At 41.2% G+C, this 65,896-nt stretch overlaps 3 protein-coding genes across 3 annotated transcripts; all 3 read right to left on the bottom strand.

Moving 5' to 3' along the window:
* Positions 1–5,273: 5,273 nt before the first annotated feature.
* Positions 5,274–25,554, bottom strand: LOC142149689 (vitelline membrane outer layer protein 1 homolog). The gene is made up of 3 exons (XM_075205002.1): positions 25,468–25,554; positions 17,140–17,252; positions 5,274–5,597 (listed from the first exon to the last, which is right to left on the bottom strand). Exons 1-3 carry the CDS (start codon positions 25,486–25,488, stop codon positions 5,300–5,302), a joined length of 432 nt encoding a protein of 143 aa, XP_075061103.1. The 5' UTR covers positions 25,489–25,554; the 3' UTR covers positions 5,274–5,299.
* Positions 25,555–33,336: 7,782 nt separating this feature from the next.
* Positions 33,337–37,260, bottom strand: LOC142150515 (vitelline membrane outer layer protein 1 homolog). The gene is made up of 3 exons (XM_075205713.1): positions 37,108–37,260; positions 36,445–36,557; positions 33,337–33,664 (listed from the first exon to the last, which is right to left on the bottom strand). Exons 1-3 carry the CDS (start codon positions 37,258–37,260, stop codon positions 33,337–33,339), a joined length of 594 nt encoding a protein of 197 aa, XP_075061814.1.
* Positions 37,261–55,094: 17,834 nt separating this feature from the next.
* LOC142150514 (vitelline membrane outer layer protein 1 homolog) lies at positions 55,095–62,751 on the bottom strand. The gene is made up of 4 exons (XM_075205712.1): positions 62,629–62,751; positions 57,068–57,280; positions 56,465–56,577; positions 55,095–55,407 (listed from the first exon to the last, which is right to left on the bottom strand). The coding sequence occupies exons 1-4, from the start codon at positions 62,749–62,751 to the stop codon at positions 55,095–55,097; spliced, it is 762 nt and encodes a 253-aa protein (XP_075061813.1).
* Between the last annotated feature and the right edge of the window lie 3,145 nt (positions 62,752–65,896).

Genomic DNA, 65,896 nt, shown 5'->3' with positions numbered 1-65,896 from the left:
GCTGGTCTACCTTCCCGTGCGCTGCACCTACTAGACCACCGCTTCACCCATCCAGGGACTTCGCATCCTGCCGGCCTCCTGCCGTTCAGGTATCTCTGCACTCCTGTCTGACTGCCTCCTGAACCACGGTATGCATACTTCTCATTGACTGTGCTGTGTATTGCATACCTTGCTGGACTGTGTTGGTTCTCCTCTGGAGTGTGCTATCCGCTGAGTCTATTGCCATCATTGACTGTGTTATCTTATGCTGGACTACTTCAAGAGACTTTCTATATTGGCAGTATTGTTCAGTCATTTATACATTTATATTGTGCATATTACTGTGGATCAAAGTCAAGGTGCCCGTGTATATATTGTGTTGCAGTCTCTCCCCGTGCACCTCCTCACATATATATTCAGTGGTACAACTTGCTAGTGGCAGACCACTGACTCCTGTTTACAGTTTCACCTGTTCCAGTATCCTCTCACATAGCAGTGGTACAACTTGCTAACGCAGACCACTGACTCCCCGGATATCTCCACTTGGATTCCATTCCTTCACTCAGACAGCGGTACAACTTGCTATCCGCAGACCGCTGATTCTCATCACCTCCTCGTTTCTGTTGGACATTCCTCCTCACTATAGCAGTGGTACAACTTGCTACCGCAGACCACTGACTACCTTCACGTGTCCTTTGTCCATACAGTTCCTCGTGTATTACTACCTCCATATTGCCAGTGCTGCTAGTCATAGACTTTCCTGAGCATCTCATCATCTGCTATTTCCTGTTCCGTGATCACCCTGCTACCAGAGTACCATATTACCACCTATACTGCTCTGGTAAGCCGATCACCTGGTGATCCCTGGGTAAAGACTCCTAGTGCCCGTGACACAATACTTTAGTCATTACAAATATCCAATGTCTTCCATGAACCCTTGGCAAATACTGTTATCCTCAATTGTTTTACATTTTACAGGAAATCTCTATATGTGAACAATCAGTATTTGAAATCTCCCAGCACACATTATTTTATTAAATAGAGTGAAAAAGTACAAGCCCAGAAAAGTGCTCTTAGGTGAAAGCATCTGATGTTAGCGCATTTTTCTGATCAATAAATGTAATTTAACCCATTCCCCTTAAATATATCAAAGGGTGCCCTGTAGCAAACCCATCTTTGCTTTTCCGCCATCTCAGGTGCTGCACCCCTCTTGTCACCCAGCTGAAAGCATCTCTTTTTAGGCGCTCTTATTATTTTTATGCTCCCATTTAAGTGCTGCCTGAGACATGTGAGAGCACATCTGGATGCATGCCATGTTATCATACACATCTCTATTAAAACCTGTGTTGTGCTTCAGCATTATTCTTCCTGACCTTCTTATACTGACCTGTCTTGTTCTTGCTTCATGCTGTAGGCTTGCGTCACTGCCCTTGGCTAGTTATACATTTCGGAACCGGTTCTACCTTACGTGACCTTATATTGACTATGATTCCTGTCTCATTTCCCTGCAATGAAAATTTAAAGCGGCAATGGCTTGTAAAGGCAAACTTGCCTTTACAAGCCATCGCCGCTTTAAATTTTACCTGCAAAGTCGCCGATTTCCGGCGAGTTGAAAAAAAATCGGAGGATCATACATTTACCCCCAGGTCTGAGTCATTAAGGAATGTAAAGCAAAAAAAATGAGTAACTTTGTACCTAGGCAAAAACATGTTGCACTGGAGGGGGAGGTAAATTTAAAATGTGGGGACAGATTTATAGTTGGGGTAGGGCATGTCCTAGATAAACTTTACATTTCAGTGTATAACTAAAGCTATCAAGTATTTATGCGCTACATGAAAAAAACAGCCAGTATTTAACTTATGTGCAAAATAATAAACTAATTTGCACCCCTTGCATTGTAACATGGTTTTGACCAAGAGAAAACTTACTCATTTTTTGCCTTACTTCCCTTAATGAATCAGGCACATTTTATCTAGTTCCAAAATTGGATAATAACACCCCATCTTTTTCTTTATATAAGGAGAAACTGTTTTATATATATTTTAATGGATTGGATGGAGACAAAATTTTGAAATGCTTCTTCAAAGTATGGGAAACTTATATTGGTATCCTCCCTCAGACACACAAACTAGTATGGGAACTTAGAGTGGACGTTATATATCCACCTTTTCATTCATAAGCGTTTAAGGTTTATAGTAATACCCTAACTCTCCCATTGATCACACTTAAATCTTTATGTCTTCAGACTTTAAAAAGGATACTATGTACTAGTTCTTAAAAGAATATTGATGTTTTGAAGAGTTGTGTTATTTTTTTTATTTTGAGTCGTTAATCAGTGTGTATCTTTATTGAAATGATGCAACTGTTTTGACATGATGTATTAAGCTTCAATAAAAAAAAAAGTGAAAAACAAATGTTATTCCTATAAATTGATTGGTCTTATAATTTTCTTCAAAGTCCTTTTTGGATATTCTAGATTTGTTTCATTAATTTTCATTCCATAACAGTATTTTTTGGCTGCTGCTAAATTCTCTAGTACATTAGCTTGCAATTTGCATATACATCTAAGTTTCATTTTAGTTAAAATTATGGTTAGGTCCAATGAAGGCTGGATGTGCACAGCTGATGAAAAAGGTTTTATTTAATACATTTCTGTAGGATCTCTTAAAGCAATACACATTTTCAGTGATAAATCTTCCTTTCTTCCTGTAACCCACAGATAAGAACTAACAGTCTAAACCACTCCCCTTCTCCTATCTGTCCTGCATGAAGCACAGGATGGAGGAGTAAGGAAGTAAACAGTGAAGTGATAGTAAACACAATGGAGAAAATTTCCGAAAGAATTTCTGATGTGCGTTTTGATTTTGCACCAATGTGCCTGAATGGTCCTCCCAACAGCAATCAAAGTGCTCGTCTTACCTTCACTCACGGGCGATTCCTCCACAAAATAAAAGACCAAACGTGTAAACATCAAATCACAGTCCAACATCCTCCTACCTTGGAGAACCCCAACAATCAAATAAGCTTTTTTTTAAACCTAAATTACTGCTGGATTTAACCGTATTTATGGACTGAGAGGACATTGGAATTGCTTTTATAACATGTTATGTGTGTGTGTTATACTTTTCATTACATTGTTTACAGTGTGCCCATAAACAAGCTTCTTCACCAAAGTGAAACAGGGAGGAACAGAATGTGTCCCATTAAAAGTAATTCACGAGACCCAAAGGCTACTAACTCTGAGCTGGTGCAAAGCTGAAGTCATTTGTGGTCTGGAAATGTCTAAAGGTCCTTCTGCATGGCAAAGAACCTATAAAAATGTGGAATGTTCTCATTACAATAATCTCGCTCCACAAAATGAAGGTACAGATGGACGATGGCCAGAATGTGCAGATCGTAATGATTGTGGTCATAAATCTTTTTATTTTTCAGATTTTTTAAAAAAAACTAAAGGTGATTCTTATACAATTAACATCTTCCTGTCACGTGACAGGAGGTGACAGAGCAGAGTGACAGCGTGACAGGAGGGGACAGAGCAGAGTGACAGCGTGACAGGAGGGGACAGAGCAGAGTGACAGCGTGACAGGAGGGGACAGAGCAGTGTGACAGGAGGGGACAGAGGAGAGTGACAGCGTGACAGGAGGGGACAGAGCAGAGTGACAGCGTGACAGGAGGGGACAGAGCAGAGTGACAGGAGGGGACAGAGCAGAGTGACAGCGTGACAGGAGGGGACAGAGCAGTGTGACAGGAGGGGACAGAGGAGAGTGACAGCGTGACAGGAGGGGACAGAGCAGAGTGACAGCGTGACAGGAGGGGACAGAGCAGAGTGACAGCGTGACAGGAGGGGACAGAGGAGAGTGACAGCGTGACAGGAGGGGACAGAGCAGAGTGACAGCGTGACAGTAGGGGACAGAGCAGAGTGACAACGTGACAGGAGGGGACAGAGCAGAGTGACAACGTGACAGGAGGGGACAGAGCAGAGTGACAGCGTTACAGGAGGGGACAGAGCAGAGTGACAGGAGGGGACAGAGCAGAGTGACAGCGTGACAGGAGGGGACAGAGGAGCGTGACAGGAGGGGACAGAGGAGAGTGACAGCGTGACAGGAGGGGACAGAGGAGCGTGACAGGAGGGGACAGAGGAGAGTGACAGCGTGACAGGAGGGGACAGAGGAGAGTGACAGCATGACAGGAGAGGACAGAGGAGAGTGACAGGAGGGGGACAGAGGAGAGTGACAGCGTGACAGGAGGGGGACAGAGGAGAGGGATTGCGTGGCAGAGGAGCTGGGACAGAGGGCAGAGGAGCTGGGGCAGAGTAGGGGGACAGCGTGAGGGGGACAGCGTGACAGGAGGGGGACAGAGGAGAGTGACAGCGTGACAGGAGGGGGACAGCGTTTCAGAGGAGCTGGGACAGAGGGCAGAGGAGCTGGGACAGCGTGAGAGGGGCAGTGGAGGGGGACAGCGTGACAGGAGGGAGACAGCATGACAGAGGGCAGAGGAGGAGGACAGTGGGCAGAGGAGGAGGAGAGTGTGAGAGGGGCAGTGGAGGGGGACATCGTGACAGAAGGGAGACAGCGTGGCAGAGGAGCTGGGACAGCGTGAGAGGGGCAGTGGAGGGGGACATCGTGACAGGAGGGTGACAGAGGGCAGAGGAGGGGGGACAGCGTGACAGAGGGCAGAGGAGGGGGGACAGCGTGACAGAGGGCAGAGGAGGGGGGACAGCGTGAGAGAGGGCAGAGTGTCTGGATGCAGAGGGGGCATTTTTGCATACAACTAAATAAGCATTTCAGTCCTGACCTAAATACTTATTACAATTTTTTGACCCAACTACTTCTAAAACAGGACTGCTCGGTAATTATTTTGGAGGGGTGCCTTAAAAAAATTATGGAGACTCAGGGTGCCGCGAACTGCAAAAGTTTGGGAACCACTGCCATAGTCCAATGGAAAAAAAAAAAATAATAATACCCACCCATATGCTACAAATGACCAAAGCAAAATAGACAAAACTGGGTGTCCCCTAGTTTCCACTCCACCACCAGTCAATTACAAATGATTTATGGGTTTTATAATTGTTACCAATAATGTGACTTCCTGGCGTTGTCAAATGAGCCGGTGTGATTAGGAAATAATCATGCAAAATCTGAAACTGTGTGAAATGGTTTCCTCGTCTCTAGTGGTTAATTAACCATGTTAGCTACAAATAAGAGTTATTGCAACACATCATGTAAACCCGTGTTTTATTAGATATCACTTTCATTCAGAACCACACATTAATCTTTGTCAAGATAAGTGGATCAAGTGAATATTGAAATATCTCTGATATTTATTCACCGCAGAGAAATTGAGAATCATTGAGACCTGTGTTGTCCTTATCGTCATCTGGCACAAGTCCTTGTACTTTTGTTTTGAGGCCACGGATCCCATGTACGCAGCTCTCACTCCAGGTTCCATAACTTCCCCAGGAGAGGCCTTTTCCTTCCAACACTTTCCCATCAGAGCACATAAACTTGATGTTGTTGACAGCCGTATTATCTCTTCTGGGCTTGGAATCCTCCACGCGCATCATGAATTTAGTTAAGAACCCAAAATCACACCACAGAGTTTCCGTCCAATTCCCCCACCTGTGGAGAATTAGAAAATGAGTTATGGATGTGGCACTTTCTTAAAAAAAAATAAGCATGTCATACTCACATTCATGTTGTATGTGTGTGCGCCCCTACGAGTTTTGATCTGAATCCAATTTATGCAACATCAAGTCTACATCATGTGGTATTGGACACCGGCTTACTATTCTTTGGTACTGCTCAAAAAAAAATTTGCATGCTGATTTTATACCCGAAGCTAAGTAAAAGATTGTAAGCAAGTGAGGGGAACAGGTGCCGTTTCCTGGGGTAGACGGCAATGTATAGCAGCAGATAAGTCACACAAGACAAAGCGTTTGGTGCAAATTGCCTCTGACAGTTTTAGTAAGCAGAGAAATAAAAGAAAACTTCTTGCTATCCGACTGTAACTAAACATTTGTCACTCCTGACTAATAAACTAAAAAAAAAACATAAGCCGTATCAGCACATTTCATTTACAGGCAAATATCAGAGACTATGCAGCCTCAGTCCACAGGCAGTGGGGGACTAACTGAGCTGAGCCGCAGCCTTTTACCAGCACCATTCAGGTGAGACTCCTGACAGCCAAGAGATTTTTAAGTAACCTGGAAGACCCTGGTAACAGGCCTAATGGATGGAGCCCACCCTCTCTCTCCATCCATAAACCCCAGGACCCTTTTCAGACTTTTCTATAAAGCCTACAGCTCTTCAGCAGCTCACAGCTACTACAGACACACATTCGCCTGGGGTTTTTAAAAGCAGTAGTTTAGGAACCTGGGTAAAATATACCTGTTTTTATATACTACACCAGTGACTTTGTCACAATATGTAATATCTAATATGGTGGTGTTGTATGGTCTAATTCATTTTTATAATTAGCTGTGTTGAGATTTTCATTACATGTTTACTATTTTATCCTGTAATACCATCTATTGTTTTGTTGTTTGCCCTCTGTTGGCGCTGTAATAATAATTTTAAAGGGGAGTGGATAAATAGTTGGCATATCCAAAAGTAGAGATGCTCACAGACCACCGTGAAGTGGTTTTGGTTTTGTATCTGGATTAGCTACGTGTTTTGGTTTTGGCAAAACCACCCTCGTGTGGTTTTGGTTTTGGTTTTGATTTTTGATCTGTAGAAAATTGCTAAATTATGCTAAAATCACATAAATTTGCTCTTTTTTTGATCCTACATTATTATTATCCCCAATTACACTAAATGCAAGTCATTTGCAATCAATTTTTACCACCTCACAGGTCATATTATTATTTTCATACACTTTCGGACAAATACTGCAGTGACCTGGCTGGATGGTAAGCGACAGAGCAATGACACATAGCAGTTCCTAGCACATCTAGGATAAATTGGCACACAGCAGTGGCAGAAAATAAAAGTGATGCAAGATGGAATTGTCCATGGGCCCTCCCACCCTTATGTTGGATCTTAAAAAGGACATGTACACTTTAACAAACCAAGCACTTCAGCCACAAAAGTGCCACTCCTTGTGGCTGAAGTGCTTGGTTTGTATGGGCCCCCACAAAACAAGGTAACCATGGCCTTAAGCCACCTAAGGTAACAGTGCTGTTAATTAACTCTACTGTGGCAAAATGTTGTTGTCATTATCCTCAGCCTCATCCTCACCCTCATGAAGTGTGTACATCATCCTCACACATTATTAATTCATCACCGCTGGAATCCACCGTTACAGAAGTCTCAGTATTTTGATGTAATTGGCGGAAAAAGGCCTTCTTCGTGGAACTTGAAGTTCATTTTTATGAACAACATCTTTTCCACATTTTGAGGAAGTAGCCTCCTACGCCGATCGCTGACAAGGTTCCTGGCTGTGCTGAAAACTATTTCCGAGTACACACTGGAGGGTGGGCTGCTTAGGCAGTGCAAAGCGAGTTGGTACATGGGTCACCAAATTCCCTTTTTTTCCTCCTAGTATGTAAAGGGACTGTCTGATGTGTCTATTTCTATGCTGTTGTAAAAATAAGTCCAACATACTTAGCGAAATGGCTTTGTTGAATCTTCTCCTTCAGTTTCTCACTGCTTTTCCAAAAGTCTAATTAAGGGAATCACTTGACTCAAGCTCGCAGTGTCTGAACTCACTTCACAGGTGACGACTTTGAATGGTTTCAGCACCTTGCACAACACAGAAAGTATTCTCCACTGCGCTTGAGTAAAATACATCCCCACTCCTTTCCCAATGTTATGGCTTGTGGAGTAAGCGTGGATGGCTTTTCGCTGTTCCTCCATCAGCAGAAACATATACAGGGTGGAATTCCACCTTGTCACTACCTCTTGCTTCAGTTGGTGGCAGGGCAAATTAAATTGCTCTTGTAGCTGCTGCAATCTCCTACATGCTGTTGCCGAATGACGTAAATGTCCAGATATTTTACGTCACACAGACAGCATCTCCTGCACGTCCCTGTCATTTTTTAATAAGCTCTGCACCAACATGTTTATTGTGTGAGCAAAACAGGGAATGTGATGGAATTCACCCAGCTGTAATGCTCTCACAATATTGGTGGCGTTATCAGAAATGACATATCCTGAGGAGAGTCCAAGCGGGATAAGCCATGTTGCAATGACATCCCTTAGTTTTTCTAACAGATTGTCAGCTGAATGCCTCTTAGTGAAGCCGGTGATACACAGAGTAGTCTGCCTCTGACAAATGTGACGTTCTTGGGTACATTCTGCTGCTGTTCCTACTGGTGAAGACGAATCACCAGCCCAGTGGGCTGTCACAGTCATATAATCTTTCCATTGCCCAGTTCCACTTGTCCACATATCTGAGGTTAAGTGTCCAGTGGGTAGAATGGCATTTTGCAGCCCAATAATAACATTTTTACGAACCTTCTGGTAGAGGTGAGGAATAGCTTTTCTACTGAAATGGTGTCATGATGGAATTTGGTAACGGGGACACAAGACCCCAAGGAACTGTCTAAAACCAGCTGCCTTAATAGTGGATATTGGACACAGATCTAATACTAGCATAGTCGCCATGGCGTCTGTGATCTGCCTTGCGACTGGGTGACAGCTTTCATACTTGCTTCCTCTTGCAAAAGACTGTTTAACAGTCAATTGTTGTAAACTACTAGTAGTATTATTCTTGGTCTGCTTCTGGGATGAAGCTTCACCCCCAGCAGCAGCAATAGCAGCGGCAGTGGGACTGACGCGCAAGAATTCTTCTGAGGAATCCAGGACAGTGGAGGAGTCATCTAGCCTTAGCAACTTGGGATGTACACACTGTCAATCTGTGATTTTTCATGCTGATAGCATTACAGTATTGGAAAGAACCAGAAAGACGTTATGTGAGGAAAATTGCACCTCAGAGAAAGCAAGTAATGAACCACAGTTAAGATGAAAGTATTTCGGCTAGATATTGCTGAATTGAGCGAGGAGAGTATTGCTAAAGTGCCTGATATTACTCCGCTGCAAACAACAGCTAATTTGAGTGATGTCATATTGCGCAAACTAAACTTTACTGCTGGATTTACAGTTAAACTAACAAGAAGCTGGTGGGACTCTATAATTAGTGGAGGGCCCTCCATTGTTTAATCTTAAATAACCTAGGGCCTGATTCATTAAGGATCTTAACTTGAGAAACTTCTTATTTAAGACTCCTGGAAAAAAACATGTTACAATGCAAGGGGTGAAAATTATGTTTTGCACATAAGTTAAATACTGACTGTTTTTTCATGTAACACACAAATATCAACTTTAAATTTCAGTGTACAAATCAGCTATCAAGTATTTGTGTGCTACATGAAAAAACAATTTGTATTTAACTTATGTGCAGAACAGAATACTAATTTGCACCCCTTGCATTGTAACATGGTTTTGTCCAGGAGACTTAAATAAGAAGTTTCTTAAGTTAAGATCCTTAATGAATCAGGCCCCTAATGTTCATATGTTGAAATGTTTATGCATCTATCTGATGTTGAAATGTTTATGCATCTATCTGATGTTGAAATGTTTATGCATCTATCTGATGTTGAAATGTTTATGCATCTATCTGATGTTGAAATGTTTATGCATCTATCTGATGTTGAAATGTAAGTAGGAGAACTTTAGATTAGCAAAAATATGTGTATTGATGCCACTGTTATAGATTACTGCATTGAAGTTTAAATTGTGAGGTGTTTATAGTGAAACATATTTACGCTAGTCTGCTAGTTAGAGTAACTCTTAGAAATTGGTTATAGTAGATATTCTTAATATAGCTTTTAATTTTGTAATAAAGGTCAAACTTGACACAAAACCCAGTCTTGAAGGTCAATAATTGTGCAAGCGTGGCTTTCAAAATTCACCATGAAGTATTGCCATTGCTTTTATTGGCTGTCTGCTTTATTGAAGTAGGGGGCCAGGAGTTCCTTGGTCTCCCTCTGGTGTCACTGACAAAGGACATTACCCGATGAAGAGCCTACTAAGTTTGACCAAGGTGTAGGCACTGCGCTAATAGATATTCAAGGTGAGAGGATATTCTACGCTGCCAGGCACACACATTTAAAAATAAAACCACCCACTTGCTTGGGGAGGGTGAGAAAGGGGGGGTTACATTGTAGGCACTGCAGAGATTCAAAGTGACAAGCTCAGATTTTCTTAAGAAAAGCCAGCGCCATGGCAAAGTTGTTGCAAGAAAAGGTACACAAGGGGTGTGAACAGCTAATGAAGAACGTAGATAAATGTTTTGCACTTTGTGGCAAATTTTTAGCCATTTCAGATGAAGAAGTAGTTCAAGTGGTCGCTGAGCGAATATGGTTGCCGAGACCTAATGTTCTAGACCGGCGAGGAGATGACAAGAGTGAGGGGCACATTTAACAAATGACGGTATTGCACTATCGTGCACTTACCGTGAAAATAGGTGAAGGAAGTCTGCAATTGATATTTATGACAGCTCCGTTCGACTGTTCAATCTTCCAAACCACTAATTTTCGCTGCAGTTCGTTTTTTCTAACAGTCACCATTCAACAGAATGGTGACTGCTCCTGGCCGCAATCTAACAAGTCCCGAAAAAACATTTTTTTCGGGAACTTGTCATGTTAATGTACGCCAGCTGCAGCTGGCGTACATGAGGAAATCTAATGCTGTCAGCTCTGCTCCGGAGAGCAGAGCTGGACAGCGCATGTGTGGAGGGATCACATGATCCCTCCCTGTCACTCACAGCTCTCTCTCTGCAACGATAGTTGCAGAGACAGAGAGGGGATCTGTGTACTGGACATGCGCACTTGAAGAGTGAGGAGAAGACCCGGAGACAGCGCTTCCGAAGAGGGGGGTAAGTATGTTTTTTTTTATCACTGAAACAGCAGTTTTTCGGAACTGCTGTTTCTCTGCACGGCTGTACATAAATGTGAGAAGTAGTTCAATCCTTATCATTGCGATAAGGATTGAAAACTACTTTTCACTTTATGTGAATAATGATAAATGTGCCCCTAAATCTTATGCTGTGCTACTAGAGAGTCGCAGTGTTCTGAAGCCTCCAAGAAACAGAGAATAACGGAGAGTTTGAAAGGTCCCGCAATAGAGATTGTGCAGACTGCTCACCGAAGTGACCCATTGGCAATGAACCTAGATTATGCATTGCGTTATAAAGGGAGTTTAGAATGTTTGAAGATGCCACTCATCTATTATACCGACTGAGGAATACGTGTCAGGAGCCAGGGGAGAAGTTGTCAAAGTACATATACCGACCAGACAAGCTTATATACTGTATCGTGGAAAAAGGAGGGTTGACTTTGGCGGAAGTTGACAAGAGTGCTTGAAGCAGCTGTTGAGAGGGGCACTGTCTTTGGATTCTATCGCTTTGAAGTTAAGGGGAAGTCCCACTGGAAAGATTGCCCCCACGTTTAATCAATTGATGCAGGAGGTTAAGGAAAAAAAGGCATTGATAGAAGCTAGAGATAGAGTGACCAAGAAAGTGAAAGCTGTCAGCTTAAAGCCCGAACCAAGTGCAAGAGAAGAAGAGTTGATCAAACTCCTTTATACACAGAAGGAACAAATAGATCCATTAATAGCTATGCAGCTTGCTAGGGAAAATTCTAAGCCTTTAAACAGTTCAATTTCCTGGTGCTAGTGAGAGAGTCTCACAGGTGTTATGAATGTGATCATGAAGGACACATAGCCAGAAGGTGCCCAACTCGTTGGAATCCTCGCAAGTCCCCCGGAAGGGTACAATTTACTGAAAAGCAATCGGGAAACAAGGAAGGGGGACCAGAAAGCCCCAAACTGGGTCCCTGAAAATAGCCAGTGTAAACACTGTCGAAAACCCACATTGCACCTGGAGACGAATTCCACCTGGACTGATAGGTCAAGCACCCTATGTATCTGCTTTAGTCAATGGGAAGAAATGTCTTGTTCTACTGGACAGTGGTTCACAGGTGTCTATCATATTTGAGAGGTGGTATCGGGAAAATGTATCTGACATGGAGATATGACCGCTATCCAGACTGACCATCTGGGGTTTCAGTGAGCAGAATTATCCGTGCCTAGGATATAACATGGTTGGTTTGACGTTCCTAAAGAGAAGTCACTGGTGTAGAGAAAGAAGTGCCAGTAGTCGCTTTAGTGTGTCCTGATTCGGAGAAAGAAGAGAGGACGTACAACTAATCGTAGGGACTAATGCCCAATTATTTAGCACCAAGTGGTTCCGGGAGGCAGGTGGAGGAGAGTATCAAAACACGATGACCATTCATCTGGTTTGTTTGGCCGCCTATAAACCGAAAGAGGTTGAGGAAGCTAGTAAAGTACGAGTGTTTTCAATTGTGGTTTGAGTGATCGGATGATAATCATACTGAGTTGGAGAACCTAATCAAGTAAATGTTGAAACAAAAGGATGTCTTCTCAGTCGGAGAATGGGACTTAGGATTGGCCAAAAGCATTCACCATAAAATCCGATTGATGAGAAGCCTTTCAGAGAGAGGTCGAGACGACTGGCTCCAGCAGATCTTTATGATGTAAGGAATGATTGGAAAGGCCTTTGATTTTAGATGTTTTTATTTAGACGCGCTCATTAAACATTTGGCTTGAGCCCAGAGTACATTAGGGTGACACTGACAAGGCAAGCAAACAATCGCCTTAAATAACATAAGATTCCAGGAATTACAGAGTTATAGAAGTACCAGGAGTATATGAGATCAGGAGTACCGAGATATCAAAAGTACAGTGGCGCTAAAAAGTTTCTGAACCCCTTAGAATTTTCTGAATGTCTGCATAGATGTGACCTTAGATGTGTTCCGATCTTCATCCAAGTCATAAGAATAAAGAGAACCTAATAAAATGAGTAAACACACAAAATTATATATTGTTAATTCGCTTATTGATCAAAATGATCCAACATTAAAAGTAATTGTTGGAAAAAGTATGTGTTCTGGGCTTTGTCAAGATTCAAAACCCAAAACGTTTTCTCCTTTAGACATTTTTTTGGTACACAGATTTGTGTGTTTAGGGTCATTGTCTTGCTGTAAAACCCACAATCTGCGGTGCTTCAATTCATTCTCCTGTGGAATTTGCTGGTACAATCCAGGATTCATAGTTCCAGCTATGAACATGCAGCTTGAGCTATCTTGCCATTCAGAACATAAGAGCAGGCATCATTGAATTATAAATCATGGGCGCAATCAGTATTTATTGATTAAGGGGCAAAATTCATTTATAATTAACTTATGGGGCAAATTTTATTTTTCATTATATTAAGGGGCAATATTATTGTGTTATTATATTATGGGTACATTATGTAGTGCCACATATATGCATCATACCTAATTATAAATATTATTGCCAAGTTGATATAATTATATATTCACATTGCCCATAATATAATACAATAATATTGTCCCGTTAATATAATTAAAATTAGTCACTTAATTATAAATTAATTTTTCCCTTTAATCAATAAATAATGATTGCTCCCATAATTTATATGCCAATGGTGTCTCCTCTAATGTTCTGAATGGCAAGGCTGGAGCTCAAACAGTATGCAGTTTGAGCAATTCGTCTCTCACAATCAGAGCTGTAACTTGAAATTTTAGCGCATGGGGCGAAAAACAAAAATGCCGCCCACTAGCTCTTAATTTTAACCAAATTAATCTAAAATATTTATAAACTGCGCCCCCCTTCAGTGTTGCGCCCTGGGCGGTCGCCCTTATCGCACAGCTCTCGTTATGGCCCTGCTTACAATCACCTCTTTGTTTTTGCCGATTTTTCTGACTGGTTTCCCGGTGGTTTAACAAATAAAAAACAAAAAGTTGCGCAGAATCTCCTAATATTTATTTGATGGATCAATGAGGATAAATAAAACATATAAAATAAGTGCACAATATATAATACAATAAAAAAGATCAATTGAATAGATGTTCAAGCCACAGTTAAACCACAGGTGTTGATGCAGATAATGTAATATAATTTTATACTCATAAATATCCCTTGAGTCTGAGATGGTAATTAATATATAATATTATCCAGCTGATTGACAAATGTTATAATATCAAAATAAATTTACATATATAACAGGGATATCCCTCCTGAATATTTAAACAGTCATACATGCGTCTTTTAAAAATAAAATCCACAAAGAATATATAGACAGTGGTCTAGTAATGGAGAATCATATATAAATATATATTTGTAGTCCAGAGTAAAGTTAGATATCTTCAAATCCAAATCCTTCAGGGTTATGTATCAAATGTCTTAGTTTGTATATCACAAGTATATTTATAACGTCCGTAATGAATCAAATGCCTGAGGCTAATCACGGACTGGACACAAATAAAACAACTTCTTACTGCCTGGGCGGCTAATAAATAGTTGAATCAAATACCTCCAATGGGTTTGCTTCCAAAAATAATCATATTTAAATTCAGTCCAATGTTTGAGGCTAATATCGGATTCGGCACGTAATAAACAACTTCTTACCGTCTAAGCGGCTATATAATTATTGAAACACGTACCTCCGATCAATCTGCCTTCAAAGTAGGTGAAGATAGTCTCTTATCCGGAAAGAAAATAGAAAGGTATATCTTCTTACCGTATGAACGGTTATTGAAAGCGTGTTACATCCAGTCTTCGGTGCGCACCAATTCAGACGGCCGGATAGAAAACAGTAATCCTGAATGAAAGTTCCATTTGGGTAATAAGGTGATACTTTATAACAATTTAATCTGAATGATAGGCAGCAGACAAAGCGACGCGTTTCGTCTGTGAAACAGACTTTCTCAAGCAGTGTCCCGGTGGTTTGTCAAACAGCAGCTTAGTAAATCTGGCTGTTTGCATTTTGATGATGTTAAAAATCGGAATGGTGATTTGTAAAGTGGTGCTTTGTGGTTTTCACCTGTTTTACTGGAAGTTTGAAGAAAAAAAACAAAGTAGACTACCATCATCATCATCATTTATTTATATAGCGACACTAATTCCGCAGCGCTGTACAGAGAACTCATTCACATCCGTCCCTACCTCATTGGAGCTTGCAGTCTAAATTCCTTAACATAGACACACTCACACACAGACACATACAGACAGAGAGGGAGACAGACTAGGGTCAATTTTGATAGCAGCCAATTAACCTACCAGTATGTTTTTGGAGTGTGGGAGGAAACCGGAGCACCCGGAGGAAACCCACACAAACACGGGGAGAACATACAAACTCCACACAGATAAGGCCATGGTCGGGAATCAAACTCATGACCCCAGTGCTGTGAGGCAGAAATGCTAACCACTAGGCCACTGTGCTGCCCAACCAGTGGTTTAAGCAATCCTCTCTTTAATAAATCCAGCCCCAAGCGTCCATAATTATGTTGAGTGCAAGTTGAAGAACTTTACAGCAGTATACAGTCCACAGAAAGCAACGATCCCTAACATATTATATCATACTTGAAAATCAAAATACAGAGACCAGACATCTACTGATCTAACAAATAATATACAGACAACTTGGAAATACCGATCAAATTATTTATGAGTAAGTTAGTGAGAGTCATAGTAATTTCCAACATGAAGTAGGCTTGGGTTTAAGTAAACAGGGCTAGGGAAGCAGGCCAAGTGGTACAGAGGATGATGGACTAGTGGAAGGAGAACACAAGGAAAAAAAGAGCTTCCATCTTAGGGAAAAGACAAATAGGATGGCACCGCGTGAGGGAATGGAGGTGAAAGCCGAGACAAAGGTGTTAGAAGTGGGGTTGATTGGCTTGAATAAAAAAATGAGTTTTATGGGCACATTTGAAGCCTTGGAGATTAGAGGCTAACCTGATGGCATGGGAGATTGTTCCAGAGATGGGGAAAAGCCTGGCAAGTCCTGGAGGTAGAAGTAGGAAGAGGTAATCAGTGTGCTAGAGAAGTGGGGATCAGTGGCAGAGCAGAGGGAGCGGTAAGGAGCCTGGGTAGAGTTGAGGTTGAGGTACGGGCAGATTCAGAGCTTTTGTAGTTGAGGGTGAGGTGTTTAAATTTAATTCTGCAGGTCATGAAGAGATAATATAATGTCTGGCAGAGAGGGACAGCAGAGACAGAGTGGCAGGATAAAAAAATAAGGTGGGCAGCAGCAAGGCGGGAGTTGGCTAGGCCAAAGAGAAGTAGGTTACACTTATCAAGGTGAGAGATTACAAGGGATTTAATAAGAATTTTGGTGGCTTCCATCGTTTTGTGAGTGTTACTATGTGGCAAATACCATGCTATCGCATTTCTCTTAAGTCTGTCTAGTATTATTTTTGTGCATACAAAGTTTTCCATACAATTTATTATATTTTTGCATTAGAATTTTCTCTTTTCTTCTTTCATATGTCTGATATATGTACCAAGATAGCAACTATATTTGGTTTTTTTCTGAATTATGATATATATAATATTAATATTATATTATTATATTAGAGAAGCTACAAAAATCATCATAGATTGTACTTTTCTGGCCTTGTCTATTTTCCTAAATAGTGATCACAAAATAAAAATATCTGTTTTCCGATATCCTACAGATAGAAGTATTTACTTTCTTACCAGACATTTAGGGAAGGTGGCGGGTAGACAAGTGGAGAAGGTGAGAAAACAGAAGGGGCCACCGTGAACTCTTTAATATATATATATATATATATATATATATATATATATATATATATATATATATAAATAAAAGTTTAAAACACATCAAATACAAATCCATTCATATACAGACATGAAATACCAGATAATTCAAACTTAACTCATACTTACCGATTATTTAAACCTTCCATGCATAGGACAGGTGACCGAATCATCGTGGCCCCTCCAACCTCTGCTTCACACCCAGGCCACCAAAGTGATATCATGTGAATCACGTGATCTAGCATCAGTGGCCAGGGAGTGATGACGCAAATTGCATGGCCGTATAATTCCACCGTTAGGCAATATCACATTCACCTTATAACACAACAGTGGACAGACAGTAATAAGACGAACTGCATGATTGTGTCCTTGTCCTTGCCAACTCCTGCCACTGTCCTAGAAAACTATAGACCCCCTCAGAGTCCAGGGGGACTCCTACAAATCCAGAAGAGTTGGCGGCATGTATGATATAACTAGGCAGATGAACAGAATGACTCACGGTGCAAATGATGAAGTGATGACCTCCTCATCATGCGGGGGGTTACATTTCGCACAATGCAGTCGGATTCCATTCACGGCCGTGTCATCTCCAATTATTAGCTGTTGTTGCACCTAAAATAACAGGTGAACACAGATCACTCTTCTCCTAGATAAATGTGCATTGTTATCAAAGTTACTTTTGTCTCCATAAGATGCTGTGAGGATACTGGACTTATATGTACCTCTTTTTCACACTCATCTCTAGCTGGTCGTCATGAAGGCAAGGATATCTCTATGAGTTTGTAATACAAATAATACAATTAAAGCAAGCCAGGGGGATTCACCTCACAAATAACCTACTAATCAAGACTTCATTAAAGGTGCTATATTCACCATTTCCTTTGGAGTGATTGTTACCAATTAGCATTTAGGATCTGAGGGAAGCACTATTCACAGGGAGCAAAGAGTATTATAAAATTGATATTCAAACTCTATATATACTCTATATATCATAAAAGAATAATAGAGATACAGCAATTTGTAATTTAACAATGAACTGTAACATTGGAACATTTCCACACTTTAACACAGAAACACATGACCTCCTTGGAATGTGGTGGTCAAGATAACTCCATCCCCCACCTAACTGAGAGAAGAAGCTGATGTTCCTGTGTGAAGCCTCTTTCCAAAATACCAGTACCTAAACTATAGTTTCTGCATTTACAATAATATACCCGACACATGTATCAATAAGAAGGATACATTTGTAGCTGTGAAACGCACCTGGCAACTTATAAGAACAATGTAATTCTAGCATAAAGCACACAAAGGCAATATTATTATTATATTTTGTTTATAAGGTGCCACAAGACTTATGGAACTCTGTACATAGGGGATTAGAGCAGGTAACAAAAATGACATAAGTACATACAGATAGGAATAATGGGTACATATAAACAGAATAATAATTGCATGGATGCAATTAGTAGCATGGCATGCAAAAAAATCACCATAAACACATATCAGTATGTCAGAGAGTGGTGAGACATAGAGTACAGACATGACACGTAGTACATGCATGAAACATTGGGTAGAAGACCCTGCCTTTGAGAACTTACATTTTAAAGGGAGGGGACAATGAGAGTCAAAATGAGAGACAAAATAAACAAGTGGGAACAATAGGTATTATGACGTTCACTAAGGTGCAGAGGTCTGCAAGGGACCAAGGCCATGATGTAGAGAGGCCGAGAAGGGGACATGATGGTGCACGGATCTAGGTGATACGGAGTCTTATTTGGTCAATGACCATGATGGTGTATGGACCTAGGTAGTGTAGAAGCCCTGGTGATGGCAGGTATGACAGTGGCAATGTAATCAGTAATCAGCAATGCAATAAGTGGTAAAACAACAGTAAACTTACACTATGGCAAAGTAAGGTTATAGTAGAGCAGTATAATGGTAAAGGCAATGCACTACAACAATGGCAGAGTTAACAGCAGTAAATACAAAGGCAATGGGACAATAGCGTGGGAGGGGGAATTAGTAGCAGGAGAGCAGCGAAGAGACAGGGTCAGGGGTGATGTAGTGAGAAAGTAGATGTGCGACAGTTTGTGGAAAGCAGAAGTAACTAACCTTCCACATCAAAATATATTTATATAGAGCCAGCAAATTCAGTAGCACTTTACAATTAGGAACAAACACAGTAATAAAACTATGCTGGGTAATACAGATAGACAGAGAGGTAAGAAAGCTCTGCCTGCAAGCTTGCAATCTATAGGGTAGGACAGTGTAGGAGTCTTATGGGTAGATTTATAAATCCTTCTAAAAAAGAAAAAGTGGAGGTGTTGCCCATAGCAACCATTCAGATTCTAGCTACCATTTGTCTAGTACATTCTACAATACGATAGCTAGAATCTGATTGGTTGCTATGGGCAACACCTCCACTTTTCTTTTTTAGAAGGTTTAATAAATCTGCCCCTTAGAGAGATCGGGAGTTGAGCAGCTGGATGGTGAGAGGGAAGTAGGTATATAAAGTGACATTGAGATAAGAAGATCAAAAAACAAAAAAAATCTATTGGTCTTAGTCTAGGTGAGAGACAGGTCAGAATGGTGTCATAAACAGTGCTGTAGTGACCAGCAGCCTAACACAGCTTATAACAATAGATAACACCATACTTGCCAACTCTCCCGGAATGTCCGGGAGACTCCCGCATTTTGCGAGAGTCTCACCAACTCCCGGGCGAGTGTGGCAATCTCCCGGATCTGCCCACTTCCTAGTGAAGTTATTAGATCCAAAATGCCGCGATTCACCAGGAATCGCAGGGTTTGGCCCCGCCCCCTGCTGTAAAATGATGTTTTTGTCATTACGGTGTCAAAATTAAGTGATTTTGGAGCCCCGCCCCCTATCACGCCCACCACCCCCGGCAGGCTCCCGGAAAACTAATTGAAAAAGTTGGTAAGTATGGATAACACATTTCTCTTACATTCTTTTAATAAACATAATTTGTACAGACATGAAGCACAAGTTACACTGAGATGAGGTGATAGCGCTACCTTTGTAACATAAGCTATGTAGCAGCGGCTGGTGACAGGGATGTCAAGTGGACTTAACCTTTTATTATAACATTTCTGCCTGGCACCCTCTTCTCCAAACACATGATACTGCTACTCAGTCACTCACTTTGCCCCATAAATTATAAATAACTGTTTTTAAGCCATTGGGGCTCATTTTCTAACATTGCACCTAGGTGCAAAAGTTGCACCACACCATAGAAACCTGTTTTAGTAGGTTTTAGTATTACTCAAACTCAGGTTCGGCTGTACAATCATGAAATGTTCAAACAGAGAAGGAATAATGACAATCACAGCAGATAGATCACAGGTTATCATACAGGTACAAACGTCTAGAACCAGTGCAGGAAATCACAGATTACAGTCTAACAGAGATGCACCCAGACATGGAAAATGATCTAATGGGATGGTACCAGGGAACTTGACTGTAATGTTCTCTGGATAGATTTCAAATGACTTCTGTTCCGGCTGGTCTGTTATACTGACAACTAGACCTGTGTATGTGATTATCATATGAGTAGATCTCCACCAGAGCGGTAATGATGATTGATATATTTTGTCCAATAATTTTGGAACTATGCATCATCTTCGGGACAGTAGGTGGCAGTATTACTCTATCGAAGCATACAATATGGGATTATTACACATAATAATATATGTCAGCAGCACCAGGTAGTAAATGTTGTAAAAACAAAATTAAATGTTTGTCTAATGTAAGCCACAGCCTGTCCAGACTGACAGTCTGACTGTGCTTTGTACTGGTATACAAGGAGGGAGAGTAAGAGGGAGAGTAAGAGGGAGAGAGTGATGAATAGTGTAACTGGAAGCTTGGACTTGGGCTTTCAGTTCCATTAGTAATAAAAAAAAATATTAAATATTATAAAATATATATATAGAAAAAGTGAAAAACAAATACTTGGCCCGATCCGGAACAAAAAATGCTTTATTTAAATAAAGCATTTTTTCATTTGTTAGTACTTACTATACTTCAGCAAAAATTTGTACATACCCTTGCGTGTCTCAATTGTAAAGTGCTACGTAATTTGCTGGCGCTATATAAAGAAATGTTGATGATGATGATGATGTCTAGGCAGAAAACTTCGAAAATCCACCCGTGATTCTTCTCAATCTCACGGGTGGATTTTTTTAGTTTTCTGCCTAGACATCACTTATTAAGGACAATTCTATATTATACTGAGGTGGTGGATTTGGGTTTTTTGCCCTTGTGGTTACATATTACGCTATGTTTTCCATTTTATGCCTTTGTATGTATATATGAATCCTATCTGAAGGTGAAATCGAGTTTTATGCAGAAGAGAGAACCTCTCTATGGACAAAGGGTCCATGTAGTGACCACTTATTGTACAGAAACGGAAGCCCAAGTGTATGTACTAATTTTTGTTGAAATATTTATCATTTGGGATTTTAGTGGAGATTCTCGAGTACACACACAGCTGCATGACCTAGTGAAGCGCCTGATAAAACCAATAATTACATTTATTTTACTTACTATACTTGCTATCTCTATCCTGAGATGAAGATAACAATAAGGGTCAATGGCGGGACTACTGTCCATGGTGAATAGGGTTCCTTAGGGAAGCTTTCACCTGGGAAAGTTTTCTATGGTGGGATCTACCGTTGGCTGTAGCTATCGGCATCCCTTTGACATATATTGTCAAGCACTAAATCCAGCTAAAACACCCGCTTTCACCAGAGAAAGGACTTTTCTTCCTATAGTAATAGTGGTCTATATATTGCATATACACTGCCCTTGTACAATGAAGCAAAGAAAAATATGATCAGTAAAAATAAAAACCAAGGTCAACCAATAGGAAAAGATATAGGGCTAGATTTACTAAGCTGCGGGTTTGAAAAAGTGGGGATGTTGCCTATAGCAACCAATCAGATTCTAGCTGTCATTTTGTAGAAGGTACTAAATAAATGAAAGCTATAATCTGATTGGTTGCTATAGGCAACATCCCCACTTTATCAAACCCGCAGCTTAGTAAATCTAGCCCATAGTGTAACGTTTACAAATATTCATGTAAAAGTTCTTGTACCATAACAATATTTAAGACATTTGGTACTGTAGTTTTAGCTCATAAATCCAATGGTTGGGTTTCCAGGTCAGCTGTTCATAACTGGGCACAAAAACAGCCTCCGGACTACAACAAGTTCAAGTGCAAACTTTCATAGCGCCCACTGTACGTTTGTGGCTAAAATCCATTTGCCGTTATGTCTTTTATGCATTATATACGAATATACTTCATGTCTTCTTTAATAACTCACCTTCAAACTGAAGCCTCTGGCGACAGAGCCAGCACCACACTTTTCCCAATTCCCCCATTTCCCCCACTGGGCACTATTAGTGACAGAAATAACATTAGCAGAAATTGGAGAGATCTGCAAGACAAGCAGCAGCGATAGTGCAGCGGTCAACATCTTGTCTTCTGGATGATGGCTAAACAAAACACCGTGTTCACAAATCCCCCATATTTATACAAACTTATATGCCAAAAAAAATTCCATTCCAGGTGATGGGTAATAATTAGCTTATTCTATGCTGTTTTATTTATCAAAATAAACATCATTATCACTGTACTCCTGGGTCAGATTAACCCACAAATTTTAAACTTGGCACCTCTGCAGCACTAAAGGGTCACTGATTTTCCGAGTGCAGCAATAACATTATTCCTGGCTGCATGCTGAGTTCTATTCTAGTGAACATGGGAGCAGATACATTAGTTGAGACAAACTGCATATTTTTACATGATAGCTCAGCTCACCTATAACTGCACTGCACTTAGAATAGTATTTCTATTGAGTGACAGGGCTGTTATTTGTGTCATTTGTCTCAAATTAATTGTGCACCTCTGTACATTTTCAAATTCCCTTTTAATATATTAGCTGAAATTTCCAAAACCATGAGCAGAAGTCCAAGGGGTGCATATTCGGGTACCCTCCCCCTCCTGAAGACCCCATTCCCCTATCAGCCCCTGCTCTGCTCTCAAAAGAGAAGAGGTTAGGCCTCTTCTAAGCAGGTGAATACACAGTGGGATCAGGCAAAGGAGGTGGCCCTTGGTCTGTTGTTTATAAATAAGAGTGGGGGGCCCAGCAGGCTAGAATGGAATCATTGTTCCCTTTCCCAAGTGGTGCTTTGGGACCTGGAGACACACTGTTCTGTCCCTGTGTACTACAAAGAATGTAGAAGTTCGAAACCTTAATATATGATGATGTTTTTTCACGAGAAGACAGGAGAAAAGCTGATATTTATTTTGATATTAACTGAGAAACAGTGTTGGACTGAGTCATGAAGGGCCCATCAGGGAAATGCTATGGTAGGGCCCAACAAAATAGTATATAAGCCACCATGAAGGGTCGTGGTCAGCCTCAAGAGGTTGTCACAGAGTATCTTGGACTAAAGATCACCTGCAAGTATTAGCGCTGCTACACAAGGAGGCGCAGAGCCTAACACACCACTGGTCACCAGGAACCCCCGCAAGGGAGTTTGGGTTTCACGGCAAGAGGTGTGCAGGTCACGGCCATCCCAGGAAGCTACCAGTGAGGTGGGTGGTGAACAATCGTGGTCGTACAGGCAGGAGTCATAGCCATGCGGACAAGCGAGGAACCAAGCGGAGGGCAAAGCGAAGTCAACAGGCCAGGGGTCAAAACCAGGAAGTACGGAGCAGACCAGAGGGGTATCCAAGACGGGGTCAGGACGAGCCGGACGGTGCACAGGGAGTCAATCAGATAGCAGGGAACACTACTGAGGCGCTGGAGCATAGGAGGCCTAGTTACTCTGGTACCCTAGTGGTGCCAGAGTCTCCTTTATATGCCGGTAAGTGAGAGCTCATTGGTGGACAGTGGGGCAGCGGTCAGCTTCCTGTCGGCTGACCGTCGACATGAAGCCGGGGAGCGTGCCCCGTTGCCGTGGCAACGGGCGCGCATGTGCTGGTGACCGGCCGGAAGGTGCGTCCCATTGCCTAGCAATGGGGCGCCCCGAGAGGAAGGAACAATGTCCGTCTCCGGCGAGTGAGGAGGCGCGGGTACGGCGCCTGACAGATGTGTTGTTGCCAACTACCAGAGAGGAATAGTCAGCCAATAGGAGGTGGAAGGAAAGAATAATCACTGCTCCGGTTACCTCACCATAGGCAGAAAAAGAAAGTTTGCAGACTGTTCTGCTCTCTCCTAGCTGTTTCTGCAGTTTTCACTAACTGCTGCTGGTCAAGTCAACCTCAGTGGCTGCTTAGCTGGATCCTGGCATGTTGGAACCCTGTTTGGAAAAATCATAGGTACATAAAATTTGGAAAGTCTAGCAATGACAGAACCCATCACCTACATTTAATAAATAGGGCCCCTACCTGAAACCAGCTTCAACATTACGTTAATAGCATTCACAATTAATAAATATACTTATTTGCCACCCAATTTGCCCTGACAACATCTGACAGTTACTACAAGGTCTTCTCTCTCTGACATCACCTCTCTGCATCTTCTTGACATCTGACAGTAACCACTAGGTCCTCTATCTTAGACATCATACTCGTGGAGATTGGAACTTAAATTAGGAAGGATCAAACGTCCCATTTTTATCTGATGAACTACTTGGTCTGGGCAGGTAAGAGTTCTGTTTCCTTGCAATCATAATATTAAAGTGGGATTAGGGTGTTGCTATTTTTAAATTTTCTAAAATTAACAGATTCTATGTAGAGCGATTGTTTTATTGTTCAAATTGTACAGGTCCTTCAGGAACAAATATGGAAAATGGAAACACAGGCATGATATATTCTGCTACTACTCCTATAAAAGGGCTTATTATCTTACAATGAAACCAAAATATATAAATTAAGGGTTCCACAGTGCAATTCCCCCATAAGAGTGCCTATTCCCTGCACCTGTAGCATACAGCAGCTTTTCCAGGTAATAGGGCTTCAAAGTGGTCAACCATTCCCCATGGAAAGTTCCCATCCAACCAAATCCCAGCTATCCATCACAGGCTGTGTATTCAAAATAGAGTTTGACAGGACAGTCATAGGAGGTAGAAGTTCCTCTCTGGGTGACATTGTGCCTGACATGGTAGCTTATGGAAGTGCAAGTTGGTATACATCTTAGAAAGCTGTGAGCAGCGTTCAGTGCTTCCTTATTGGCCATCAAATGCCATATTTGTTCAGGCCTGAGATTCCAATAATGGTTCTTAATCCCTATACTGGATCAGGAAATGTAATATTAATCAGACATCCCTGATAAGTTTAATTTTCATAAGACCAATTTATTTAGAGTATGTTTAGTTGGGACAGCAGTCCTCATCTCAGTTGCGAAATGGTTGACCAAATAAACCGACAATCATAACAGCAACCGGAAATTGTAGGCTTAACTGAACTGGCTGGATATGTGGGCTTTAGTGGCATACCATGAGTGGCTATTTTGACAAAGTATGATATGTAACTTTTTGAGAGATTGCCAGCTCTTGGCTGTTTTTGGACACGTTGAATGTGAATCCTAACCAGATGCATCTAAATTGATTGATGGTACCGATTCTATGTTACCACGTTATGCAAGGTTGCAAAGGAAGGAATAGCCCCTGGCAGGGATTAGATTATGGACAATGGTCACAAATTGAAACATGATGCCGTCACCATCAACAGTAATAGTAATCACAGGAGGTGCAAATTGCCTGATAGTAACATGCAGCGTGACAAAAAGATGTTTGCACTCTGACACCAAACTAAGTGCTGGCCATTCAGCTGTTGAGCAGTTTATATACCAAAATGGATACCTGAGAGAGATTCATTCCCATTGAAGTGCTGTTGTTGTGTTGTTACATCAGACTTCATGATATTCACATTGTCAGCCAAGTATGTGCCCAAAAACCTGTGGGTTTCAGTTCCAGTGATCAAGATCCTTTGTATCTACTATGTACTGTCCAAGAAACCTAATAACAAACTGTGAAAGCAGATTAATTTATTTAAACTGAGTGTGACACCTATGGGAGCTTTGACAATCTAATTTAATCTGAAACATAATCGGCCTGATTCATTAAGGATCTTAACTTGAGAAACTTCTTATTTCAGTCTCCTGGACAAAACCATGGTATAATGGAAGGGGTGCAAATTAGTATTCTGTTTTGCACATCGGTTAAGTACTGACTTTTTTACTGTAGCACACAAATATCAACTTTAAATTCAGTGTACAAATAAGCTATCAAGTATTTGTGTGCTACATGAAAAAACAGTCAGTATTTAACTTATGTGCATTGTAACATGGTTTTGTCCAGGAGACAGAAATAAGAAGTTTCTCAAGTTAAGATCCTTAATGAATCAGGCCCAATGTCTTCACAGTTGGAGCAACTGATTGGAGAAAAAAGGTAAGACTCTGGCTTCTCAACAGATGATGGTGCAAATGAGGAGTGCACAGGTTAGTCCCCTGTGGGGTCTGTCCCTGATAGAAGTATATTGAAACAGGTGGTTGCAAAAGGATCTGGAGAGGTGCAATCTTCCACTGTTGATCCTGGCATATAACTCCACGCCGCACATTTTTGTTTTATAGTATCTAAGTGAGCTATTTTGGGACTAGTGAATGACTCTATCATGTTAATGATGTGATTGAGCAGATCCAGGACATTTGGCTTAGTAAAACTATATTGAAGTAGATGATGAAGGAGTCCTGATGAATGACTTCAGGGAATTTGCAGAATGGAAGTTAAGTCCTGAATGGAAACTAAATACTGGGATCAACATTAGGGAAACCTAGGTTCCAAGGAACTAGTACTTCTCTATACAAAAGAATGTTTACAGTAGAATAAGGAACCACAATTATTATGTAAAAATGCTTTAAAGCCTTTGTTAAGTATGGATTTACAAACATGAAAACACTTCATCACTAGCAGTGGTCACTGTCTGGAGGCCACTTTTCCCCCCAAATTTGTGTCTGTACATTTCCAACCACCCATCATTCCTGCATGTGTCTTGTTTGTGGCCCCATTCTCCCCTTCTCCTGCTTCTGACCATTGCGTTATGTTTAACAAATATATTGGCTCCTGCATAGCAAACTTGCAATGCAAGCTTGAGTATAAATAAAATGTTTACTCACTCAGGAGGCTTTGACATCTCCCACTACTGTGGATATTAAGTGGTTACAATGCCTTTGGCTGGTCAGAATATGAGCCTTTAAAATGATACTGTGGAAAAGCTGAGAACTATTTTTTATGACTAAGGATGATCTTTCTTTACCTTTAAATGTCTTGATGACTGCAAACTTCTTAGCTGACCTTGGCTTGCTGTGGACAAAACTGGGCACAGGGGAGGCTTTGGTAAGCCATTTGGCTTGATGCCAGTTAACCACTGGAGAGATGATCCACCGAGGAACAGAACAAGAGCAAGAAGAGAAGGAGGAGGCTGCTCAGATATCTTTAAACCAAGTCGTATAAAGTTCACGGTATCCTCAAATTTCTTCTGGATGTGGTTGGTAGAGGAAGTGGAGGTTTTTAAGTGGTGAGATGGAATTGAAAGTATTTTTCTCACTACTACTGTTGTTTATATCTCATTTTCTGGAGCTGCTGTTTCCCTTTGACTTGAGCACATGAGCTGGAGGGTTGGGGCATGATAAACATGTGGGAAACATGAATAATCAATACCATAACTGGTATGAGGCCCCACTGTAAAAAACAATTTGTCTTGCACCACTTGTTATACATTCTGTACTGCTGTAACATATACTGTCTATTATCAAGGACTGAAAACAAAAGGACCACATGGAACGTTTATATGTAATACAGTTTAATGTAAAAACAAATGCAAAATCATGCAGTTGGGTCTCAAAAACCCAAAGGATAAATATAGTATTAATGGTACTTTAATGGAAACTACTGAGGAGGAAAGGGATCCAGGTGTCACTATTTCAGGTGACTTAAAGGCAGATAAGCAATGTAACAAATAAGTGAGGAAGGCAAGTCAGATGCTTGGTTGTATAAGAAGGGGAATCAGTAGTAGAAAGAAAGAAGTAATAATACCACTGTATAGGTCATTGGTGCGACCTCAACTAGAAAAGTGTGATCAGTTCTGGAGGCCATATCTCCAGAAGGATATAAATACATTACAGACTGTACAAAGAAGGGCAACTAAAATGGTGCATGGCCTACAGCACAAAACTAACGTGGAAAGACTAAAAGATATATAGTTTGAAGCAGAGAAGAGAAAGCGGGGACATGAAAGAAACTTTCGAATATATCAATGATTTTAGCAAGGTGCAGGAGGGAAACATTCCTCAAAGGAAGATAAATATTAGAAAACGAGGACATGTACTGACACTGGAGGGAAGTAGGTTCAAAGGAAATTTGAGGAAAAATTACTTCACAGAAAGGGTAGTGGATAAGTGGAATAGCCTCCCATCAGAGGTGGTAGAGGCTAATACAGTAGAGCATTTTAAACATGCTGGGATAGACATAAGGCTATCCTTACAAAGAACTAAGCTCAAATAGGGTTTGAGGTTGCCATAGGTTAAAAATGGGAAGACTAGATGGGACAAGTTGTTCTTTTCTGCTGTCAAATTCTATGTTGCCATTCTTTCTTTTATCATTTTCACTCTAAGTGTGATTTTATCCTTTTTAGAATAAAAACAATTCTTCACTATATGTGGTTCCTTTTTCTCCCATATTAAAGTTATGTGGTGGCCGATTTTGATGGGATTTCCTTCCCTTACCTTGTAGTCCAGACACGAGTCAGGTTCTTTTTTATTCGGACATCCGGTGGTCAGGAGATAAATTCTTCAATGAAAGGGACAAGGATTGGACAAATAACTTGGGTTTATTAATAATGCGGTAAAGATAATTTTGGTAAGCAACCGTGCCACTGACCCCTTCAACTCAATGGTAATGACAAAATATTAATTTGATCAACATAGAGCACAATAGCATTTAACATATAATAACAATAAATCAATTTTTAGGTAAATCACATAACATTAACATCATCTAAAACATTTGGTGCACCAATATTATCCCTGGTAACGTTACTATATTTTACACTCAGTCCTGGGTTGAACTGTGCACAGGAATTTAGTAGAAGTGCTGCACGTGGTTGAGGCCCATAAATTAGTTTTTCACGCCAAATAAACTGATGATCTTTTGTATTGCACAGTCTCTTTTGTGTGTATTCACAGACCTCTCTATTTTCTCTCCTCTCACACTGTTTTCAGTACATAGCTCAGTCTGTTTAGTGTGATGTCACAGATCTCTATACTGCTTATTTGTTTTCAGTACTTTCCTTTTTACTCACACCTCTCTTTGGCTCACTTCTTATCTTCTTCTCTTCTTACACTTACTTCACTTTTAATCTGCTTATATTTCACTTTGTCCGATTTTCATTCTGTTCCTATTACTCTCTCTCAGTCTATGCAGACACAGGGATCTCTCTCCCTCAGAAGTCTAGAACTTTCCTCTCCCCACTGCCTTCTGGGAGTTCAAGGTATAAATGATAAAAAAAAATAATGGGACAGAACCACTGGATCTACTTACACAAGTCTTGATCCCAGCTGCAACATACCAGGAGAATCTAAGGTCTGTGCTTGCAAGCTGAACATGGACGAGACTATCATTATACCCACGCTTGATTTTCAGATTTAAGATGCACAAAAGCTCTGTGATATTTTTCTACGGCAAAATAATTTGGGAACAGAACTATGCCTTGAACTTTTGTTTGCAATTTATTAACAAAGACAGAGAATCTCTTTGAATTTCAGTCTTTGTCAGGTTGCAATTGGTTGATATTTATTGATATAAGTTTATATATAGGTATAAGTTTTTATGCCATTTGATCTGGTTTGCAGCAATTTTATTAGGAATTATTATTGATGAAACTCCTTTTTTTGGGATTGACTATTTTATTTTTTATATATCATTAATACTATAGGGATATGATTTTTCAAAATTAAAGTTTCATTTAGTGCCTAGGAGTTTATTGTGTTTAATAGCTTGCTAATGTGTCTATTTCCTACCATTAAAGAGTGCACTTTAGTTTGCTAGGTGGACACAGATGTAGCCTCCATAGGATTGGGATGCTTTCCCATTTCCATTCCTTTTATTTCCCATTGTGCGCTACCCTACTAATGTCTAATACAAGTACTGTGTAATTGTGCGTTCAGCCATTAATGTGAAAGTGGTAAGCGGCCTAACTACTCACAGGACAAAGCCTTCAAGGGAACCCCTGAAAGGTGGTAAAATGTTTGTTGTTTTCTTCAGCGCTATTTTGCAGTACAGTCTCTGCTATTTAAAACTAATTTCAGTTCCCAAGTCTGAATTACCTGTTGGATGTTGTGGATGGATCACTTATAAATAGCTTATTTTATAAATATATTTAATTTATTAGAGCAGTGCACCAATTTATATAATTGCAAATGTACTGATTTTTGATTCTGTGTATTAGAAATGTACTGATTTCTGAGGAATTGATTTCTGATGCTATAGGCATTTGTTTGAAGACATCTGTTGTGTAACTTCGAGAGGAAATCCTCATTTAAGTTAATTAGGCCTTTTGATGTGTAAGATGTCTTTTTGGCCCGAAAGCATAGCAGGGAATCGTTACCTTTCTTTCCTGTGTGGCCTTTCGTCCAGTGTGTTAGAACCTGTCCGAACAATGTAAACGTGATATGGGAAATCACAGATTAGTGTAAATTTTATAAAGTATAAATTGCATTTAAAATCCAAGTTTAAAGAACATCTCACATCCTGATGTTAATCTTTAAATTTAATATTTTAGACGGAAAAGGGGCTGGAGTCCAAAAACTGTATAAAAACTTGCACTGTTTGACCATGTAGTATTATACCATCTGTACTTTCTGGATATCACTAATACCTCAAATTAGTGAGTGTGTAACTGTCCTTTTTAGGACTTCCTGGGTTAATATACATCACTGCTAATTACCTTGCTTTAATTCCTGTGATCTGCAGATTAGACCCAATCTAATCCGATATCCGGCTGTTCTGAGGTTAGGACCCAGCAACCAGTGCCAATGCTCTGCCCGCTACCCTGTAGCTCTGGCCATGGTGATAGGCCAGGGGGAGCCATTCAGAGCAACCATGATCTGAAGGTAAGAGGTCAGGGGTACCAGCCCAGGTGTACCAGCAAGGGGGTACCCTAGCAGCGAGAGTTACCCAGAAGGATACGGTTCTAGGTGCTGCTAAGGAGCCTAGTTGTGGCAGCATCAAAAGCACCTCCTACTGCGGTTAGAAGGCGCATTTGGGAAGACAAGCCTAGCTGGTCCAAAGCAACCACGGACAGGGTGGCATAAGAGGTCCATCCCTTCACAGATGTATTCCCAATTTCACCTATTTTGCTCAGAAATAAGTATTTTTTGCATATATAAATTTGCCAATTTGATGGGGGGTAGAATTTTTAAGTCGTCATATTCACTTCTATCCAATTCCTTTTATCAGTTTGTTTTTGCTATACACTGATCCAAGCCATTACAGTGCCACTTCTAATGCAGCACTTATACAAGTTAAAAACGTACAATTTCTCATACTAAAATAGTATTTTGTTATTGTGGCATTCCATATTAAGTTATCCTACATTTATATGTTTGCTGAGAAACAGAAGAAAAGGAAGAGGAAGAGAAAGATGAAGAATAAAAGGAAGAAGAAAAACTCAAACTGCTTTACATTTGCAGATCATCATCATCATCAACATTTATTTATATAGCGCCAGCAAATTCCGTAGCGCTTTACAATTGGGAACAAACATTGATAAGACAATACTGGGTAATACATACAGACAGAGAGGTAAGAGAACCCTGCTCGAAAGCTTACAATCTATAGGACAATGGGAGTTAGAAACACAAGGGCATGTGCTACATCATATTGCACAATGGACCATCTAGAATGCAAAGGTAAAAGTATTGAGTGTGCTGTGTGTGTGGCAATGTTGGTCAAAGGGTTGATGTCTTGTGTTAGCTGTGTAGAGGATGGTAATAGGGTAATCTAGGGAAATTAAGATGATGGTTGAGGAATATCATAACCTTGTCTGAAAAGGGTGGGTTTTCAGTGAACGCTTGAAGGTTTGAAGACTAGAGGAAAGTCTCACTGTGCGAGGGAGGGAATTCCACAAAGTGGGTGCAGCCTGGAAAAAATCCTGTAACCGAGAATGGGAGGATGTGATGAGAGTGGAGGAGAGACGTAGATCATGTGCAGAACGGAGGTGTCGAGTAGGGAGATATTTCGAGACAAGTGAGGAGATGTCGGTGCAATTTTGTTGATGGCCTTGTATGTTAGTAGAAGAATTTTATATTGGATTCGTTGAAATACAGGAAACCAATGTAGAGATTGACAGAGTGGCTCAGCAGAGGAATAACGGGTTGTAAGGAAAATCAAACTAGCCGCTGCGTGCAAAATAGATTGTAGGGGTTCAAGTCTGACTTTGGGAAGACCAGTAAGGAGGGAATTGCAATAGCAGATGACAAAACGCATTATACAAAATAAAGGGCATTAAAGAAATGCTTCAGTAAACAAGTAAGTCTTTAATCAGTTTTTTAATCTTTCTGGAGTGTAAGCCTCACGGACGGTGCAAGGCAGTGAGTTCCAGAGAGTTGGAACCACAATGCAAAAACTGTGAACCCCATATGAAGCATGGGAGATTCTAAGAACCATTATAAGCTATCAATTGATTTGTTGTACACAAAATTACACTTCTATAATATGGAAGAAAATTATATTTTAATGCCGGTTTGTGAAAATCATTTGTATTGCAAATATATAATTATATATAACATATAATTAAGAGGAACAATTTATACAAATGGATAGCGTTAAAGAACTTTTATACCACTTAAAGGTCTTTCTAAACTTCTTCTTGAACCATTAAATAAAGATTTACTTATTTCTATATTAATTATTTTTGGTTGATGCTTGTATATCAGTGGTTCAGGATATAGGGTTGGTTGATTAGTGTGATGAGTAATTTATACGTTTTTTTACCCAGAAGACCTAGGATTATGTTTACTTATCCAATTATTAAGAATAACATTGTAGTCACTGTGACTAAATGTTGGATGCCAGGTACTTTCCACAAGGGATAAGTCCTAGATTCTCAAATGCCAGGTGTCCTTATCCCCCCACCTAGATGTTACAATGGTAATATAACTTGAACCATACCCCTGATGACCAATGTATTAACTGTTTAATCCTCTTTTTAGAGTAACTGCATTTGTAGTGTGTTGTAAGGGCAGCTACCCATACCTCCTTCTTTCTGTTGACATATCCCGAGGGGAAAGTGGGCAAGTTTGCCCAGAGGCTGTGAATGAAACCAGATAAGTTGTTATTTCTACAGGAATTCACAAACTTGGGGGCCGTGAGGTACTTGTCAGCTGTCCATACTGGGTGAGGATAGGGTGCAAGGGATTCTGGGAAATATCCTAGGTCTCTGCTGCTTAAACTGTGAAACGCGTGTGTTGTTGAAGGAAGCCAACACTTTGTGGTGGTGAGGCATCCGGGCATAAAGCATTTGAGGAAATAGCTTCTTACATCCTGGGTAGCTTAGATAACCTGGGTGCAGTGTGGATTTTATTTTCATGGTTTGTTGCAGCCTTTATATGTGATGTAGATTAGAGTTATATGAGTCTTTGTATAACCTTTGGTGTACTTGCCTTGGTGTCAACCTTATTTTGAAGTGTGCAATCTGTCTGCAGATTTACAGCAGGAAAACTGGACATCGCTTAGACCTGTGTTATCAGGTATTCCATACGGCTCATTGCCCTGTACTTTTGTTTTGAGGCCACATATCCCATATACACATTTCTCGCTCCATGCTTTCCCATACTGGCCCCAGGATAGGCCATGTCCTTCCATTTGTTTCTCATCAGTGCACTGAAACTTGATGTTGTTAACAGCAGTGTCATCTCCTCTTCCCTGGTCTCCTTCCACCCGCATTATGAATTTAGATAGGACACCAAAGTTACACCACTGAGGTTCTGTCCAGTTACCCCACCTGTAAAGAGTAGCAAGATGAGTGTTGGGTGGATTATCACTTTCATTTGAGGGAGAGGTTGTATGGATTTATAGGAGGAGTTACAGGGAGAAGTTATATGGAGTAATAAGAGAAGTTACAGGGAGATGTTATATGGAGTAATAGGTGGAGTTACAGGGAGAAGATATATGTAGTAATAGGAGGGGTTACAGGAAGAAGTTATATGGAGTAATAGGAGGACTTACAGGAAGAAGCTTTATGTAGTAATAGGGGGAGTTACAGGGAGAAGTTATATTTAGTAATGGGAGAGTTACAGGGAGAAGTTCTATGGAGTAATAGGTGGAGTTACAGGGAGAAGTTATATGGAGTAATAAGATAAGTTCCAGGGAGAAGTTATATGGAGTAATAAGATAAGTTACAGGGATAAGTTATATGGAGTAATAGGGGAGTTGTAAACAGTCTTTTTATGGAATCATACAAACTAATAAGGTACTGTTAGAGGGGGTATTAGTGGTCTTATCAGTAGAAGCAGGGATAGGAGTACTGTGGTTTAGTGGATGGCACTCCTGCTTAACAACACTGCAGTCATGAGTTTGATTCCCGACCATGACCGTATCTGTGTGGAGTTTGAGGGGTAGGTGGATTATCACATTCTTTTGATAAGAATAATTCTATTTAACTAGGATTGGGCTAAAAAGAAGCAGCGCTTACCAGGAAATCGGTGGAATTTGTCACAATAAGTTAAATGTCTTTGTATAAAGACCCAATCCTACTAGACAAAATAACCCCTCCCCCTCCCAACTCAAGAAGACATATATCAGCTATGGCAATAGAGATAGAGGGTATATAAGAAAATTTAAGGTGTATCACAGAAGTTTATACCACTTATGAGAGGTTCTATGGAGTAATAGGAGGACTTACAGGGAGAAGTTATATGGAGTAATATGTGGAGTTACAGGGAGATATTATATGGAGTAATATGAGGATTTACAAGGAGAAGTTATATGGAGTAATAGGGGGAGTTACAAGGAGAGGTTATATGGAGTAATAGGAGAAATTACAAGGAGAAGTCGTGTGGCGTAATAGAAGGAGGTAGAAGGAAAAGATATATGGAGAAAAAGGAGGAGTTACAGTTAGAGGTTATATGGAGTAATAAGAGAAGTTACAGGAAGAAGTTGTATGGATTAATAGAAGGAGTTACAGGAAGAAGCTGTATGGAGTTCTAGGAGGAGTTGCAGGGAAAAGTTATATGGAGAAAAAGGAGGAGTTAAAGGTTATATGGAGTAATAGAAGGAGTTACAGGAAGAAGTTATATGGAGTAATAGAAGGAACTACAGAGAGAAGTTATATTGAGCAATTTGATGTATTACAGGCAGAAGTTGAATGGAGTAATAGGAGAAATTAGAAGGAGAAGCTATATGGAGTAATAGGGAGAGTTAGAGGGAGATGTTATATTGAGTAATAGGAAGAGTTGCAGGGAGAAATTATATGGAGTATTAGGAGGAGTTACAGGGAGAAGCTATATTGAGTAATAGGAGAAGATACAAGGAGAGGTTATATGGAGTAATAGGTGGTGTTACAGGGAGAAGTTATATGGGGTAATAGGAGGATTTACAAGGAGAAGTTATATGAAGTAATAGGAGGTGTTACAGGGAGAAGTTATATGGAGTAATAGTGAGTATTACAGGGAGATGTTATATTGAGTAATACGAGGAGTTACAGGGCAATGTTATATTGAGTTCTAGGAGGAGTTACAGAGAGAAGTTATATGGAGTAATAGGAGGAGTTACAGAAAGAGTTTGTATGGAATTCTAAGAGGAGTTACAGTGAGAAATTATATAGAGTAATAGTAGGTGTTACAGGGAGAAGTTATATGGAGTAATAGGAAGAGGTACAGGAAGAAGTTGTATGGAGTAATAGGAGGAGTTACAGAAAGAAGTTGTATGGAGTTCTAGGAGGAGTTGCAGGGAGAAGTTGTATAGAGTAATAGTAGGAGTTACAGGGAGAAGTTATATGGAGTAATAGGAGGAGTTACATGGAGATATTATTTGGAGTAATAGAAGGACTTACAGGAAGAAGCTCTATGAAGTTCTAGGAGGAGTTGCAGGGAAAAGTTATATGAAGAAAATCGTGGAGGCACAGTTTAAGGTTATATGGAGTAATAGAAGGAGTTACAGGAAGAAGTAGTATGGAGTTATCGGAGGAGTTACAGGGAGAAGTTATATGGAGTAGTAGAAGGAGTTACAGGGAGAAGTTATATGGAGTAATAGAAGGAGTTACAGGAAGAAGTTGTATGGAGTAATAGGAGGAGTTACAGAAAGAAGTAGTATGGAGTTCTAGGAGGAGTTGCAGGAAGACGTTATGCGGAGTAATAGGAGGAGTTACAGGGAGAAGTTATATGGCGTGTAAGGGAGGGATTTACAGGGAGAGGTTAAATGGAGTAATAGGAGGAATTACAGGGAGAGGCTATATGGAGTAATAGGAAGAGTTACAGGTACTGGTTATATTGAGTAATAGGGTGAGCTCTAAGCAGAGTGTTTATGGAATCATACAATATAACAAGGTATAGGCGCTGTTAGAATGGTGATATGTGATCAGATCAGTATAAACAGAGATAGAAAGTCAATTATATTCAGTAAAGAAAGAATATTTGATCAATGTTCTTGGGAGATACACATATGTAGTATAGTACAGTTTGGCTTTAATTTTCAATAAGAAGACATTGGTTGTACTTCTAAGAAGACGGAAACCGTAACTGGATTTAAATACATGACATGACATTTCTGAATAAACAGACTCACGGTGCAACATCTGAGGTGATGGTTGTCTCATTATTGGGGTGCTTACATCTAACGCAATGCAGTCGTACCCCATTCACGGCCGTGTCATCTCCAGTACCCTGGGGAGGTTGCACCTAAATAACAGATTAATGCAATTAGTCCATTATTTTCTGTTCCCCAAAATAATACTTCATGGACATAGGGTCACCCCATGTCCATCCTGTGGCACCTCAACACTGTATCAGCTGCAGCAAAACACCTCACAACAATATTTACACAAGTAAAACTTGTGTCCTGAGTTACTCAACTAGTTTTACGAATATATCCCCCACCTCCCCCTCCTTTTACGCTACTATTGAGTCAAACAAAATAATTAAGCAAGTTAAAGGACATATTTTAGACATATTTAAATGTTCCAAAATTGATAAGGCTTAGAAAGAGACTGCGTGAAGTGAGCTGATATTGGCTAAAACATGGAACAAAGGTATAAGAAAAAAATTGGGACGAAGGTATAAATAGAAGGCACTGTCCAAATTGTGTGTTATGTGTTGAGGATCTTGTGAATGGTTTGATGGGTAAAAATTGCCTGGAAGCTTGACCAAGTTTAGGAAAGTATTATGTGCTGATAAAAACTGTTGCTAAAGTGATTTAAATAATTTATTTGTGTCATATTAGATAACTCACCTTTAAACTGAAGCCCTTGGTCACCGAACCATGAGGACATTTCTCCATTTCACCCCATTTACCCCAATTTGCCCCATTATCAACAGAAATAATAAGAGCTGAAATTTGAGTGGTCTGTAGAATAAGCACCAGTGACACAGCCAGGGACATCATCGTGTCTTCAGGATAGTGGAACGCCGTAAAGTAGCTATTTGGAAAAGTGTCCATAAACTCCTAATATTTATAGAAACCCATTAGTTAAATGTCTTATTTAAAGTGAACTATCACCCACTCCAGATGGTAGGTAATAATTATCCAAATCTATGTGTAATTCAACACAATAAACTCCACTATCATTAATGTCGCCTCACTCCTGGGTCAGGTGGACCCACAAACACGAGCATTGACCAATCCCGGCTCTTTCTATGATGTCTCAATTATTTTCTGGCAGAACTCTGAGATTTACATAGAGAATTATTCCCATGTTGTATCAACTGGCTGTGAGAGGTTAATGAATAAATATATTACACTTTTACATTTATCATTATTAACAGTTATTTATACAGGGACTTTATATTATGAATTGCTTTACAGTAGAGATGAGCGCACTCGGATTTCTGAAATTCGAGCCCACCCGAACGTTGCCGATCTGAGTCGGATCCGAGACAGATCCGGGTATTGGCGCCAAATTCAAATCTGAAACTGAGGCTCTGACTCATAATCCCGTTGTCGGATCTTGCGATACTCGGATCCTATAAATTCCCCGCTAGTCGCCGCCATCTTCACTCGGGCATTGACCAGGGTAGAGGGAGGGTGTGTTGGGTGGTCCTCTGTCCTGCTATATCTCGTGCTGTTCAGTTCTGTGCTGTGCTGTGCTGTGCTGTGCTCAGTCCAGTGGTGCTGTGTCCTGTGCTCTGTCCTTCTGAGGTCAGTGGTGCTGCTGGGTCCTGTGCTGTGTCCTGTTCAGTCCAGTGGTGCTGTGTCCTGTGCTCTGTGCTTCTAAGGGCATAGTTATTTCCCCAATATTCCCAAGTGTTTAAAAAAATAAAAAAAAGTTATTTTAAAAAATACAAAAAACTAATTTTTTTTTTTTTAATTACAACAAAATTTGCACAACCAATCCTGCAGTATAAGCCCATTGGTACTGCAATATTACCAAGTTCACACATTCAGCAGTAAAAGTCCAGTAGTACTGCAATAATACAGAGTTCACACATTCTGCAGTATCAGTCCAGTGGTGCTGTGTCCTGTGCTCTGTCCTGCTGAGTTCAGTAGTGCTGCTGGGTCCTGTGCTGTGTCCTGTTCAGTCCAGTGGTGCTGTGTCCTGTGCTCTGTGCTTCTAAGGGCATAGTTATTTCCCCAATATTCCCAAGTGTTTAAAAAAATAAAAAAAAGTTTTTTTAAAAAATACAAAAAACTAATTTAATTTTTTTTTAATTACAACAAAATTTGCACAACCAATCCTGCAGTATAAGCCTATTGGTACTGAAATATTACCAAGTTCACACATTCAGCAGTAAAAGTCCAGTGGTACTGCAATATTACAAAGTTCACACATTCTGCAGTATACTCTGTCCTGCTGAGTTCAGTAGTGCTGCTGGATCCTGTGCTGTGTCCTGTTCAGTCCAGTGGTGCTGTGTCCTGTGCTCTGTGCTTCTAAGGGCATAGTTATTTCCCGATTATTCCCAAGTTTTTAAAAAATAAAAAAAAGTTATAAAAAAAATAAAAATAAAAAAAAATAATTATAACCAAATTTGCAAAACCAATCCAGCAGTATAAGTCCATTGGTACTGCAATATTATCAAGTTCACACATTCTGCAGTATCTTGTGCTACATATCATGGAGACCAAAAATTTGGAGGATAAAGTAGGGAAAGATCAAGACCCACTTCCTCCTAATGCTGAAGCTGCTGCCACTAGTCATGACATAGACGATGAAATGCCATCAACGTCGTCTTCCAAGCCCGATGCCCAATCTCGTAGTACAGGGCATGTAAAATCCAAAAAGCCCAAGTTAAGAAAAAGTAGCAAAAAGAGAAACTTAAAATCATCTGCGGAGAAACGTAAAGTTGCCAATATGCCATTTATGACACGGAGTGGCAAGGAACGGCTTAGGCCCTGGCCCTTGTTCATGACTAGTGGTTCAGCTTCACCCACGGATCTTAGCCCTCCTCCTCCTCCCCCCCCCCTACAAAAAATTGAAGAGAGTTATGCTGTCAGCAACAAAACAGCAAACAACTCTGCCTTCTAAAGAGAAATTATCACAAATCCCCAAGGCGAGTCCAAGGGTGTTGGTGGTTGTCAAGCCTGACCTTCCCATCACTGTACGGGAAGAGGTGGCTCGGGAGGAGGCTATTGATGATGTAGCTGGCGCTGTGGAGGAACTTGATGATGAGGATGGTGATGTGGTTATTGTAAATGAGGCACCAGGGGGGGGAAACAGCTGATGTCCATGGGATGAAAAAGCCCATCGTCATGCCTGGTCAGAAGACCAAAAAATGCACCTCTTCGGTCTGGAGTTCTTTTATCCAAATCCAGACAACCAATGTATGGCCATATGTAGCTTATGTAAAGCTCAAATAAGCAGGGGTAAGGATCTTGCCCACCAGGGAACATCCTCCCTTATACGTCACCTGAATAACCTTCATAGTTCAGTGGTTAGTTCAGGAACTGGGGCTAGGACCATCATCGGTACAGGGACACCTAAATCCCGTGGTCCAGTTGGATACACACCAGCAACACCCTCCTCGTCAACTTCCTCCACAATCTCCATCAGATTCAGTCCTGCAGCCCAAGTCAGCAGCCAGACTGAGTCCTCCTCAATACGGGATTCATCTGAGGAATCCTGCAGCGGTACGCCTACTACTGCCACTGCTGCTGTTGCTGCTGTTTGTCGGTCATCTTCCCAGAGGGGAAGTCGTAAGACCGCTAAGTCTTTCACAAAACAATTGACCGTCCAACAGTCGTTTGCCATGACCACAAAATACGATAGTAGTCACCCTATTGCAAAGCGTATAACTGCGGCTGTAACTGCAATGTTGGTGTTAGACGTGCGCCCGGTGTCCGCCATCAGTGGAGTGGGATTTAGAGGGTTGATGGAGGTATTGTGTCCCCGGTACCAAATCCCGACGAGATTCCACTTCACTAGGCAGGCGATACCAAAAATGTACAGAGAAGTACGATCAAGTGTCCTCAGTGCTCTAAAAAATGCGGTTGTACCCACTGTCCACTTAACCACGGACATGTGGACAAGTGTTTCTGGGCAAACGAAGGACTATATGACTGTGACAGCCCACTGGGTAGATGCATCCCCTTCCGCAGCAACAGCAACAGCTGCATCAGTAGCAGCATCTACAAAATGGCTGCTCGTGCAAAGGCAGGCAACATTGTGTATTACAGGCTTTAATAAGAGGCACAACGCTGACAACATATTAGAGAAACTGAGGGAAATTATCTCCCAGTGGCTTACCCCACTTAGACTCTCATGGGGATTTGTGGTGTCAGACAATGCCAGTAACATTGTGCGGGCATTAAATATGGGCAATTTCCAGCATGTCCCATGTTTTGCCCACACCATTAATTTGGTGGTGCAGCATTACCTCAAGAGTGACAGGGGTGTGCAGGAGATGCTTGCGGTGGCGCGCAAAATTGCTGGAAACTTTCGGCATTCAGCCAGTGCCTACTGCAGACTAGAGGCACATCAAAAAAGCATGAACCTGCCCTGCCATCACCTCAAACAAGAGGTTGTGATGCGCTGGAACTCCACCCTCTATATGCTGCAGAGGATGGAGGAGCAGCAAAAGGCCATTCAGGCCTTACCAGCCACCTACGACATAGGCAAAGGAGTGGGGATGCGCCTGAGTCAAGCGCAGTGGAGACTGATTTCCGTGTTGTGCAAGGTTCTGCAGCTATTTGAACTTGCCACACGAGAAGTCAGTTCCGACACTGCCAGCTTGAGTCAGGTGATTCCCCTGATCAGGCTGTTGCAGAAGCAGCTGGAGAAAGTGAGGGAGGAGCTGGTAAGCCATTGCGATTACACCAAGCATGTAGTTCTTGTGGATGTAGCCCTTCGTACGCTTTGCCAGGATCCGAGGGTGGTCACTCTTTTAAAGTCAGAGGAATACATTCTGGCCACCGTGCTCAATCCTCGGTTTAAAGCGTATGTTGTGTCTCTGGCAGACACAAGTCTACAGCGGTGCAAAGACCTGCTGGTCAGGAGATTGTTCTCTGAAGAGGACCGTGACATGCCAACAGCTCCACCCTCATTTTCTTCCACATCTATGGCTGCGAGGAAAAAGCTCAGTTTTCCTAAAAGAGGCTCTGGCGGGGATGCTGATAACATCTGGTCCGGACTGAAGGACCTGCCAACCATTGCAGACATGTCTACTCTCGCTGCATTGGATGCTGTCACAATTGAGAAAATTGTGGAGGATTACTTTGCTGACACCATCCAAGTAGACATGTCAGACAGTCCATATTGTTACTGGCAGGAAAAAAAGGCAGTTTGGAAGCCCCTGTACAAACTGGCTCTATTTTACCTGAGTTGTCCCCCCTCCAGTGTGTACTCGGAAAGAGTTTTTAGTGCAGCGGGGAACCTGGTCAGTGAGCGGCGAAGGAGGTTGCTTCCTCATAACGTTGAAAAAATGATGTTTATAAAAATGAATAATCAATTCCTCAATGAAGTACAGGACTGCCCTCCAGATAGTACAGAGGGACCTGTGGTTGTGGAGTCGAGCGGGGACGAATTGATAATGTGTAATGAGGAGGAAGTACACACTGTAGGGGGAGAGAAATCAGAGGTTGAGGATGAGGACGACATCTTGCCTCAGTAGAGCCTGTTTAGTCTGTACAGGGAGAGATGAATAGCTTTTTTGGTGTGGGGGCCCAAACAAACCAATCATTTCAGCCAAAGTTGTTTGGTAGGCCCTGTCGCTGAAATGATTGGTTTGTTAAAGTGTGCATGTCCTATTTCAACAACATAAGGGTGGGTGGGAGGGCCCAAGGACAATTCCATCTTGGAACTTTTTTTTTTGCATTATATGACCAATCAACAGTCATTTGCCATGTTCAAAAAGTAAAACCAAATTTAAACAAATTCAAGAAATTAAACCAAAAGTAAAATGCCCTGTCATAATTTAAAACAAGAGGTTTTTGACATGCTCTAAAACTACTGTATTGTTGTTTATATTTTATAAACACTACACTTGAAAGCTTGAGTCTTTCAATGAAAAAGTAACTCTCCATTGCACGAATATTTGCAACAGGGACAATTTTAGGGTTAAGAAAGTCAACAAATAACACTTCGACGCTGTCTGTCTTTATAAACACTACACTTGGAAGTTGGAGGAGGTATTGTGGCCCCGGCACCAAATTTACTACCGGGGCCACTCCACTGTGCAGTCCATATTTAGGTGTATCAGATATTAAACAACGGTGACAGTTGATGCCCAATTTTTTAATTATATTGTTGGTGCTGTATAAAATTGTGTTCCGGGCACACCACACTACGCAGTCCATACCCTTTTTTGGTGGAATTCTGACCCGTGGAGGGTCTTTTAATTATATTGTGGCCTCGGTACCAAATTGTGTACCGGGGCCACCACACTACGCAGTCAAGAAAGATAGATGCGTATCATAGATAAAGTACATTCAGTGTTGTGGGGCAAATTGAAAAATATTCAAAATGCACTGTCATTATCAAAAACAAGAGGTTTTCACACGCTGAAACTCCAACATGTATATGATGGAGAGGATGGAGGAGCAGCCGTATGTGCAGTGTAATGCAGACCTGTTGAAGGTTTTCTATATATTTTTTATTGTGGTGCCCAGTGCCCACTACTCTACGCAGTCCAGATACTATTTTTGGGTGTAATGCAGACCTGTTGAAGGTTTTCTATATATTATATTGTGGTGGCCAGTGGCCAGTCCTCTACGCAGTCCAGATACTATTTTTGGGTGTAATGCAGACCTGTTGAAGGTTTTCTATATATTTTATTGTGGTGCCCATTGCCCATTACTCTACGCAGTCCAGATACTATTTTTGGGTGTAATTCAGACCTGTTGAAGGTTTTCTATATATTATATTGTGGTGGCCAGTGGCCAGTCCTCTACGCAGTCCAGATACTATTTTTGGGTGTAATTCAGACCTGTTGAAGGTTTTCTATATATTATATTGTGGTGGCCAGTGGCCAGTCCTCTACGCAGTCCAGATACTACTTTTGGGTGTAATTCAGACCTTTTGAAGGTTTTCTATATATTTTTTATTGTGGTGCCCAGTGCCCACTACTCTACGCAGTCCAGATACTATTTTTTCGTGTAATTCAGACCTGTTGAAGGTTTTCTATATATTATATTGTGGTGGCCAGTGGCCAGTCCTCTACGCAGTCCAGATACTATTTTTGGGTGTAATGCAGACCTGTTGAAGGTTTTCTATATATTTTATTGTGGTGCCCATTGCCCATTACTCTACGCAGTCCAGATACTATTTTTGGGTGTAATTCAGACCTGTTGAAGGTTTTCTATATATTATATTGTGGTGGCCAGTGGCCAGTCCTCTACGCAGTCCAGATACTATTTTTGGGTGTAATTCAGACCTGTTGAAGGTTTTCTATATATTATATTGTGGTGCCCAGTGCCCACTACTCTACGCAGTCCAGATACTATTTTTGGGTGTAATTCAGACCTGTTGAAGGTTTTCTATATATTTTTTATTGTGGTGCCCAGTGCCCACTACTCTACGCAGTCCAGATACTATTTTTGGGTGTAATGCAGACATGTTGAAGGTTTTCTATATATTATATTGTGGTGGCCAGTGGCCAGTGGCCAGTCCTCTACTCAGTCCAGATACTATTTTTGGATGTAATTCAGACCTGTTGAAGGTTTTCTATATATTTTATTGTGGTGCCCAGTGCCCACTACTCTACGCAGTCCAGATACTATTTTTGGGTGTAATTCAGACCAGTTTATGGGTTTTTAATTATATTGTGGGGAACACTCCTCTACGCAGTCCAGAAAGATACCTTGTTGCAATGTTTTGTACTAAAAAAAAAAAATATTGTGAGGTGTTAGGTGTTCAGAATAGCCTTTAAATTAGTGGAAATGATTGTTATTGAATGTTATTGAGGTTAATAATAGCGTAGGAGTGAAAATAAGCCCAAAAACTTGATTTTTACACATTTTATTTTTTTTTCAAAAAAAATCCGAATCCAAAACCTTAAATCCGAACCAAAACCTTTCGGCAGGTGTTTTGCGAAACAAATCCGAACCCAAAACTTCGCGAAAATCCAGATCCAAAACACAAAACACGAGACCTCAAAAGTCGCCAGTGCACATCCCTACTTTACAGAGAATATTTTATCATCCACATCTGTTCCTGCCCCAGTGTAGCTTACAATCTGTTTTCCCTACCACATATACACTAGGATTAATTGCCTTCTGACTAAAATTAACCCATCTATAGGTCTTCAGAGTGTGGGAGGACACCAGAGCACCCGAGAGAAAACCACGCAGGTACTGGGAGAACATACATATCCACAGAGATAGAGCTTTGGTCGAAACCTTGACTCCAGCACTGTGAGACAGCAATGTTAATCCCAACACATTTGTAATTATACCCTTCTTTTTCATACAGGGCTGTAGAGAGACCCTCTGCACTATATGGTACCAATTGTTTAACTAATAATCATAGTCATGGCCAAAAGTTTTGAGAATGACACATGAATTGGTTTTCACAATGTTTGCTGCCTCAGATTTTATGATGGCAATTTGCACATACTCCAGAATATCCTAAAGAGTAATCAGATAAATTGCAATTCATTTCAAAGTCCCTCTTTGCCATGATAATTAACTTTATCCCAAAAACAACATTTCCACTGCATTTCAGCCCTGCCATAAAAGGACCAGTTGGCATCAGGTCAGTGATAATCTCGTTAACACAGATGACAGTGTTGATGAGGACAAGGCTGGAGATCACTCTGTCATGCTGATTGAGTTAGAATAACAGACTGGAAGCTTTAAAGGAGGTTGGTGCTTGAAATCATAGTTCTACCTCTGTTAACCATGTTTATCTGCAAGGAAATATGTGCAGTCATCATTGCTTTGCACAAAAAGGGCTTCACAGGCAAGAATATTGTTGCTAGTAAGATTACACCTAAAACAACCATTTATCGGAAAGTGCCAGGACCATCTCCTAAAGTTGATTCAGCTGTGGGATCGAGGCACCGCCAGTACAGAGCTTGCTCAGGAATGGCAGCAGGCAGGTGTACATGCATCTGCACGAACAGTGAGGCGAAGACTTTTGGAGGATGGCCTGGTGTCAAGAAGGCCAACAAAGAAGCCACTTCTCTCCAGTAAAAGCTTCAGAGACAGACTGATATTTTGCAAAAGGTACAGGGATTGGACTGCTGAGGACTGGGGTAAGTTCATTTTCTCTGATGAATCCCCTTTCAGATTGTTTGGGGCATCTGGAAAAACGCTTGTAAGGAGAATGAAAGGTGGCGCTACCATCAGTCCTGTGTCATGCCAATAGTAAAGCATCCTGAGACCATTAATGTGTGAGGTGCTTCTCAGCCAAGGGAGTGGAATCAATTATTCCTAAGGACACAGCCATGAATAAAGAATGGTGCCAAAATATCCTCCAAGAGCAACTTCTCCCAACCATCCAAGAACAGTTTGGTGACAAACAATGCCTTTTCCATCATGATGGAGCACCTTGCCATAATGCAAAAGTGATAGCTAAATGGATCGGGGATCAAAACAATGAAATTTTGGGTCTATGGCCAGGAAACTCCCCAGACTTGTGGTCAATCCTCAAGTTGTAAGTGGACAAACAAAAATCCACAAATTCTGACAAACTCCAAGCATTGATTAGGCAAGAATGGGCGGCCATCAGTCAGTATGTTGCCCAGAAGCTGAATTGCAGAAGTCTTCAATATGAAGGTCCAACACTGCAAATATTGATCTTTGCATAAACTTAATATAATTGTCAATAAGATCCTTTGACACTTATGAAATGCTTGTAATTTTACTTCAGTATACCATAGCAACATCTGGCAAAAAGGTCTAAAAACATTGAAGCAGCAAACTTTGTGAAAACCAATACTTGTGTCATTCTCAAAACTTTTGACCATGACTGTATGAAAGAAAAACTTGTTTGTTTGTAGGTGAATATCTTCAATACCACTCCACCGATTGGAATGAAACCAAGGCAAGGTGATCCAGTTGGATCCTGGCCAGGTTTTAAGGGGGTTAGGGTCCTGGTCGGACTTCCTGTTGGTGTACGCTGGACAGAACTTTGAGGGAGTCTGTTCTGGGCCTTCCACTGGATGGATTTGGTTTGTTTGTCTGTCCCGTCATGCATTTGGACACCCCTGCACCGATTCGGATTAAACCAACTCAAGGTGATGCAGTTGGATTCTAACCAGGTTCTAGGAGTTTTCGGGTCCCAGTTGAAACTCCCGGTAGTGTACGCTGGGAAAAACATTGACCCAGGAAGCCTTTTTATCTTCGACACCCCTGCACCGATTGGGATGAAACCAAAAAGAGGTGGTCCAGTTGGATCCTGGCCAGGATTTAGGGGCTTAGGGTTTCGGTCGGACCTCCCGTTGGTGTGTGCTGGGAATAACTTTGACCCACGGAGCCTGTTCTGAGTCATGCACTGGATGGATTTGGCTGAAAACTTCACAGACTGATAAGATTGGATCCAAGAAGATATACTAAGGGGCTGAGGTCCCATACAGTCCTCCCATTGGTGTACACTTCGCAAAACTTTGTCCCGGGAAGCCTGTTCTGGGTCTTCCACTGGATGGATTTCGATGACATCTTATATATAAAATTCATTGGTTTCTATGTTTGTTTGTCTGTTCAGTTATGCATTCAGACACCCCTGCACCGATTGGGTTAAAACTAACTCAAGGTGGTCAAGTTGGATCCTGGCCAAGTTTTAGGGGGGTTAGGGTCCCAGTCAGACCTCCCGTTGGTGTGCACTGCATAGAACATTAACCCACTGAGCCTGTTCTGAGACTTCCACTGGATTTATTTGGATGAAAACTTCACAGATTGGTATCATTGGATCCAAGAAGACATACTAGGGGATTAAGGTCCCTGTTGGACCTTCCGTTAGTGTACACTGGCCAGAACTTTGACCCAGGTATCCTGTTCTGGGCCTTCCACTGTATGGATTTAGATGATATTTAATATAAATGGAAAAATGACACTGTGCACTCACCTCACCTTTTGAAAAATCTGCTAAGCTGCTAATTATTTTCAAAATGTATACAGTTACATCCAACTCATTGATAACTTAATAACTTGAAGATTTAAACCCAGGCAATGCCGTGCACTTCAGCTAGTACTGTGTATAATCCCTGTAGAATATTCAGACCAGTATTGATTGGTATAATATGTAGGTTGCTCCCTCTGTAGTAAATGTATACATATGTGCTATAATACTAGAAAAGAGAGAATGACTACTACATGTTATGGGGCACTACTACCTAGAGGATATAAATCTATATGTGGATCTACAGAATATTTAAGATTATAACCCCCCACTTAGAGACAGTCATAGAATTCTCTATATTGCTATGAAGGACAAAAAAAAACGAAACACAATTGCCACCTAGCTTTTGTTCTATACCCATAAAACGTAACAGCGTAACAACATAAAAAGTGAAATATTAAAATAAGTGAGTATCCAAAGGGCAGTTTAACACTTGTGGATATAAAAGGTCAATAATAATAAGGATTCTTATATAATTTGACAGAAACAAAAAACATATTTTATATATATATATATATATATATATATATATATATATATATATATATATATGTATGTACTGTTATTGATGTTGATATGGTTCAAAATATTTTTTACCCTGGATATTTAATATAGAGCTGATGATGTATAATGCTCGAGCGTCTATACTCTTTTCCAAGAACATGGGTAGAGGAATACGTGTATAGAAAATCTGTCTATAATCAGTTTTTTAGTAGATTATAGCTACAAACCGCAAGAATACTCATTGACCTATTGTGGATTTAGTAAGGTGCTGGTGACATGATCTGCCTTATGCCGGCATAGTCAACATTTTACTGAAGGAAGAAGTTTGGCAATGACTGCAGAGGTGGTATAGTGCAATTCATTAACTTGATGTACATGTTGATTAGATGTCTGTCATACAAAAAATGGTATCTCTAGCCATAAAGATAAGGATGTATTACTGGTGGCGCACAGCCCCAGCATCCATCGTCGTTCTGTCACTGTGTCACACTGTGGGGTTACTTGCATTCCTCAATGTCTTCTTTAACCTAACTAGCTACATAACTGAGTAGATGCTACGCCATATTGTGATGTCACCAAGCCAAGTCATGAAGCTTGATTAATGGAGATATTTAATAGATTGTAGTGGAATGCCTTTTTGCAGATGATAAACATGAACAAGTCAAATGCATAGCTATTTAAAGAAAATACAGGAATATATTATAGTTTAGAATCTTACATTTGATACATCAAAATGTAAAATAATGCATGTGGGACACAAACATCCAAAAGTAGGGCAGAAATTGATTCCTGGTGTAATGTCAACAACCCTCTGCTTCCGTGGCTTTCCGGTTTCCTCCCATACTCCAAATAAAACATACTAGTAGGTTAATTGGCTGCTATTAAATTGATCTTAGTCTCCCTCTGTCTGTGTGTGTGTGTGCTATTAAATTGATCTTAGTGTGTGTGTGTGTGTGTGTGTGTGTGTCTGTGTGTATGTTAGGGAATTAGACTGTAAGATCCAATGGGGCATGGGCTGATGTGATTGGGCTCTCTATACAGCACTGTGGAATTAGTGGCACTATATAAATAGCTGATGATGAGGACACACATAAATTAACATGTTGTAAACTAAACAGTAACAGACTTTCTACCAACAAGAAGGGGTGCTTTATTATAATGGCCCAGAACCCCGCTCTCATGGCATTCTTCACATTCTGAAATGTGATCGGAGTCCAAATGCCCTACTTCTGGGTAAGTGGTGGATCACAGGTCTTGTCTGGCTCCTCCTGTCTGGACAAGCTATCTCCATTGAATAGTTATTTATTCCTTTTTGTGAGAGATGGTAAAGCTAAAATATTTTAATGGCATGCTCCACCAAAGCAGTTGCATGTTGTCCTCAGCAGTCTGGTGAAGCCAGCTGAGCAGATTATGGTCAGTGACTACGAAGAACTCATGGCTGTGGAGATAGGGCTGGAGTTTTTTAAGCACTCACACGAGGACTAGGCTCTCTTTCTTGATAGTGGTATAAGCCTCTTAAGGGTGTGCCCATAATTCGCCCAAGTTTTACTTTTTGGAGGAAAAGTTTTCTAGAGTTTGGCCAAAAGTTGGGGCGCATGAACCGCCTTAGCATTAACCTACTATTAATCTTAGGGACCACAACACTTCCAATCAACTAGGAATTGAAGTCTTCCTTTGGAAATCCGGGAATCCAATAACTGTTTGACTTCAATATTTTCTCCAAACTGGGTCTACATAGGAGGGGGATGGACAGGCCCTTAAATAATTTATTTAGCAACAGTGGCTTCAACAAGGAAATAAGGAATACTTTGTGGGTTCTGAAGGAAGGAGGTAACTCAACTTTAAATGTCACAGGATTGATATCTTGTGAAGCCCAGTAAGACCCAATAAAACAAGAAGCCAGTTTTATGGTAAGAACCCGGAGTCTTAGATTCTTGGGGGATAATCAAACTGTGTCTCCAACTTGTAGTACTGGTACTGGTCGCCGTTTGTGGGCGGCAGCTTTTTGTAACAAAGAGACATCTTTGCTAAATTTTCTTTGGTTTGGGCCCAAATGCAAGAAAAATTACAGACCAGGGACTTCACGGGGTAAATGAATTAAGGAGCGATTTTTGCAAATCTCAAATATTGCCTTTAAACACATTGCCGTTTTAATTTTCGCTGTTAAAGTCGCTGAATATTGACGATTTGCAAAAATCGCTCCTTAATACATTTACCCTCAGGTCTTTTTCTGGGAGACCCAGTACACATATGTATTTGTTTTGTGTTCTCTAAACCTTTATTGCGAGTTTTAATTTAAACTATCATTTGATTTGTTTTTCACAAAATACCGTTCCTATAATGTGGAAGAAAATTATATTTAATGTCTGTTTGTAGACAGAGCTGCCTTGTAAAATGTTTAGAAAAATAATTTGTATTACAAATATAATTATGTGAAACTATTTTTGCAAACGGATAGTATCTTTATAAATAGTACTTTTTTTCATACCACTTAAAGGTCTTTTGACCATTTTCTTGAACCATTAAATAAAGATTTCAGTCAGATTTGGTATATATGGTTGACTAAATGCTGTGATGAGTAATGATTTTTTACCCAGAATCAGTGTCGGACTGGGGCATGAAGGGCCCACCGGGGGACTGCAACGCTAGGGGCCCACCAGTGGGGGTGTGGCCGGCCATCATAGAGGCGGGACCAGACACTAGAGGGGGAGTGGTCAGCTCACGAAGGACAGCTAGTACCATAGTGTAGTATATAAAGAATGCAGTGTGTATATAGAGTACACAGTCTTGACCTGCCCCTTAGATTGGGTAGAACAGTCACCAAAAATTGGGATTGTTCCCATTTGTTCCAGTAAACCAGGCTTGGCTAACCTGTGGCACTCCAGGTGTTGTGAAACTACAAGCCCCAGCATGCTTTGCCAATATATAACAGTTTATTGCTGGAAGGGTATGCTGGAACTTGTAGTTTCACAACACTTGGGGAGCCACAGGTTAGCTAAGCTTGTACTAGACATTTGACAGACTGTCCTACCTGTTGTTGTCACTTTTACCTTTTGGCTTCTGGTTTCTTTAGTTGCGGCTTGTCTGTATCCTGGAATGTTGAGGGTCCTATTTGGAAAAAATAATGGATACATTTAGAAAACACCAACCATCCCCGCTATTAAATCAACAGCACCCACATTTAATAAATAGGCCTCTCTCCAGCCCCAACATTAAAGTAATAGTACTCACATTTGATAAATAGATCTATTTCCCTCCAACCGACCCCAACATTAAATTAATACTATTCCCATTTAATAAATAAACCTATTACCCTCCCTCCAAACAACCCCATCAAGAAATTAATAGCATTTACGTTTAATACATCCATTTCCCATATTAAATATTAATATTCACATTTAATAGATAGCCCTCCTCCCCACACTGAGCCCTACATTCAATTATAGACCCAAACCACCCCAGCCTTAAATTAAAGGTCCCATCACCCCCTCCCTATAGTGTTCTCTGTACAGCCCCCCTCCTTATAGTTTAGCAAAGGCAGCCCCCTCTAATTATAGTTTAGCATAGGCAGCCCCCCCTCACTATAGTGTAGTATAGATAGGCAGCCCCCCTATGCCACATAGTAGTGCCCCCAAAACAATATTATGCCACACAGTAGTGCCCCAAACAATGTTACTCCACACAGTAGTGCCCCAAACAATGTTATGCCACACAGTAGTACCCGAAATTCACATATGCCATGTAATACTGTCCCCAATTCATATTATGCCCACAATAGTGTCCCCAATTCAAATTATACCCTCAATAGTGCCCCCCCAATTCACATATGCCATGGAATAGTTCACTCTCAATTCGCGCACACACTAATATATATATATATATATATATATATATATATTCTCTGCAGTAAGTCCCTGCTTACCCAGTAGCTAGAGAACAGATGGAGGATATATATATAAGATAATTCTGTGTCAAGTGAAAGTCCTGGAATTTGGAGGAAATTAAAAGACATATCCAATAATATTAAATAAAAATAAGAAAATCTACTTACCCATATTTTGATTGACGCAGCCTCTGCTCCTTAGTCCTTCAGCGGCGGCGGGAGCATAAGACAGTCAGCTGACAGGAGGAGGAGGGGGCAGGTCACATGATCGCAGCTGCGATCGCATTTGAAAGATGACTGCAGCCAGTCATCTGTAGCAGCAGGGACGCCGATCATCCAGAACGTGGCTGCCGGCTGGATGACAGGATACGTATGTTCAGCAGCCATTCATTAATTCCTGGTTTAAGTTAAATATTCTACGAGTATTCCCTTTATTATTCCGCTCATGCTCAGACAGTTTGTGTGTAACACACTTACTGACAAGAAGTCTGATGTGCGTAGGGGGAACTGTTCCCTGTGGTCAAACCTTATCTGGAAATATCTGACAAGAATCCCTGGACCTGGTCTTCCAGCAGGCACACGCTCCTCTGTCTAACACGCTGGCAGGATCTGGGCACACGTACTGCGTGTAACACGGGTGATATCAGGATGGTGATTGGGGAACTCTCCACACCAGGCCAGCAGTGAGAATGATTACAAAGTTTTATAACAAGCAGACGAGATGAACTCTATACACACAGCAGCAGGGACGCCGGGGACGGCAGCAGGGATACCGAACATGTGAGCTGAATGGGCTCCACCCACTTCTAGAAGGGTGTGTGGCCATAAGGCAGAGGGGTCAACCGGTGATTTTTCCGGTAGTCCTGTGGGTCAGTCCGACACTGCCCAGAATACCTACTCCTTGCAGTGTGGTGACATCACAACACTATCAGTGGACTGAGAGGAGCGGAGAGGAGCCAGGATAGCGGTGGTTTGAGAAGAAAAAGCTGACAAGAGATGCACAGAAGAAGAACAGAAGAGAAGCTGAAAAGTTAATTAAATAATTCCAGTAAGAACAGATGGAATGGAGGGGGAGGGGGGTAGAGGTGCTGAGGGGGTCCATTAACACTCTTCATGTAATGTTAACCTGCTTCCACCTTTAAAATTAATAAATAATGGTATAAAAAATTCAATCAATCAACTTTAAATACACAATTGATTACACTTCGGGCAGCAAGGTGGCAAAGTGGTTAGCGCTTCTGCCTTACAGCACTGGAGTCATGAGTTCAATTCCCAACCATGGCCTTATATGTGAGGAGTTTGTATGTTCTCCCCGTGTTTGTGTGGGTTTCCTCTGGGTGCTCCGGTTTCCTCCCACATTCCAAAAAAACATACTGGTAAGTTAATTGGCTGCTAACAAATTGACCCTGGTCTGTGTGTGTTAGGGAATTTAGACTGTAAGCTCCAATGGGGCAGAGACTGATGTGAATGAGTTCTCTGTACATCGCTGCGGAATTAGTGGCGCTATATAAATAAATGGTAATAATAATATACCACCTTTTATTAATTAAAAAGATGGAAGCAGGTTAACATTACATGAAGAGTGGAAACACAAATACACTCACACTCAACTAATTCTATGTAAATTATGTATAAGTATAGTGTTGATAACCTCAGTATAATATTAATAGTAAAGTGCTATGATCAATATAATGACTGGTCGCATCTACAGAAGTGAGTGGTCCTTGTGTACAGAGGTTGTGCCCAGAGTAGAAGACTTTTAAGCACTGTCCATTCTGCAAATAAATATAGTACAATATAATCGGTGAAATATCTGCTACTATTTGTAACTGCAAATTAATTCCAAAATTAAATAATGCTCATATAATATATCCTCAAGTTCACATATGTAAAGGAACAATATCTGTTTTTATTTCCCTTAAAAGAAATGAAAGGAAAAAGACAGTACAAGTGTTAATCAATATTAATTGACATATGTGAACTTACAGATTTATTTGCATTTGCTATGGGACTATAATAACCATTTACTGTGTTCCTTTACAGACCATTGCATATGAATTAATTGATCATAGTGGTTATTTACGCATATATGAGCATTATTTCATGCTGGAATTATTTTCCAGTGATGCATAACCAAGCAGTGTTTAATAGTCTCATACTCTGGTCGCAACCTCACTACACTGTGACCACTCACATCTGTAGATGTGACCAGACATTATTTTGATCATAGCACTTCCTGTGAAGAGGATTGGATGCAAGGGATTCTGGGAAGTATCCAAGATTACCCATGTCTGAGACTACGATAATGCGTGTTCTTGCTGAAAGTGAGGATACAGGAATCTAGCCGCCACTTTGTGGTGGTAAGGCGTCTGGGAATATAGCATTGGAGGAAATAGCTACCTCCATCCTGGGGTAGCTTAGATAACCTGGATGCAGTGGGGTTTATATTTGTGAGAAGAGGATCTGATTGGTTGCACACTTTTTATGTGGTGTAGATTAAGGTTATATGAGTAGACTCTTTGTATAATCCTTGGTATACCTGTCTCGGTGTGAACCTTATTCTGAAGTGTGCCACAGTGCGGTAGTAATAGGGGTGCAGCCAGCCATCGACTAAGAGCCTGTAACATGGAGGTATTGCTCTGAGGGGACCAGGGTTACTCCACAGAGCCCTCCTAACTTGTGCATGCTTGGTGAGATGGAACTTCACCTCTGAGCTATTACAGACACCTCTTTCTGAGGCTGTAGGTCTGTCTATAACCACATAATTACGAAATTCCCCATAAGTCCCCCATTTCAGAAAAACAGGAGGGTAGGAAACATGGGCGGATAAAGTTGACCAAACCAAACACGGCCCCAGATCTGCCACCTACTCTTAGACAACTCCTTCTTCACCGTTGCCTCTGAACACAAATGCTGCTCTCATGATTTGAGGTCAAGCACTAAATCACGTTACTAGAAATGTAATAGTAACAATGAGACTCAGTCTGGTCAATAAGAACAACCTTTCCCCATTGGCTCTCTGCACTAACTTTGCAAATGGATACAATCTAGATTGGAACTCATGTGACTTCCCAACATTCTTAATGGTTAATTCAAAGCAAAAACGGAAAAAATCTTGGTTCAAACCACTGTATAGTTTGGACGGTGTTATCTAGTAATAATTATTGTCCATCTTGGTTTATTCAGCTCTATTTATTACCCAAGTATGAAAAACAAAACATGTTACACCTATAAGAGCTATCACAACACATCATCTTCAAATTCATGTTTTACTGCATATCACTTTATTTTGGAACCACTCGTTAAATGGTTTGTCAGAGTAGTGCATCTCATAAAGTTTAGTTAATCGTTTGCAGATTTACTGCAGTAAAACTGGACATCGTTTAGACCTGTGTTGTCATCCACCCCATCTTGCTCTTTACCCTGTACTTTTGTTTTGAGGCCAGAAATCCCATTTGTGCAGCTCTCGCTCCATGCTTTCCCATACTGGCCCCACAAGATGAAAGGTCCTTCCATTTCTTTCCCATCAGAGCACTGAAACTTGATGTTGTCAACAGCAGTGTCATCTCCTCTTCCCTGGTCTCCTTCCACCCGCATTATGAATTTAGAGAGGACACCAAAGTTACACCACTGAGGTTCTGTCCAGTTTCCCCACCTGTAAAGAGTAGCAAGATGAGTGTTGGGTGGATTATCACTTTCATTTGAGGGAGCGGTTGTATGGAGTTATAGGAGGAGTTACAGGGAGAAGTTATATGGAGTAATAGGAGGAGTTACAGGGAGATGTTATATGGAGTAATAGGAGGACTTACAGGAAGAAGTTATATGTAGTAATAGGGGGAGTTACAGGAAGAAGTTATATGTAATAATAGGGGGAGTTACAGGAAGAAGTTATATGTAGTAATAGGGGGAGTTACAGGGAGAAGTTATATAGAGTAATAAGATAAGTTCCAGGGAGAAGTTATATGGAGTAATAGGGGGAGCTGTAAACGGTCTTTTTATGGAATCATTCAAAATTATAAGGTACTGTTAGAGGGGGTATTAGTGGTCTTATCAGTAGAAGCAGGGATAGGAGTACTGTGGCTTAGTGGATGGCACTCCTGCTTAACAACACTGCGGGCATGAGTTTGATTCCCGACCATGACCTTATCTGTGTGGAGTTTGTATTTTCTCCCCTTGTGGGTTTCCTCTGGGTGCTTCTGTTTCCTCCCACACTCCAAAGAAAACATACTAGAAGGTTAACTGGCTGCTCTTAAGTTCACTTTCGTCTCTCTCACTGTGTATGTTAAGGGAATTTAGACTGTAAGCTCCAATGGGGCAGGGACTGATGTAAATGAGTTCTCTGTACAGCGCTGCGGAATTAGTAGAGCTATATAAACAGATGATGATAGGAGGTCAGTTATATTTGGTAACGGAAGAATTTTCGATCAATGTTCTTGGGAACTACATATATGTAGTTGTGAGGATACCACCCTTAGCTTTAGACTGGGCCAAGGATTAAAAAGTACATTAAACCGTGAGAAACGGGTGATGAATACAAAGTTCTCAGTCCAGTAACAAGCCGTTTCCTCACAGTAGTATAGTACAGTTTTGCTTTATTTTGATGAAACTGCAACATACGAATAAGAGAGCGTGGGTTGTAGTTCGAAAAAGACGGAAACGGTAACTGGATTTACATACACATAGACATGACATTTATGAATAAATAGACTCACGGTGCAACATCTGAGGTGATGGTTGTCTCATTATGGGGGTGCTTACATCTAACACAATGCAGTCGTACCCCATTCACGGCCGTGTCATCTCCAGTACCCTGGGGAGGTTGCACCTAAATAACAGATTAATGCAATTGTTCCATTATTTTCTGTTCCCCAAAATAATACTTCTTTGACATAGGGTCATCCCATGTCCATCCTGTGGCACCTCAACACTGTATCAGCTGCAGCAAAACACATCACAATAATATTTACACAAGTAGGTTTTGTGTCCGGAGTTACTGAACTAGTTTTAATAATTTATGCACCCCCTCTTGCTCTTATGCTGCTAGGGGCCAAACAAAACAATTAAGCAGGTTATATTACATATTTTAGACATGTCCGAACATTTACAGACAGCATGAAGTCAGCTGAGATAGGCTAAGACCTGCAACAATGGCCCTTGTATATGAAAAAATTGTGATGAAGGTCTAAATAGTGCCTTGAAAGGACTGTCCAAATTGTGTGTTATCTTTTGAGGATCTAGTGAATGGTTTGGTGTATGACAAGCTGCTGTTTGACTTATTAAAATAAGTATTTTTAGCGTCATATTAGATAACTCACCTTTAAACTGAAGCCCTTGGCCACCGAGCCATGAGGACATTTCTCCATTTCACCCCATTTGCCCCATTCTGCCCCATTATCAACAGAAATAATAAAAGCAGAAATCTGAGTGGTCTGTAGAATAAGCACCAGTGACACAGCCAGGGACATCAACATGTCTTCAGGGTAGTGGAACGCCGTAAAGTAACTATTGGGAAAAGCGTCCTTAAACTCCTAATATTTATAGAAACCCATGAGTTAAATGTCTTATTTAAATATAACTATCACACACTCCAGATGGTAGGTAATAATTATCAAAACCTATGTGTAATTTAGTACAATAAACTCCACTATCATTAATGTCACGTCACTCCTGGGTCAGACTGACCCACAAACACGATCCCGTCTCTCTCTATGATATCTCAATTATTTTCTGGCAGAACTGTGATATTTACATAGATATTTTTTACCATGTTATATCAACTGGTTGTATGGGTTAAATTAATAAATATATTACCCTGATACATTTATTGTTATAAACAGTTATTTAAGTAGCACCTACACATTATGAATAGTTTTACAGAGAATATTTAATCATCCACATCAGTCGCTGCCTCAGTGGAGCTAACAATCTACACCGATCAGCAGCAACATTAAAACCACAGACAAGTGAAGTGAATAATATTGATTATCTTGTTACAATGGCACCTGTCAAGGGGTGCGATATATTAGGCAGCAAGTGAACAGTCAGTTCTTGAAGCTGATGTTTTGTAATTTGGAAAAATGGGCAAGCGTAAGGATCTGAGCGACTTTGACAAGGGCCAAATTGTGATGGCTAGATGACTGGGTCAATGCATCTCCAAAACGACAGTTCTTGTGGAGTGTTGCAGTGGTAAGCACCTACCAAAAGAGGTCCAAGGAAGGACAACCAGTGAACCGGCAACAGGGTCATGGGCGAACATTGCTCATTGATACACGTGGAGAGTGAAGGCTAGTCCATTTAGTCCAATCCTACAAAAAAGCTACTGTATTAAAAATTGCTGAAAAAGAAAATGCTGGCTATTATAGAACACATAGTGCATTGCAGCTTGCTGTACATAGGACTGCATAGCTACAGACAGATCAGCGTGGCCATGCTGAGCCCTGTCCACAATGGGCACAGGAGGGAGAGAACTGGACCATGAAGCAATGGAAGAAGGTGGCCTGGTCTGATGTATAACATTTTCTTTTACGTCATGTGGATGGCCAGACGTGTGTGCCTTGGGAAGAGATGGCACTATGGGAAGAAGGCAAGACGGTGGAGACAGTGTGATGCTCTGGGAGATGTTCTGCTGGGAAATCTTGGGTCCTGGCAATCATGTGAATGGTACTTTGACCGTTACCACCTACCTAAACATTGTTACAGATAAAGAACACTCCTTCATGGCACCGGTATCCCTGATGGCAGTGGTCTCTTTCAGCAGAACAAAGAGCCCTGTTTTTTGTTTGAGGAACATGGCAAAAGTTCAAGGTGTTGAGTTAGACTCCAAATTCCTCAGATCGCAATCCCATTGAGCATTTGTGGGGTGTGCTGGAAAAACATGTCCAAACCATGGAGGACCCACCTCGCAACTTATAGGAATTATCATTATCAATTACTTATTTATGTAGCACCACTAATTCCGCAGCGCTGTACAGAGAACACATTCACATCAGTCCCTGCCCCATTATAGCTTACAATCTAAATCCCTAACATACACACCCACACACAGACCGAGAGAGACTAAGGGAAATTTAATAGCAGTCAATTAACCTACCAGAATTAAAGGATCTGCGGCTAACACCTTGGTGCCAGATACCTCAGACACCTTCAGAAGTCTTGTGGAGTCTATGCCTCGATGGGTCAGAGCTGTTTTGGGGGACAGGTGGTTTTAATGTTGTGACTGATCCCCATCTTTCTTTGCATGCATGAACACACAATTTAAAATGGGGACATAACAATGTGTATGTTCTCATCAACACAAGTGATATATTTATCAAGGAATTATTATACATTCCATGTATACTTTTAACTATATTCAAATCCAAATAGATCTCAGAATACAGCAGATTCAAACGGAAATGTAAGTATACTCTACCTAAATGGTACTTGATGTACATGGGTACGGAGAAAAGACTGCAGGATATGCACATGCGTACGTACAAGAAAAGCTCACATCAGAACACATGAAAAGAGTTTTATTTAACATAAAATAAAATAAAAGAACTGTTCTTAACAGAATTATCATTTATAGAAATATTTATTTTCAAATCTTTTTTTAGAATTTTTTTTAACATTAATTGCATATAGATGCTTTCAATGCGTTCTGTTTATTTAGTGCGTTTTTATAGTTTATTTTAGTTGTTATTCTGTGATATCCAATGGCACACATACATGTAACTTTTTAATGCAAAGGCTATGCTGTGTCTGTCATTACTATCAGTCGGCATTTACACTTGACTGCGGTGGATGCAAATGATATGGGTGAAACCCAGGCCCGGCGCTCCCATTAGGCAAGGTTAGGCAGTTGCCTAGGGCGCCGGGCTCTGGAGGGCGCCGGGCTCTGGAGATTAAAAATTTCTTTAAAACTGTGCGGCGACCGCTGACCATACATTTCACGGCTGCCGCACAGCTTCAGATACATCCACAGGGAGGGGGGGAGGGAGTATTGCTCACCACCGCCGCCTCTCTGCTCCATCTCCTCCCCTCCACTCACTGACTGACTGTCGGCCGTGACATAATCATCACGGCCCGACAGTGTCAGTGAGTGGAGGGGAGCAGAGAGGAGGCAAGTTAAGGTAAGAAAAGACGCACATTTTCAAAATGGTCGCCCCCACCCTGCACACTTACACACTATTTTGTAAGTGTGCAGGGTGGGGGCGCCGATTTTGAAAATGTGCTTAGGGCGCCACGGACCCTAGCACCGGCCCTGGTGAAACCAAGCGTACTCATGAGAAGCACAAAACTTGAGTCAGCCTCATCTGAGTCGGAACAGCCTTACTGTGAGGCCAAATAGTATCCGGCCTTGCCTGGGTTTAAATCTTCAAGTTATTAAGTTATCAATGAGTTGGATGTAACTGTCAACATTTAAAAAATAATTAGCAGCTTAGCAGCTCTTCCAACACACCCATGAGGTGGCTGCCCAGTGACATCTTTGTTTTTATATTAAATATCATCTAAATTCATCCAGTGGAAGGTCCACACCAGGCTTCCTGGGACAAAGATCTGGCCAGTGTACACCAACGGGATGTCCGACCAGGACTTTAAACCCCTAGTATGTTTTCTGGGATCCAATATTACCAGTCTGTGAAGTTTCCGTCCAAATCCATTCAGTGGAAGGCTTAGAACAGGTTTCATGGGTCAAAGTTTTGCCCAGCAAACACCAATGAATGGTCCAACCAGGACCCTAACCTCCCTAAAACCTGGCCAGGATCCAACTGGACAACCTTGCGTTGGTTTCACCCCAATTGGTGCAGGGCTGTCTGAAAGCATAACCGGACAGTCAAACAAACCAAATACATCCAGTGGAGGGCCCAGAACAGACTCCCAGGGTCAAAGTTCTGGCCAGCAAACACCAGTGGGAGGTCTCACCGGGAACTCTACTCTTAGGTAAGCCCTTAGAATGCCTTCTGGGATCCAATGTTACTAGTCTGTGAAGTTTTCGTCAAAATTCAACCAGTGGAAGGCTCAGAACAGCTCACCAAATCAAAGATCTTCCCAGCATACACAGACGAAAGTTGCAACCGAGACCCAAAACCTCCTACAACCTTTCTAGGATTCAACTGGATCCTAGCCAGGAGTTTCTTTCATCGCAATTGGTGCAGGGGTGTCCGAAAACACAACCGGACAGTCAAAGAAACCAAACCCATCCAGTGGAAGGCCCAGAACAGACTTCCCCGGGTCAAAGTTCTGGCCAACAAACACCAACGGAAGGTCTCACCCAGACCTCTACCCTCTAGTAAGCCCCTAATATGTCTTCTGGGATCCAATGTTACCAGTCTGTGACGTTTTCTTCCAAATCCAACCAGTGGAAGGCTCAGAACAGGCTCCACAAATCAAAGATCTTCCCAGCGTACACTACCGGAGTTCCAACCTGGACCGTAAACCTCCTAGAACCTGGCTAGGATCCAACTGGACCAGGAGTTGGTTTCATGCCAATTGGGGCAGGGTTGTCCAAAAGCATAACCGACCATACAAACAAACCAAATCCATCCTGCGGAAGGCCTAGATAGATAGATAGATAGATAGATAGATAGATAGATAGATAGATAGATAGATAGATAGATAGATTTAAAACAAATATTTTTATTATTATAGTACTATGAGTTGGTAATTTATTTCATAGAACTTTTTTTGCATGCGTTCTAAAGGAAAAATTATGTTGCACGTAGGCATGTACGTATCCTGCACTATGTTCTGTCTGTTAACATATTGCAAGTACTGTTTAGGCAGAGCGTACTTAGCCAGATACAAATTGAATTGTACCTTGAGATCCGCTTCTATTTGAATATGGCCAGAACTACGCTCAAGCTCCTTGCTTACCTTTAAAACGTCAGTTGTATGCAGGCTGCATACATGAATGAATCAGGCCTATATTTGTATGAACCTTACGTTTGTTTGAAAGAAAGAAAAACATAGGTATTATACGTTTGTATTTTTATCACTAGGGACACGAAATGTAAAAAATAAAATAAATACTTGTGCTTTTATAGGGAAAATATCGCCACCTAGTGACAAACATAAGATGTAACCTGGACACATTAAATGAGAAGTCCAATAGTATAGTTCTTTTTTCCTTTATCCCTCCCTCAACAGCAAAAATCTTGGATGCCCCTTTAACCATGGTCTGGGTAGGAGACTATTCAGAATTTATTGACACTGCTGTAATGCACTCGCCTGATGGACTCTCATTTCTTAAGGAAAGTAACCTTGTGTCAGGAGTGACACAGTGTAGAACTACACTGAATACCATGTGTCAGCAGTGACACAACTGTAGAACTCTGAATACCATGCCTGAGTAGAGTAACTTGTGGGAGGAAGTGGCATGAACAGATTCAGTGGTTGCTCACCCCCATTGGCTTCAGTCATAGTCATTTTCCCATGACTGTCAGGCAGAAGAAGTATGAACATAAACCTCTGTCACTGGGTAGTTTTCAGCGGAGCAGAGAACAAGCAGCAGCATCTATTTTATACTCTATATTTACTTCATACTTGCCAACTTTAATAAATTAAAAGCCTTGGGAGATCCCAGTCAGGGTGTGTGTCGCAAGGGTAGGAGTCGGGCAGAACGTGATCAATCGCGTCATTTTGGTCCTGCACCCGCGGTGGAAATGTCATTTTGTCGGGGGAGAGGGGGGGGTGGGCAAAAAGACACGATTTGCCGTGAATCGCGTCATTAGGGTTCCCATCCTGCCCACTTCACTAGGAAGTGGGCAAAGGTTTAGAATAAATCATTGGTTCTCGCGATGAAGGAGGTTCCCCATCACCAGTGGTACAAACAGTGGCCAGTTGTGTTGTAGCGACGCTTATCACTTGCCTTGTCGCAAAATATCACCATACGTACCTCAAATCTGTCTAGACCTAATGTTTGGACATCTTCATTTTCTTGTTTTTCGACTTTGTGCATCATCATTAGGCTCTGTGCAAGAGGTTTCACTTGATGCAACATAGTGTTACAATCGTTCATCGATGTTACATTACCGTTTGGATTCCTAGCCATACAATGTCACTTTAAGCCTGTTGAGTATCGAGGGTATAAAGATGGCCGTGACTTGGAGTATCTGCAGTATCTGGATGCCAGCTTCCTATTCAGGGATGTACAGCACCATGTATTGGACAGATAACTCACTAATATTAACTTTGAAAGATGTGAAGGCAAATGCAGAATTGTAACTGAGGATATTATGGAGATAATGGGCCTGAGTCATTAATAAAAGTAAGGCAAAATAAGGAGTAAATGTTCTCTGGGACAAACCATGTTACAGTGTAAGGGGTGCAAATTAGTTTATTATTTTGCACATAAGATAAAAACTGGCTGTTTTGTCATGTAGCACACAAATACTTGATAGCTTTATTTGTACACTGAAATGTAACATTGATCTAGGGCATGCCCTATCCCAACTATAAATCTGTCCCCACATTGTAAATTTACCTCCTCCCCCAATGCAACATGGTTTTGCCCAAGTGCAAAGTTACTCCTTTTTTCTGCTTTGCTCTACTTAATGAATCAGACTCTTCAAGTCCATCCTCAGATTTAGGTCAGGACTCTGACTTGGCCAGTCAAGAACATTCACCATCCTATCCTTAAGCCACTGCATTGTTTTATTTCTGGTATTTTGTCATTGTTGTGCTGCAAGTTGAACCACCTGCCCGTACTTGGCTTTCTAGCAGAGCGTCTCAGATTTTTGTGGAGAATTTGGGTGTACTTGGCAGCATCCATCTCCCCTTTAATCCTGTCCAATCACCCAGTCCCTGCTGAACAGATACGACCCCCACAACATAATGTTGGCACCCCAATGCTTTGCAGTAGGTATAGTGTGCTGTATTTGGTGTGTGCCAAACAAAGTGCTTGGGGTTCAGTCCAAAAAGTTCTACCTTTTACCATATGACATATGAATCTTCCAAGTGTTTTTGTTTTTGCAAAGCACCACTGAGACTGAGTGTGGCAATTTTTCAGAAGAGGCAAGGTGCCACAAAAGGTCCGCATCGCTGTGCATGACATGTCAGAAAGCAGTGAGCCATTACACATGATACACGAAGAACAAAATACAAAGACAGCACAGGCAAGGGCAGCACAGTGGCTCAGTGGTTAGAGCTTCTGTCTCACAGCACTGGGCCCATGAGTTCAATTACTGACCATGGCCTTTATAAAGCAGCGGGCATGGTGTATGGTGTTACAAGCCCTTAATCTAATCCATACTTTACCTGCACTTTTTAGCCATGTTGTTATCAGGAAGTATCAGTGATGTAATTATAACATCTCCTTGGAAAAGTACTTCAGGGGTTAATTTCCACCTCCACAGGGAACACTCAGGAGTTGAGTGAATTAAGCTACCATTGTTATTTCTGTTTGCTCCCTATAGTCCACTAGGGAGATCTACAGACAGCCAGGAGCCTGACTCACCAGGGGTCACCTGAGGGAAGACACCTGGGGAGGTAGGGGAGGGGGCTGGATAGTGTAAGCAGCTCACCAATCGAGACCTTTTACAACTCCCCTGGACAGAGAGATGCCGAGGTAGAATTAGGAGGTGATAAAAGAGGCTACCTGGGAGCTGGACGTGTTTGGCTGACTTTTGGTCAAGAGGTGATGCTCTGCCAAAGATGCGCTGTGGAACATATCTCATTGGATTTATTTGAACTGATTTCCTCATTTGTTGGATCTGCTATCGTTAGGGGGGCCGTGCTGTATTTAATCCTGTTCTGCAGAATAAATCATCCTTCTATTTTTCCCCTAATACCGTGTCCGAATGATTTGGGAACCATGTATCTTCACAGCCTTATCTGTGTAGAGTTTGCATGTTCTCCCCATATTTACATGGGTTTCTTCTGGGTGCTCCGGTTTCCTCCCACACTCCAAAAACATACTGGTAGGTTAATTGGCTGCTAACAAATTGACCCTAGTATGTGTGTGTGTGTGTGTGTGTATGTTAGGGTATTTAGATTGTAAGCTCCAATGGGGTCGGGACTGATGTGAGTGAGTTCTCTGTACAGCGCTGCGAAATTAGTGGTGCTATATAAATAAATGGTGATGATGAAAGACCAAACATACTGAATAAACAAATATACAGTCTGGCAAAGAGGGATATTTTCCACAGTTCCCTGTAAGAGAACAGGTAGGAACACAATTAGTCTGCAGCAACAGGCTGCAGACAGGGTTAAGATTTCCCTTGGTTCCTCTTTGAGCACACACATGCACACAGGTGTTCCACATGGGTGTGATTGGTTTACTGTGATTTGTTTGTAGTGCTTGGAGTGGAGGATAAAGACACTGTCTATATGTGTGGGTGGCACCGCCGATGCCAGTAAGTGGCCGGCGAGTAGACAGGGAAGTAATGTCTAGCCATATGTAGGTTTTGGGGATTTTCGTGCACTGTTACTGGGTATGATTGCTGTACCAGCATTGGAGCTTTTTTACCATCCTGACAACTGCTAATAAGCAGCTAAATGGATCAGCATACCTGTGTCCGATTCCTGTTAATGGTGTACTTTCTCACAACAGATAAAACATTAATGCAGATCGAGTTATTTATGGGACAGTGATGGTAGTGAGCAGCGTGAACTAGGCCCAAACTAGACACTATGTTGGTGATGTCATATGTTTCCACTTCTTAATAATGCTTTCAACGGTACAAAAAGGAGATTAAAAGTCTTTGAAATCTCTTTGTATCCTTCTCATAACTTGTACCTTTCCAAAGCTTCATCCCATAGAACTTTGAAAGCAACTTTCCAACAATTCCTTGTCTTACCATATACAACTAGTCAGGGCCGTCTTTCCCGCTGGGCAACTGCCCGGGTGCCCCTCGGGCTAGGGGGCCCCATAGGCAGGACTCTAAAGTACTCTCTGAACAAAAAAAACCAACAAAACTTTACGTTTTTGTGGTCACGCAGTGACGATTCAGCTTCCTCCCCCTCTTCCCCTCTTTGGGGCGTGATGTCATCATACCCGCCATTTTCAGTGAGGAACGCAGCACAGAGGAGCCACGACGTGACGGACAAGCAAGCAAAGAAGAAAGAAAACAAAAAAGAAGAAAAAAGAAGAGAAGAAAGCGATAGAAAGGTAAGTGAAGGGGGGAAAATGGAAGAATAATAGAGGCCCCAGGCACAGTATCGGA

This window comes from Mixophyes fleayi, chromosome 4 (genome assembly GCF_038048845.1).
Source record: "Mixophyes fleayi isolate aMixFle1 chromosome 4, aMixFle1.hap1, whole genome shotgun sequence".
Lineage (NCBI taxonomy): Eukaryota > Metazoa > Chordata > Amphibia > Anura > Limnodynastidae > Mixophyes > Mixophyes fleayi.
This window is presented reverse-complemented; position numbering and strand designations above follow the sequence as displayed.

Coding starts and splice junctions, on each gene's coding strand:
- LOC142150514 (XM_075205712.1), bottom strand. CDS start 62,751: ATGAACGATTGTAACACTATGTTGCATCAAGTGAAACCTCTTGCACAG. Junction 57,281..62,628: donor TAGGTCTAGACAGATTTGAG/GTACGTATGGTG, acceptor TATAAATATTAG/GAGTTTAAGGACGCTTTTCC. Junction 55,408..56,464: donor ATCACCTCAGATGTTGCACC/GTGAGTCTATTT, acceptor TACTCTTTACAG/GTGGGGAAACTGGACAGAAC.
- LOC142150515 (XM_075205713.1), bottom strand. CDS start 37,260: ATGATGTCCCTGGCTGTGTCACTGGTGCTTATTCTACAGACCACTCAA. Junction 36,558..37,107: donor CCAAGGGCTTCAGTTTAAAG/GTGAGTTATCTA, acceptor TCTGTTATTTAG/GTGCAACCTCCCCAGGGTAC. Junction 33,665..36,444: donor ATCACCTCAGATGTTGCACC/GTGAGTCTGTTT, acceptor TACTCTTTACAG/GTGGGGTAACTGGACAGAAC.
- LOC142149689 (XM_075205002.1), bottom strand. CDS start 25,488: ATGGGAATGAATCTCTCTCAG. Junction 17,253..25,467: donor TGGGAATGAATCTCTCTCAG/GTATCCATTTTG, acceptor CTGTTATTTTAG/GTGCAACAACAGCTAATAAT. Junction 5,598..17,139: donor ATCACTTCATCATTTGCACC/GTGAGTCATTCT, acceptor AATTCTCCACAG/GTGGGGGAATTGGACGGAAA.